Genomic DNA, 72,089 nt, shown 5'->3' with positions numbered 1-72,089 from the left:
ACTAACTATTTTATCTGAAGTGGCAGGGACCTGACATTGGTCCTAAGAGGCTACACCGAGCTAACAACTGCACTGCACTTTTCATATCTAATTCCTGGTCGGTATTAACTGGAGATGGAATAGGAGGTACATTGACTTCCCTATGCTGCTCTCGGGGTGGTGGTGTTGTCCCCGATGCCTGAGTCCCATCCTCATCGTGAAGTCCATATTGACCCATAGGGGCAAGTGGCACCTGACTGGTACCTTTCCCTGCTTCTTCATTCAATCTTTGGCAAGTGCTTGATGTCTCGTGGTAGGCATTACTATAAACATAAACAAGATGGGGATCAGAAGAAAATACTTATGACTCAACTCTACCACACGATCTAGATCAGAGAGAATATTCATCCTAGATATCATGTAGCCTCCTACTTATAAGTATGGTGCACAACAAACCATAAATAAGACTATACTAGATACGCGGCTTGCATATTTCCTAGGACACGACATGCTCTGATACAAAGTTTGTCACACCCCAACCTTAGGAGATGATACCGGCACACGATGCCCATAGGCCCGTGCAAACCGACGTCTATTATTACATCCTCGTATTAAACCAATCCTAGGAAACTGAGGCCTCCAAGTGTAAATTCTAGAATAATAATGTGTACAATTGATTTGCAAAAGAAACATTGACATTTCATACATATTTACAACTGTAACAGAGTCATACTTCCACCTTTCTACATACAACCATACTCTAGTCTGTAAGCCTATAAGAGGATCAAAAGAGTTAAACATATACACAACTTAGTCGAGACAGGGCCCCACCTCACCTAAAATAGTTAGAACACAGGCTTCATACCTATCAACTTTTGAACAGCTACTCCGGAGAAGTGGAGAGCAACAACCAAGAGCGGAATTGTGCACCTATTGGGGAGGGGCGTCATCGGCTCTATCTGCACCTATGGGCATGAGAACAGTGCTTAAAGAGAAGGATGTTAGTACGGAGAATATACTGAGTAAGTAAGTAAACATATAAATTAGAGATATAGCGTAAGAGATATAAGGGCATTCTTTCAACCTGGGTACTGTAGAGCTATAAACTTAAAAGTATACAAGCTTTATGAAGGGTTAAGCCACTCATGGAGAATATATACTAAATTCAATATAAAATTATTTAGCCATGTTTGGGGCATACCACTTCATATCATACGCGGCCTCACGAAGGACTCGATAAGTTTCATTCACTCATCACATCGTACCCACCTCAGGAGGTCTTGGTCGTACCCGTCCATGTGAGGGCTTGGTAGTATCTTTTCTTACATTACCCCATACCTGACCTCATAGAGAGCTCGGTCGTACCCGATCACACCAGGGCGCAGTCGTACCCGGCCACACAAGGGCTCAGTAGAATTTCACATTGTACCCAACTGAACTGTAGTTGCACAATAGGTGTCGTACTCAACTGTCCATAGCGCGACTCGGTAAAGAGTAATGGATATATATACATATAAGTGAAATGCAAGATCAACTTCAATAAATCTTAAGTTTAGACTTAGAACTAATTATACTTCCCGACCTCAAGATACCATTAGGAATATTTTAGACTTGAAATAAATGCTACCAGCAAAAATGTACAAGAGTAGAGCAACATCATTGAGAGGGCTTAGAACTACAAAACCCCACAGTGCAGGATTCATTTAGAAGGAAGGAGAGACTTACACTAACTCATGCCAAGAATAAGTTCCCCCTACATACCTCTTCGAAGAACTAACTATGCTTCTATGGTGGTTAACTCTCCCTCTAATGAATCTTCAGAATCAATACCACCAGATGATAGATGCTAGAGCAGTGATTCCAATGTTTCTTCAAGCTAAATCCTAATGGAACCGTCTTATGATTCAGTTTGGGCTATTTGGAAGCCTCAAAGGAGATGTGAGCGTGTTTTGTTTTTAATTAGAGTGAATGGTATTTCCTTCAAAGGAAGGAGAGTGAGCATGACTGCCTTTGTATATGTATACCAAGAATAGGATACTCCGTCAGATCCACATATAAAATGGGTTGTCCCACCCCAATTACAGTTCCCGGTGAGACATTTTTTATAAGATTACTAAAACGTGTAACCACCTTCTAGCCTAAAATGCATTGCCAACTGATTGGCCGCGCTAGATGCCACACTTACTAACTTCATTTAGGTGTGGGATGTAACAGTATCCTATTCATTCGAGTGCTACAAAGATGTATCATGGTTGAATCAATATTATAGGTTTTGGAGGTAGGGTTGTCATGGACCTTGAGTAAGGTTGATGTTATTTGGATCATTGTGGGCAAATGACAAAGTCGGTGCATTTTATTTTGGTGATGACCTCTTACACCCTGGGACTTCTACTTTGACGAGAAATGTTTTCTTGAGCTACTAAGGAAATGTGAATTCTTTATTATCATCTTGGTGTGTAATACATGCTTGAGTTTTAGGATATGTTGAGGGATCTCTCAGTTATTCATTGGTGGGATGAAACGGATTCTTACAACTTTTGGACGATAAACCGGGAGGATTCATTGATCGTATAGTGGTTATGCCCATATCAAGGTCATAGAAAGATGTTTATACAAAGTTACACGGGTGGGTTATCTCATGTGAGAAGATTCAGGGGTTGTATAATTTGTTATCAGGTTCCTATGAAGAGTTTTACCTTCTATACAGTGGGATGTGGATGCAACGATGTGGGTCTGTATTAGTTGAGGAATATGGCACGACTATCACGAGTTTGGGATTGCATTTGGGCTGACGATTTTGGATGCATTATGTTTGGTGCAGTATGAGCCTATTAGAAATTTAGTTGAGTAACAGTGTGGGATCATGGCAGTTAAGGAGGAGCAGTCATTATTGATTTTTAGGTTATGTGATATGACCTAAGGCCAAGTTGGGGAGTCTACCATCGGCGATTAGGTCACCTAGTCATGTGTTGTTACATAATCTGGACTAAGGGATGCTTGTGGATTTAATTTTACTTGAGGAGAAAGACTTTGAGGATGATGCAGGCAAAGAATTTGTCGGACGCGTGATGTATTACACCTTATGGCTATAGTGAGGTTGTGGAATAACTCAGGGTTGAGGTTCCTTTGTGGATATAGTGTGCAATGAAAGGATTCACTAGGTTTCTTAAGGATAAGGTCGCTTCTTTTTGAGTATTCATATGCTAATGGAGAACTGGTTATTCGGTGTGTTTATTCTCCATAAAGGATCTTGTCTCACGATTGCATAAGAAGACTAGGGCTAGGGGTGGGTTGTTCTTCGCGATCGCGTAGCTAGTACAAGGATCGCGTAGTGTCTTATGGAACTCGAGGGAAATGCTCTCCGGGATCGCGATGGTGGTCTAGCGATTGCGTAGAAGGAGTAGGGGCCCAGGGGATATTTGTTCTTCGCAAACGCGATGGGTAGCATAGTGAAGGCATAGGTTTCTAGGCCTTCAGGGGGAAGTGGGATTTTCCCTAAAAGAAAGTGTCGGTTGTGCTGCGAACGCGAAGGCTTGGGGGGGGGGGGGGGGGATTTCCTTAGACGAATGCGAGCTAGGTGTTACACCCCATACTTTTATGATAGAATGCATCTTAAGTGAATCAATATGATTCGGAAAGTTTAAGGACCTTTACAAAGATAATGATGAGTTAAAACAAGTGTTAAGGAAGTATCGTGAGGGTTGGAAGTCAAATGAATCAAAGATGATATAACTCGTACTTTTATGGTAAAACTAGGAGTGCTTAATATTCTAAAGAGTCTGTGTTTTAAGGTAATTGAATCATATAATATTCGTAAATTATGTTTTGAAGTCAAACAAGTTGTAAAACAAAAGTCGGCAAATGTTGTGGCAAGATACGTTCATAATTTTACTGAAATTTGGGTTTAATGTCACTAAACTTTTTTCTCAAATACTTGGAGTTAGGGGTGATCCACCATCAAATTGAATATTAAGAGTCTAATTTCCAATGCATTAAAATGTTCGTCGATACAATGTTGGAGTAAAGATATATTTGTGTTTTCATGAGACTGCGCAGGCATCCCCTTTTTAGGACCCACTTGGACGGTGGCCGACCTATGAAAGTTTAAAGTGGTTGGAAGTTTCATTTCTGGTCCATTTTTTACCAAAATTCATCCTCTTACTCTCCTAAGACTTCTCAACAGTTCCTTAAGGGTTCAAGGTGGAAACCAAGTGTTTATATCCAAGTCCAACATCAAAAGTTAGCTAAGGTGAAGAATAACACCTCTACGGTGCCAATTTTGGTAACACCCAAATCCACTATTCAAAAATTAAGTGTACACGGTCGCATGCAATATAATATACCCAACTATGAGTAAGGATCAAATCCCACAGGAAATAATATGTAGGACATTAGAAAAGTAAGAATATTATCATTTTTTATGCTAAGCCAAACATTAACAAGGATTTTGAGAAAATATTATAAATAATGTGAAAATGTAAACTAACCTAGAAAGCAAGTAAAATGATCAATGGTTACAAACATGGATATAAGGAGAATCAATCTCAAGTATCGATCTACTATAGTTAACGACTTTACAAATATGAGCTAGTTTATGTTAATTACCCTCAGATAATAATTCTATATTACCTAATTGAATTATCCCTAAAATAATTAATAAAATTAAGTACAACTCAATGTGGCTACAATTAGTTCATTCCTATCCCTAGGTAGAATCTATAAAATGAGGGTTAACGCCAAAAGTTCTTGTTAATTAATCTTTTCCAACCTTGAGTTTGCCTTTTTCAAGATTAAAATCGAAGTTAATAGGCGAGTCCTATGGGTTCCCTTTGGAAATATTATAGAACAAGAATAATTGAAGAAATAATTAAATCACTTTATAATTAATAAAAAGAATATTCAATACATAAGCACAATAAGAGTTTTAATCCAAACTTTAACAGTGAATATTTCCATAAATGAGGTTTAAGTAAATAAATAAATATTGCACACTTAGATATTCAATACATAATAAGAAATTAAAGAAATGAGTAAAAAGGGTAAGTAAATCTCATCTAAAATCTTCAAATTTTCATTTTCCAAGTGTGGGTGCAAGAACTCTAGCTCCAAAGCTTGTATTTTCTGCCAAAAATGTCTTCCAAAGTGAGCTAGGTCGAGTAAATGTGATTTGGAATCTGAAAATATAAAATAGCAAGTCTGACCAGAACTAAATATCGTCGATTGCACCTTCGGAATATTGCATCGCAAGTGCGAGACTAAAGGTCACACTGGTGGGTGAAAGCCGGCGCATATGCGAAGGTCTTGATTTCTTCCAATATCACAGATGCAGATTTCTAGAACGTAGGTGCAAAGGTATAGGGGCGCCGGTGCATTGGATGTCATCGCAGATGCAAAGAACTTGGCTCATTCCAATTACGTAGATGCAACTGTATTTCTCCACAGATGTGACGGTGATGAATCAGTCTATTTTTTGTAAATGCGGTCACCGTGGTCGCATATGAGAGCCCGCATGTCCGGGGCCTTATCCGCATGTGCGACAACTCAAAGCATTTCATCCGGTTGTCTTATCCCTTTGCACACTCAACCTTCTTTTGACTCCAACACCAATTAACCTTCAACAAAGATGAAAATACAAACTTAACACATTAAATAACGTCACTTTATAAATAAATGAACCAAAAACAAAAAAAAGAGACTCGAATAAATGGTAAAATCACCACTTATCATTCAACAAGGCATAAAAAAGCATATAATCAATCCGAACATGGATAACTGATGAGTGGAAAATTTACCACTTATCTTAGTCTCTTTTCTTTCATTTTTGTGACCTTTAATTATAAAATAAGGTGATTTATGGTGCGCATTGCTAAATTTTCAGGCAAATAAAATCTTGAAGAGAATTGAAATTAAATAAAGTGGAATCGTGCAAAAAAGAGGGAAAGAAGTGCAAAATGCCTTCAAAGAAATCGCATCTGCGGAAAGATGCCCGCATAAGCGGGCCCGCATCTGCGAAAGAAGGGTCGTATCTGCGGAATAGAAGAAAATTCACTGCAAGCGCACCTGCGATCACAAATCCGCTTCTGCGGTTGAGTTCTGCATTTGCGAAGCCGCTTCTACGGTGATATGTCTGCTTCTGCGGAATAGCTGTTTTCATCAAAAATCGCATCTGAGTGCATCAATTCCGCACCTGCGATGATTGTTCCGCAGGTGGGGCCAACGGGCTTCAGACCTGGGCACACTTGGAAATTCACATTCTTATCCATTGCAAACCCACAAATACATGACCTACCTCATTGAAAACAGATCTTTTGGCTTATTTTCAGTCTCTTGACTAAGAGAACACAAGTATTGGAGGTAGGGTTCTTGCACACACACTTGGGACTTGAAAATTTGAAGCTTTTGGTTGAGAATTTCTTACCCATTTATGTTCATTTCTTCATTTTCTTACTTTGTATTGAATATCTAAGTGTGTAATATTTTTTTCAACACTTGAATGTTGTTTATGGGAATATTCATATTTAAAGTATGGATTAAATATCTTGTTGTGCTTATGTATTGAATGAGTTTTATTTATTATGATGTGAGTTGTTGTTTCTTTAATTATTCTTGTTCTTTAATGTTTCCAAAGGGATTAACTAACCTTAGGACTCACCCCTTCACTTCGAATTAATTTTGGGAAAGATAATTTGGGATTGAGAAAGATTAATTAACAAGAACTTGAGGCATTAACCCTCAGTTTATAGATTCTACCTAGGGATAGGATAGAACTACTTGTAGCCATATTCGGGTGTACTTAATCTCCTAATTATTTTAGGGATAATTCAATTAGGAAGTCTTGTTAGTCTTCAGAAGAAGCTAATATAGAATTATTACCCGAGGCTAATTAACAAAAACTCGCTCATATTTGTAAAATCGTGAAATACATTGGATCGTTACTTGAGTGTAATTCCTAATGCATCCATGCTTGTAGCCATTGATCATTTTATTTACTTTCTAGGTTAGTTTATATTTTCGCAATTAGTTATAAATATTTTTTCAAAATATTTCTAAGTGTTTGGCTTAGTATTATAAGTGATAATTATCTTACACGCCTAATCGCCTACATATTGTTCTCTATAGGATTTGGCATCGACTCATAGTTGGGTAAATTATATTTCATGCGACCGTGTCCATTTACTTTTTAATAGTGGATTTAGACGTCATCAATAACCCAGTCACATACATGGACGCTTGTCACCTCACATATGCATCACTCCCGCATGTAGCTAGCAATATTATTTATTAGAAAATATTCCCTCAAATTAAAATTAGGCAAGACATTTACCTCATTCTGGAATAAATTTAACAACCCAATTCCTCTTTTCATAGAAATACTCCTCAAAACTATCAAAATCTAGTCAAATATCATATGACATAGTCAAGTAATGCTAAGGAATGCATCCCCAATAAATAAAGGTTCAGTCTATGATGAAATTTCAAAAGTCAACAAAAAGTAAACATAGGCCCATATGGTCTACTAATAAATCGAGACTAAATCCCTATGATCCATTCATCCCAATTCCAAATATGTGATTGGTTTCGAGATCCCACCTCAAATCGAGGTTTAAATCTCCAAAATTCATATCTTAAGTCACTACCCAAAAACCATATTTTTACTCTATAAAATCCTAGATTTAAGAATAAAAATCTATTAGGAATAATGTATACTAATCAAAAACAAGTTAAAGTTACTAACGTTTGAAGTTGAAAAGAAAATCCTCTTAGAAATAACCTTCTAACGAAGTCTAGGTCTCAAAATCGTTCCCTTCTACCCAACTGCAGATGTTGCAATTGCGAACTATGCAACAACTTAGTTTGCAATTTCAAATAAGTGTCGGTGCAGAAGTCGCAATTGTGACCTGGACTTCGCAACTGTGAACATCGCAAATGCGACCAAGACTTTGCAATTGCGAATCTCCCCTAGGTTTGGCTCCTTTACAAATGCGAGTCAACATTCGGAAATGCGAACTTCACATTTGTGGACAATGCATTGCAATTGCGATGAAACCTAATCTCTCCCAAAATTTCGCAAATGCGAGTCAGCATTCACAAATGCAGACCTCACACTCACGAACCTGTTGTAGCAATTGCGACAATAGCAACACCAGCAAATTCAACACTTTTCAAAATAGCTCAAAACCAATCTGAAACTTGCTCGAGACCCTCATGACCCCATCCAAATATGCAAACAAGTATATAAATCTCACACGAACTTGATCATAAGCTCAAAGCATCAAAACTAAGAATCAGGCATCAAAACTCAAAGATTCAATGTTCATGAACTCAAATTTTCAACTTTCAACTTTCAGCCATAAACGCCGAAACGGCCTCGGGTCACCCGCGGCCCAAACCAAATATATGTACAAGTCAAAAATTATCATACGAACCTACCAGAATCGTCAAAATACCGATCCGATGTCATTTATGAAGTTTGTTGACTGTGGTCAACTCTAACAACATTAAAGCTTTAGAATTGAATTTCTCTACCAAAATATATCTAAACTTTCCGGAAGCCGAAACGAACCATGCACACAAGATATAAAATAACAAATAAAATTATTCAAGGTCTCAAATCATAACGAAAAGTTAAAACTCAAAACGATCGAATCATTACAAATATGTTGATTCTAAGAATTCTTGCTCCTCAGTTTTGAGGCATGAGAGCCTATCCACTAGCTCTACTACTTTGATATTTTTTCTCATTTTCGTTAGGAAGAGGTAAACTTTTTACTTTTGGTTGGAGTTTGTTTTCAACGGATCCTTCCCCAAAATGGAGAATCAAGAAAACTTTGAAATGTATTTGTTCGAGGAGGGCATTTACCTAATGTAATAAACATTTCGAAAAGATGGATGGTAGAGAACGAAAGAAGAATGAGTAAGAAAAGGAAAAAAATGATTAAGTGGTAAAATACACGTCAGACATTTGTATTTCATCCCCTCAACACATATTTGGTTATCGCACTTCAAGGGAATATTTACTCCATTTTGTAACAGTTCAGAGGTAATATTAGTGTATAACGGCAAATTTGAGGTAAGTTCAAGATGGTACGTATGCAGTTTCCCAAAATTCTTTAAGACTTACCGAGAAACAGCCAACAAATATAGCAGAAATTAAATTGATTAGGTTCTCACATGTTCTTGCCAATTATGTCTTCAGTAATCCTTAGAAGTTTATAATACCTTTTAAAGGTAGGATAAATTTACATTTATTGCTATTAACCTTATTATCGTGCAACTGCAAATCAGAGCCAAGTATTTATGCATTTTCCCAAAATTATATTTAAGACTTGACTTGGGAACAACATACAGATGTCGAATAAATTAGATTGATCAGGTTCAGATGTTTTTGGCAAGTATGACTTCCGTAATATCTTTAGAGGATTTAATACCTTTTATAGACAGGATAATTTTACACTTATTGCTATAAATCTTAGCCAACGAAATAGTTGACTACAGACTTCTCATGTAACTCTTCTTTTTTAGGACTTCTTATATAGATTCAAGTCATGTCTATTTCAGTTCATAAAATAAAATCTTTGATAAAAATATTCAAGAATGAGGGTATATTTTCTCATTGCTGTTATCTTCTCGGTGTTCTTCCTCTATGGTAATTTTAATTTTGGTGCCTACCCTATAGCTTAAATAATTGTATTACATATAGAAGTAATTCAATTTTTAATTCTCTTTTCTAAACGAGTACAATAAAGCACTTAAAGCGGTGGAAATAATCAAAAACTGCGATACCATGATTGTTTGCATGATTTCAAGTCATAATATTTCTTTTCCTTTTTCCTTTTTTTTTTTTTGTATAGATGGAGAAAACAAGTGAAAATAACTCTTTTATTAGTGTTCACTATAATTTGTATGATGATGTTAATGTTTGTGCTTATGCTTAAGAAATGACATTCTGCAGGATCTTATGCAACCAAATTCACAATAAAGAACAACTGCGATCACACAATTTGGCCAGCTACACAAACTAGCCAAGGAGCGACGATTCCTACAGGATTCTTATTAGCATCAAAAGCAACACAAACACTTGAGATACCAAACTCATGGTCAGGAAGATTATGGGCAAGATATCTTTGCGCCCAATACGGTAGAAATTTTACTTGTGTTAGCGGAGATTGTGCAACGGGCCAAATAACGTGCAATGGTGCTGGTGGTATTCCACCAATAACCATTGTACAATTTACATTATCAAGCTGGTCTGGGGGAAATGATTTTTACTCTGTTAGCATAGTCGATGGTTTTAATCTACCAGTCTCTGTTATCCCTATAAATAGACCTGATTGCAGTCAAATAGGTTGTCTTGTGGATTTGAACGACGTGCACTGTGCAGAACAAGATGAGTTTGAAGTACGAGATCAAGGTAATAATGTCATTGGGTGCAAAAGCGCATGTATGGCGTATCAGCGGGATGATTTATGTTGTACTGGTGCATATAGTTCTCCACAAACATGCAAGCCGTCGAGCTACTCTAAAGAATACAAGGGATTCTGTCCTAATTCTTATACTTATCCTTTTGACGAAGATGCTTTATTTACATGTACAGGAGCTGACTACATGATTATTTTTTGTCCATGGGGACAGGGCCTTGCATAACCCTTAAAGGAGTGGTTTTAAACCTCAAAACAGCTTAGGCTTCAAAGTTCCTCAAGTTATATTATATATATATATATATAACTAGATAATTATGTACTAATTATTAGTGATAAATGAATCTTCTAATTGCTTGTAGTCAAATTTTCACAAATCATTTCGTATAATTTCAAAGTTGATGCTACTATTTTACAATATGATTGAAATAAATACAATTGAAAGTTGTTGCCAATTAACATTACAGTTACGTCTTGCTTCTTTTGTCTAATTCACATAAGCTTGAACTAATCTTGTATAAATAGTCTTTCTTTCATCACTTATCTCCATTTAAATTGTTATTAATTCTCCCTAATAATCATTAATTTTGTAACGACTCGATCGGTCGTTTTGAGCATTTGTATTCCGTTCGGTGGTTCGAGGGCATGAGTAGTTCCGTACGATGTATTATGACTTGTGTGAATCGTCGGTTTTGGTTTTCGGATGATTCTGATTGATTTGGAAGAATGATTCTCATTTTAGAAGCTTTAAGTTGGAAGAGTTCACCAAATTTTACTTTTGTGTAACTTACCTCGGAACGGAGTTTTGATGGTCCATTAGGTTCGGATAGTGATTTTGGACTTGAGTTTACGCCCAGATTTGCATTAGGATGTTCCTGGAAGGTTTCCGCACTATTTGGCGAAAGTTGACAATTTAAAGCTTTGCAAAGTTCATAGGTTTGACCAGGAGTTGACTTCGATGTTATCGGGTTTGGATTGATATTCTGAGAGTTAGAATAGGTTCATTTTGTCATGTGAAACTTGTGTGCAAAGTTTGGTTTAATTCGGAGTTTATATGGTAGTATTCGGACGCGTTCGGCGAAGTTTGAAGAATTGAAAGTTAAGAGAATGATCTTGATCTTCGACTCTTAGTTTTGATGTTATTTGTTATATTTCGAGCTTTTGGATAAATTTGGTTTAGGTGTATGGACTTGTTGGTATGATTGGACGGGGTCCATAGGAGCTCAGGTGAGTTTCAGGTTAGTTTCGGATCATTTTAGGCCTATTTCAACTGCTGGTTTTTGGCTACATGGTGTACTTCGCAATCGCGGAGCTCTTGGCCGCGATCGCGAAGAGTAAAATGGAATATTTGATCTGTGAATTGCGTTCGCGAAGCAAAAAATTTGTGGTCACCGAGCTGAATTCGGGAGCTTATATCTTGCAATCTATAAGGAATTTTGTCACGATCAAAATCCCGCTCCCAGGCGTCATGATGGCACCTAGTCTCTAAGACTAGGTAGGCCGGTTACTTACCACGATTAAGCCAATTTAATAATGATATTTAAATGAGAGAATTATATAAAATACCGAAATAAATGTGAAATAAGCCGACGCGACAATAATCACTACAACCTCCCAAGACTAGGTAATATAGAGTTACGAATTCTAGCTGAATATATGGAAAGATTTCAAAGATTGAAATACAATACTGTCCAAATAACAAGCTGATAGTACAATGAAAGGAAAGGACTCCAAGGAACTGCGACGACCAAGTTGCTCTACCTTGAATTCTCAAGATCAATAAGCTAACTATGCTTGAGTCTGATATCTCCAATACCTGGATCTGCACAAAAATGTGCACAAGTGTAGTATGAAGTACACCACGGTCGGTACTCAGTAAGTATAAAGACTAACCTCGGTGGAGTAGTGATGAGGTACAAGTCAAAACCCTTACTAGTCAAAATAACATATGCAGTATAGAAGTATAAAGCTAATAATGAAAGCAGGAATCAGTAAATGGCAACAAGAATCAAGATATGATATAAGCAGTAACGTAATATGAACATCGTGAAAGTACCATTGAAACCAAATAAAGAAAACAAATAACAACCAATGAATCAAGTCGTTCTAACACAAGTTTCGCAACAAAATCTTTTCGAGATACCTCATCTCAAACCCACAATCATATGATGTGTATAATCTTACCAAAAGGGCCGTAGATGTTTTCTTAGAACTGTCATTTCCTGTTGCACTCTTCTATCTCTTCGCAATTCGCATTCGTATTCAGAATGGACCGCAGGCTTGACTTTCAAAATAGAAAATCCCTGACTACTTTGGCAAACTATTTGCGACTAGCATTTCTATTCTGCGATTGCATAAATGATCGTAGATTGGATTCTTCCGTGGATTTTGGTGCTTTTAGTGTTTTTGGATCTTTAACTCCGACTTCCTATTAATCAACAAAATAACATAAGGAATGATAGATAAGCTTATGCAAATAGCATTGATTATGCCACATTGTTACGACACGTAATTTATGCACTTTCCTTTTATTCCACTTTAGAATAGTTCGATAGAGTAATAAGACCCCACAAAGTATTGGTGTGCTACTGCAAATTCAAGATAAATTCAGAAAGGTACTTATGCACCAAAATTGTATTTAAGACTTTAATAGGAAACAACCAGTAGATAGAACAGAATTTGAATTTATAAGGTTCTCAGATGTTCTCGGCAATTATGACTTCAATAATTTCTTCAGAAGATTATATTACTTTTTGAATGTACAAGAGGGGGATGATTTGCCTATTTTAATTTTATATTATAAGTAGTTGACTAGTTTACCAATTAGTTTACTAGAGATAAGAACATAATAATAGTAGTGCAGAATAAAATGCAGGAAATAAAGACACCAGAATTCTATACTGGTTCGGATTCAATGTGAATGTTACTCCAGTCCCCTTGGGTTGCTTCAATGTATGTCTGCTTCAAGCTTGGAACAGTATATATATATATATATATATATATATATATATATATATATTTACTTCGCAAGGCCTTCTTGACTCGTGAATCTTAAGAGATTGCAAAACGAAGGGAGTTGATCCTTGAAAGGAATCATAAATTGATTCTTTCCAAGAATAAAGTCAAGTTTTCGTTGATCTTCTTTGATTTGTGGTCTTGACAGGTTGTTCATCCGCTGGACATATCTTTTCCGTTACTTGAGTGATCACCGATGGATCCCTTGATTTTGGGCTTCAACGACCTCTAGTGCATCGCTTCGCAATCTTGCTTTCCTTTGATTTGGGGCCTTCCTATAATAGCTTCCGCCAGTCAACTATCAAGGCGTTGATTGATTCTTTTCCAGATCTTCGCTATCTATCAAGGCATTGATTGATTCTTTTCTGGATCTCTGCCGCTTCTTCCTTTTTCATCTCTAATCATTGATACTTTTCCTTTTTCTTTGCTTCTAGAGCTCCCGTTATCAGATTATTTCCTTAATCCATACTTGAATTATAGGGCTTCTTGATTCCTTTGTTTTATCCCTTGTGATCCTGCACCAAATGTGATATATTATTTTTCATCATTAAAATTATATTTAACAATCTCCCCCTTTTTTATGATGACAAAAATAATATATATAAACAACAGTTTACTTCCATGTTGGCCTGCTCAGTTGTAGTCGACTCCCCTTCAACATGTGCTTCAGTCGACTTCCCTTCAACAGGTGATGCTATTTGTCCTGCTGTTAATCTTCTTTTCTCATATGCTTCAGTCGACTCCCCCTCAACATGAGTTGTCGTTTGTCCTGCAATGTATAACTTCTTTTATCCCCCTTTTTTGACATCAACAAAGAGGGGATATGCATATATACAGTTAAAATTTAGCAGAAACTGACACATCATAGGCAAATATTTGTAAATTATAGGCATGCAGAGTTTAGCAAAAGTAAAGAGAAATATCCAGCGACTGGTTATCCAGTCCAAAATAGCAAAATGGCAAAAGAAAATTGTCTGAAATATCCACAATTAACGATGCAAGAAATAGGTGAGAGTGTTGCAAATCGCCTCCTTCAAACGCTCAAAGCTAGCATTAGCTGAAACTGTCATCCCATCAATCATGTCATGTACTTCCTTGAAGGCTTTGACTGCATTTTCTGCATGTTTGAGAATTTTGACCCTAATCTTTGAAACGCCGGACCCAGTCTCTTTGGAGATGCCATGGATATCCCCAACCGTAGATTGAGTTTCACCAAGAAGGTCCTTGATAATGGTCAACTTGTTGTCAATAGCAGCCAAATTTTCTACAAGATCAGGATCACTTATACTATGATGGGAAACACAGGCTTTGATCTTGGAATCAGGCTAAACATTCTTGACTTCACCTTCATGTTTCTTCAGCCAGGAGCCCTTAGTACACACATACCCCATATTGGCAAAGGCTCTAGAGTTGTAGGACTTAGAAACAGAGACAAAGGGGTGTTCTGAAATAGAGATGTTGCGGGCTTCCAAGATATGGGTGATAGCCATACCATAGGGTAGACTGGTGGGATTATCAGCACTCTCAATCATGAAGTTTATGACCCATGAGGATAGTTAAATCTTAAGTTTGGTTACAAGACAGTAGACAAGAAAGGTATCTCGTTGAGAGAAGGTGAAGATTGAGCTAGTGCGAGAAAAAAGAGTAGTTGCAACGATGTGGGCCAGAACTTGGGTCTTGAAATGAACATCACTAGGACCTAACTGGTTAGGAAGGGAATCAGATGGACACTTAGCAATACAACATTTTGCTTGATCAAAAGAAATTTCAAAATCATCAGGCCAAGTATTCTTGAAAAGCATGGGAAAATCGGAGCACTTACACTGAAAAATTGAGTCAAACATGGCACAATCAAGGACAATGCGTTTTCCTAGAACTAGGGATTCTAAATAATCTAGCTTGCTAGAGCGTAGATTTGCATATAACATTCTTACTAAAGGTTCAAACTCTTTGGGAGGGGGTACAGAGAGGAATTTAGACCATCCTTGAAAAACAAACAGATCCTTTACCTTACAATTTAGGGCCTCCATATCATCAAGGCCGATTACTTTGCCGTGAGCAATGGGCTTGTCTTTTAGAGCAACAAAGAAATCCCTATTTGGGATATCCCAGAAATTTAGGTCGGATTCTAGTGAACTCGAGAGGTCTACTTTGGATTTCTTGGGGGTAAAAGATTCAAGGGGGTCTTCCATGGGCTTTTTATCAAGAGCTTTTTCTCCTATTCGGTGAGAGCGGTTAAATGGTTTTGCCTAAGAAGAGGCAAACCCTTCTGAGTGATCAGACCCTAGGTCTACTTGTTCTGGAGGCTGAGAATAGGGTGTTCCCTTGGAACGGGTGCTTTTTCTAGTATAGGCAGAAGGATTCTTGGAGTGTTTAGGACATTGAAGGATTTTGAAGAAGGGTTTCTGAGCGATAGAAACAATGGAGACAAGGGAGAGAGGTTTAGAGGATTTAAAAAGAAGGGATTTTGATGGTTGAGTGAAGGAAAGGAAAGGGTGTTAGTGAAGGGTCATGATAATTGATTTTCCTTTCTTGAAAGTTGCGACTGATGGGAAAAGAGAGGGAAAGAGACGCTAAATTAATGCATATGTACAGAGAAAATTAAAGCCAAAAATTAGACACGCAAGAATTAAAATTAACACATAGGTCCTAATATTTATAATTAAGTGAAATAATCCCAAGTATTTCTCTTAGGGAGCAAAATCTATCTTCAAGTAAAGGCTTAGTAAAAATGTCTGCTAATTGATCAGTGGTGCCAACAAATGATAATTCTATATCTCCCTTAAGGACATGATCTCTAATGAAATGATGTTTAATGTCTATATGCTTAGCCCTAGAATAATGCACATGATTCTTTGAGAGACATATAGCATTAGAGTTATCACAAAATATTTGAATAGGTTTAAAAAATAGTTCATAGTCACCCAGTTGATAAGACATCCATAGTAACTGTGCACATAATTGCCCAATTGCAATATATTCTGCCTCTGTTGTAGATAATGCAACTGAGCCTTGTTTTTTACTGTTCTATGATATTAATGCCTTTCCCAGTAATTGACATGTTCCACTAGTTCTTTTTCTGTCTTCCTTATCACCTGCAAGGTCAACATCTGAAAAACCTTCTAGCTTAAAATTGCTAGAACATGGGTACCATAGTCCATAAGAAATAGTTCCGATGAGATAACGAATTATTTTCTTTACTGCAGTCAGATGCGATTCCTTAGGAGCTGACTCAAACCTGGCGCATTTAAACATACTAAACATAATATCTGGTCGACTTGCCGTTAAGTAAAGTAAAGAGCCAATCATTCCATGATATTTAGTTTCATCAACTGGATTCCCTTTTTCGTCCTTGTCGAGACATGTTGACAGGCTCACTGGTGTATTACTTTAGCACTGCTCATGCCAAACTTTTGAATTAATTACTTTGTATAGTTTGTCTGGCACACAAAGATTCCTTCCTCATATTGTTGAATTTTGAAGTCCAAGGAAAAACGTATGATCTCCCATCATGCTCCTTTCAAACTCACTTTGCATAAGACTCGCGAATTCCTTGCACAAAAGAGGGTTAGCTCTTCCAAAGATAATATCACCAACATACACTTGAATAATAAGATTACCTCCTGAAGATCTTTTTATAAATAATGTAGCATCTACTTTACCTCTTGTAAAGCCATGGTCAAGTAAAAATGAGCTAAGCCTTTCATACCAGGCTCGTGGAGCTTGTTTGAGTCCATACAGAGCTTTAATCAACTTGTACACATTGTAAGGAAATTTGGAGTCTTCAAAACCAGGAGGTTGTTTTGCATACACCACCTCATCAATAAAGCCATTTAGAAAAGCACTTTTGACATCCATCTGGAAAAGTCTAAATCGTTTGAAGGATGCATATACAAAAAGAATCCGTATAGATTCTGGTTGAGCTACTGGTGTAAAGGTTTCATCGTAGTCGAATCCTTCCTGCTGTGAGTAGCCTTGAACTATTAATCTGGCTTTGTTTCTCACAACCTTTCCATCTTCATTTAGCTTATTTCTGAAAACTCACTTGGTTCCAACTACGATAGCATTTGCAGGCTAAGGTAGCAGTTTTCAGACTTGATTTTTATCAAATTGATCGAGTTCCTCCTACATTGCTTGTGCCAGTTGGAGTCTTTTAAGGCTTCCTCAATCTTCTTTGGTTCAATCTGAGAGATGAGTTCTACATTTGCCCCTTTTTTGAGAGCTCCCCAGGTTTTCATTCCTTCACTTGGATCTCCTATGATAAACTTCTGAGGATATTTCGGTTCACTTCTCCACTTATTTGGATGTGTTGTAGTCGTATGAGTAGTTGACTCCTTCTGTGATTCTGGTTGATTATTGACAGGTTCATTTGTCGACTCTGTGACAACATCTGTATTGTCAGTCAACTTTTGTGATTTGCTTGTCAGTGATGTTTCTTGGCTGATATCTTCATCACCTACAAGAATTCCTTTCTCGGCTGCAGTATTATTTTCATCAATTATGACATATACTAATTCTTCTACAGATAAAGTACGTTTATTATAAACTCTAAAAGATCTAATATTTATGGAATAACCCAGAAAGATACCTTCATCACTTCTTGGATCAAATTTTTCAAGATTGTCCTTACCATTATTGTGGATAAAATACTTGCTACCAAATGGATTAAAATAGCCTATGTTGGTTCGTTTACCTTTACATAATTCATATGGAGTTTTCTTCAAGATAGGTCTTATAAGACATCTGTTGAGAATGTGGCAGGCTGTGCTTACCGCTTCTGCCCAAATATGGTTCGACAGGGAATATTCCAAATTCATTGTTCTGGCCATATCTAGGAGAGTTCTATTTTTCTGCTCAACTACTCCATTTTGTTGATGTGATCTTGGGGTTGAGAAGTTATGGGTATACCCTTAATAATTACAAAAATCTTCAAAGGATCTGCTTTCAAATTCTCCTCCGTTGTCGCTTTGGATGGTTGTGATTAGATACCCTTTTTCTCTTTTAACTCTTTTGCAGAAAATCGCAAAATATTTCAGAGCTTCATCTTTATGAGATAAGAAAATTACCCATGTTAAACGTGAGTAATCATTAACAATAACAAAAGCATACCGTTTACCTCCAATGCTAGCAGTTCCAGTAGGTCCAAATAAGTCCATATGAAGTAATTACAAAGGCTTTGTAATGGATATAATATCCTTGGTTTTGAAGGAGTTTCTAGTTTGTTTGCCAATTTGATATGCTAAGATCTTGAAAGATATTCAAAGTTAACCAAAAAACTCAACCCCAGCCCGCACCTTGCAACCCGACAACACCTGTAAATTCCGAACACCAATTCCAATACGAATCCAAATATATGTATTTTATCCAAATCCGACATCAAATCGACCCTCAAATAATTACTTTTCACTCTCCAAAATCATAGTCTAAAAACCCCCAAATCCCATATTTAATACACAAAATATTAGGTGTAATAATCTACGGGTAATCAATATCTAACACTAAAATTAAGTGAGGATTACTTACCCTTTCAATAGTGATGAAAAACCCTCCAAATATCGTTTCTAGTCGAGCTCCACAACTCCAAAAATGAGAAAATCGCCAAACCATTCGAAATTATATCCTGACAAGCAATTCCGCATTTCCATACACTCAACCGCATCTTCGGTAAAAGGCATGCATCTGCGATCCTCACTTAGCTCCCCACCTCTCGCTTCTATAGCTCTCCAAGCGCACATACGCTTACGCTTCTGCGGACTCCCATCGCGGAAGCGCATACGCTTTTGCGGAAACCCTCCGTATCTGTGGACTTTTCCCCCTGCCAGGCCAGCCTCACACCTATGTAACCAAGGATGCCTACGTCTACTCATTTACGGCCAAACCTCCACATATGCGAAAATACCAGAACTCAGAAATTCTTCAGCAATGCCAATTCCATCCAAAATGACCCGAAAATAATCCGAAAAACACCCAAGGCGCCCAGTACCCTGTCCAAATACATCAACCAATTCCAAAACAAAACACAGATCTACTCAAGGTATCGAATCACACAAAATAATATAAAAATCTCGAATCGCACCTCAATGTAAGGAATTAATCCAACTTCCCAAATTCAAAACGTATGCCAAACATGCCTAAACATCTCGGAATGACCTCAAAGTTTCATGCAAGTCCAAAATAATACAATAGACCTATCCCAACTCCAGAAATAAAAATTTGAACTCGATATCAATAAAGTCAACTCTCGGTTAGACCTATTAACCTTCCAAACCTTTAACTTTCCAACTTTCGTCAATTCAAGCCAAAACAACCTAGGAACCTCCAAATCCAAACTCGGACATACACCTAAATCCAAAATCATTATACGAAGCTATTAGAAGAATCAAAACAATATTTCAGAGCCTTCTACACAAAATTCAAACCCGAGTCAACTCTTACAACTTAAGCCTTCAACCAAGGGACTAAGTGTCCCAATTCAATCCAAAACTCCTCCGTAACTAAACCAACCATCCCCGCAAGTCACATAATAAAAAACACACATTTGTAAGGCATCAAATAGGAAAAACTGGGCAAAAATATTTAAGACAACCTGCCGGGTCATTACATTAACCATAGCCATAGTATTAGTGTGTAATTAATCCGAGACAAGCTCAGGGAGGTACTTATGAATTTTTTTATTATTGTATTTAAGATTTTTTCCCCAAAGAGGTACTTCTGCATTTTTTATGACTGTATTTAAGATTTCATCGGGAATTACCCACATACATAGTAAAAGTTATGTTGATAAAGTTCTCATATGTTGTTGGCAATTATGACTTTAGTAATCTCTTTTGAAGATTATACCTTTATTAGATAGGGATAATTTGACATTTATTGCTATTAACCTTATCCAACGAAATTATTGACTATAGATTTCTCAAGTAACTCTTCTGTTTTAGGACATCTTATATAGGTTCAAGCCATGTCTATTTTCAGTTCATATAATAAAATCTTTGATAAAAACATTGAAGGATGAGGGTAAATTTCCCCATTGCTGCTATTTTCTCGGTGTTCTTCCTCTATGGTAATTTTAACCTTGGTGCCTATGCTCTAGCTTAAATAATTTTTTAGATATAGAAGGAGTCTACTTTTAGTTCTCTTTGTTAATCGAGTACAATGAAGCACTTAAGCTATGAAGTACTAAAAAAACTTTGATACCATGATCATTTGCGTGATTATAAGTTGTTAAAATTTTGTTGCTTTCAGTTACAGCAGTAAATATTTTAGCAGAATAAGTTGCTTAGTTTTAGGATGAATTTCAATTTTAAATTTTAATTATATTGTTTAAGTTAGTTGAGATATTTTAGGTTTTTTTTAATTTTAAATTATGTGGACTTTTTATTCCGAATTGGCTATTTAAAGCCTTGTTATACTTAATAAAAGAGACATTTTCAATCAATATTTATAATATTTTTGCTGCCCATCTTTTAAAAAACCAACAGAAGTCATAGTATACTTTTCTTTCCTTTTTTCTTTGTTTGTTGCAGTATCGATGGAGAAAACAAGTAAAAGTGACTCTTTTATTAGTGTATACTATTTAATTTGTATGACAGTATAAATATTTATGCTTATGCTTAAGTAAACGACATTTTACAGTGTCTTATGCAACCAAGCTCACAATAAAGCACAACTGTGCTCACACAATTTGGCCAGCTACACAAACTAGTGAAGGAACGCCAATTCTTACAGGATTTGAGTTAGTATCAAAAGCATCACTAACACTTAAGGTACCAAATACATGGTCAGGAAGAATATGGGCAAGATATCTTTGCGCCCAATACGGTAGAAATTTTACTTGTGTTAGCGGAGATTGTGCAACAGGCCAAATAAAATGCAATGGTGCTGGTGGTATTCCACCAGAAACCCTTGTACAATTCACATTAGCAAGTTGGTCTGGAGGAAATGATTTTTACTCAGTTAGCATAGTCGACGGTTTTAATCTACCAGTATATGTTATCCCTATAAATAGATATGATTGCACATACATCGGTTGTATGAATCATTTGAATAATATGTCCTGTGGATATCAACATGAGTTACAAGTATAAGATAAAAATGGTAAAGTCATTGGGTGCAAAAGCGGATGTCTGGCATATCATCGGGATAATTTATGTAGCACTGGTGCATATAGTTCTCCACAAACATGTAAACCATCGAACTACTCAAAACAATACAAAGTTGAGTGTCCTCTAGCTTATACTTATCCGTTTGATGAAGATGCTTTATTTACATGTTCAGGAACTGATTACATGATTAACTTTGTCCGTGGAGACAGGGCCTGCTTAACCACTAAAGCAGTGGCTTTACGCCTCAAAATAGTTTACGCTTCAAAGTTGCTCAAGTTATATATAACTACATAATTATGTACTTATTATTAGTGATAAATGAGTCTTTTTGATTCCTTGTCAAATTTCACAAATCATTAAGGACAAACAAAATTTTATGCTAGTATTTAAAATATGAATGAAGTAATTACGGTTGAAAGTTGTAGCTAATTATCGTTGAAGTCACATTCTGCTTCTTTGTCTTATTCACTTAAAATTTTATCAATCTTGCTTCCAATTTTTACTTTGTACTATTTTTCTTCAATTCGTTGAGTGCTATTGTAAACACTTTGCAAGCTCAAGCTAAGGATTATTTAATGAGATCATTAAAAGCATTGTCTTAAAACTAAATATTTTCTTAAAGCATATGTAATAGTCACTGTGATAATGATGATTTAAATTTATATATTGGGGAAAGTGATAAGAGAAATTTTACAAGTAGATGATAATACCTTAATTAACATACTCAATCAGGTGTAATATTTGTTTTTTTTTAAATATGTATATTGATTATAGAATAATTTTTAACGATTTTGTAATCATAGTTGCAGTTGAAAGATTATAGGATTTCGAAACATTGTCAACTCAAAAAGAAATCGATCATAAAAATATAATTCATTATTTTACATTGTAAGAAGTTTTATAAGAGTAAAGTCTAAATAAAATTAGAATAATTAACCTACATAGTTATCATCCAACTGTTTAAACTAAAAATAGTCGGTATATATATATATATATATATATATATATATATATATATATATATATAATTTATGTATACCGATTAGAAAAACAAATAATAAATCTAGCCGATTATTTGCGTACAAATCCCAAATATTTATTGGATAAACTTAAGGCCTCTTTTAAATTTTGGCAGTAAAACACATATCCTGTTGGGTATGTGGGGTAAAAGGAAGTAGGAATCATCTCTAACAATATACCATCAAAGAATATTTTAAGCAGCTGATTTAAGAGACCCAAAGGCTCAGTCAGTTCTCCAATCCAAACTCTAAGGTAAATTTGGAAGCTAGAGCTACTTAGCTCTTCTCTATAAAGAAAAACCATAGCATTCATCTCTAAGTTAGTCTAACGCTAACTAGCCTATTAGTCTACAAAAACGTTACCAAGTAACACAAGAAGCAACTGGAGCAGCCACCTTCACAAATTTAAACACACCTCACATCAATCATTTACAGAGCTTGTCTTGAATATATTAATTGGATAATGATACCAGGTGGTTTATATCCTCGCATTATCTTACCAGTATCAACAAATAATTTTGGGCTTATCTGAAGCTTCTTCAAGCACCTTGCATTCTTTTATGTCAGCAATATTTGCTCCATGTCTTATTGAAAGAAGAGCTACCTGATAAACAAAAGCCAAGATCTAAAGGTTCCTTATATCCGCTTTTAAATGAATAAAAATTACTGACACTAATTTTTTTTTAAATACCGAAAGCTCCAATTAAGAAAAGTTCAATGGTAGAAAATAAGAGTGTAGTAGTCAACAAAGAATTGGCAATTGCAGCATGAACTTAAGAAAACTTACCTACCTATGATTCTTTATTTGTTTCCTATAAGTACTCACCGGTTCATGAATATGTCATGTCACCACCTGTAATAACCCGGCCGGCCGTTTTGCGCATTTGATTCACGTTTTTTTATTTGATATTTCTCGTATGCTTGGTTGTTGTTTTATAACTTGAAAGATGATTGGTTTGGTTCCGGAGTGGTTTTGGAATTAATTGGAACACTTAGTTTTATTATTGAAAGCGTAAGTTGTAAGAGTTGACCAAGGTTTGATTTTTATGTAAATGACCTCATATTGGTAGTTTGATGATTCTAATAGGTTCGTATGGTGATTTGGACTTAGGCAAATGTTCACATTTGATTTTGGAGGTTCCTAGGATATTTGACTCTACTTGCCGAAATTTGGCAATCTGAAGGTATGAAAAGTTCACAAGTTTGGCCGAAAGTAGATGTTGATGCTATCGGGCTCATATTGTTATTCCAAAACTTGGAATAGGTTCTTTTTGTCATTTGGAAGTTGTGTGTAAAGTTTGATTGTAATCCGGATTGGCTAGGCTTGAATCGGATGCTTGGTTTGAAGTTTGAAAGTCTTGAACTTAAGAGAGGTTCAACTTGTGTTTTATTCTTTGATTCGTTGATGTGATTTTATCGTATATTTTTGGAGGCTTTGTATAGGTCTAGTAGCATTTATGGACTTGTTGATGTGATTGGACGTGATCCATAGTCGCTCGGGTGCGTTTCGGACCACCCGAAGCATTTTTGATATTGTAGATTTTTGCTGGTGTCAGGTTCTTTATCGCGATCACAGAGAGAGCATTACATTCGTGGAGTGTATTTGCGGCTGGGGTGTTGCATTCGCGATGGGTTGTGGCAGATTGGCTTTCGCGTTTGCGCCTTGGTGGTCGCGTTCGTGTAGCAGTGAGGAAGGCAGAGAATTGACTTGTGCTTGGCCTTCACGATCGTGAGAGGGGGCTTGCGTTCGTATAGGCCTAGGGATACTGTGCATCACGTTTGGAAGGGGGAAGCCGCATTCGCGAAAGTTTATTTGAGGTTGTGAATTTTTGTGCTTCGCGAACGCAAGGCAGTTACCACATTCGTGAAGGGTAGTGCTGAGCAGCTTATTTTAAGTACTTATTTCGTAATTTTAGCTCTTTCTATGATATTTTGAACCCTATACTTGGAGAGGGGTGGTTTTTGGAGAGGATTTTCACCCAAGGCAAGAAGGTAAGTAATTTCTATTTGGTTTTAATAATATGTCTTGTTTCCCCATGATTTATTACACACAAATTATGGAATTTGAAGGGAAAATTTGGGGGGTTTGACTATGATTTTGGAGAGTCTAAATTGTGAATTAGGGAGTTGATATGGACTCAGATTTGGAATCTAAATATATATTTGGACTATTGGAGTTTGGTAGTCGGGATCTACCCTTAACTTGGGTTCTGATTTTTGTTGACTTTTTAAAAAATTGAATAAATTATTGTTTGAAATTGATTCCTCCAGCTTTGTTTTACATTATTGAGTTATTTTTATTTAGATTCGAGCCAGTCAGATGTGGGTTTTAAGGGAAATACTATTTTAGAATGTTTATTTGAGCTTCTTGAGGTAAGTATCTTGCATAATCTTGTATAAGGGAATAGCCCTTAGGATTTAGCCTTATTTTCCTAATTGTGATATGTGAAAAGCAACGTGTATGCGAGGTGTCGAGTTTGTACATTGGTGCTATGGGTGATTTATGACCAGATTGGACTTTAGGCTTCTAATATGCCTTATTTTGAATTATATGCCTTATATGATACATGTTTATTCCTTGTATGACTATGTGAATTCATCCTTTCATGCTAGAAATTATGATTGGGGTTATTATCACTTAATTAGCCAAGATGAGCTATTGTTGAATGGTTGTTATAATTGATTTAACCGTAGACATCCTTCATATATTGAGCATTCATCTATGTTTTATTATTATGATGTTCTTCTGTACTTTGTTGATGAATTATGAGCATATGTCTCTTTGATGATAATTTGGCATCTTGCATTGTTATGAATATGGAAAATGTGGACATGTTGAACGGAATAATTTGGGGTTGGCACGAGGCCATTTGTCATGCGCATACTATGATATTGTTGTTGTTTTCGAACGAAGTCATTTGCCATATGATTATAATGATGTTGTGGGATGAGGTCTTTGTCCTGTGATTGATATGATTATGGAATGAGGTCTTTACCATGAGATTGATAAGAATAGGGCACGGGGTCTTTATCTTATGATTGATATGATTATGGCACGGGGTGTTTTCCGTGCAGCGTGTGGATATAGATCCATCCCCCTAGGGTCACCCTCTCATGTTTATCTCTTGATAGCGTACACGCAGATAGTGGTACATTGATTGATGTTGATTGATTTTAATGTGGAGGTGATTGATGGTGAGTGGAGTATAAGGGTGATAACTTGACCATGCAAATGAATCCTTTATGCTTGTTATACATATTACATGTTATTGTATTGCATCTTAACATGATACTTTATGCCTCCATTACTGACTGATGATTCGATTAATGCGATTGAATTGTTTGTGTTGAACTGATACCTCTCGTTTTATTGAGTTATTGATAATGCATCTTATTATGATCTTGTTGCAAGTTATTATAAATATTGCATCGGTTCTTTATTTTATCAGTATTACATGACTTGAACCTCGTCACTATTTCATTAAGGTTAGCCTTGATACTTACAGAGTACACGTTATTCCATACTCATACTATACTTTTGCCCATTTTTTGCAGACCCAAGTGTTGGAGGCAGCGGACCTCGGGAGTGAGCATATTCGTTGTTGAGAGGGTTCAAGGCAGCTACGTGACCGTCATAGATCCTTGAAGTCCCCTTCCCATATTTTGATATTGTTGCTTTTACATTCAGACAATATTGTACTATTGAGACTTTTTTATGTATTCGGTTTAGAGCTCATGACTCTGTACTACTTGGTTTTGGGAGTTGGTAATATATATCAGTATTTTGGCTTATGTTGATCACTTATTCTGCTATTTATGATGATTCAGACATATTATATCTTGTCTCATTGGTTGAATATTGTTAGTGTGACTGGCTTGTCTAGTCTTGGAGGTTAGGTCCCATCATGACCTTTGGTGGAATTTCAGATCGTGACAAGTTGGTATCAGAGCTCAGGGTTTGCAGGTTACGAGTCATGAGAATGTTTAGTAGAGTCTTGCAGATAGATCAGAGACGTCTATACTTATCTTCGAGAGGCTACTAGACTGTTTGAAAAATTCTCTTCTTTTCATTCTTTATCGTGTGGATTTGTTTATCCCGAAGTTTGAACCTTTATTGTTCTATTCTCTCACAGATGGTAAGGACACGTTCTGCTGGATCAGCTGAGCAGGCACCGGTGCCTCCTATTAGAGCCGCGAGATGTTGGGGATGGGGCCTGGGTAGAGGTCGAGGTGGGGCGTGCGCCGCAACTAGAGGTCCTGCTAAGGCAGTAGTTATGGAGCCACCAATAGCTCTAGTAGGGGAGCAGGGGCTCGATCATGTTGAGTAGGTGGATCCGCTCAGGCACCTGAGGGGCCTATCACTTGTCACGACTCGGATTCCCAATCTCGGGGCCGTGATGACGCCAAACATCTACTTGCTAGGCAAGCCAATATTAGATAACCAATTAACCTAAAAATTTAAAATTGAGTAATAACAACTATTAACAATTAATAAAGCTTTAATACAAGATAAAACCATAATATAATACGGTCTAGTCTAATCCCAGAAATCTGGAGTCACCAGTACATGAGAAACTAAAATACTACAAGTATGGTTTGAACGCAATACAACTGTTTGAAATAAAATAAACAGTAAATACAGAAATAGAAGAGGAATTCAGGGACTGAGAATGCCATGAGCTTTACCTCAAGTCTCCACTGTAGATATGATCTGAGCAAAAGCACCACTAGACACCGCTGGGACCAACATCAGAATCTACACAAGAAGTACAGAAGTGTAGCATGAGTGTAACCGACCCAATATACTCCGTAAGTGTTGAGCCTAACCCCTACAAGGTAGTGACGAGGATATGACAAGACACCTACAAAAACTTGTGCAGATATATACATAAAGCAACATAAATAACAAGTAGGGCATTTAAAGTAATAATGAGGAGGGAAGATGTAGAAAGGGAAGTATGATAAGAACGACAAGTACAAGATCACCAAGTAGGCTTTTTATGAAGTAAACAACAGTGCAACCGATTAAATCACCAATCCGGAAATCAAATAAAACAATAAAATCAATAATGGTATGACATCACTCTTCATGCTTTTACTCTCAACTTCACCATGTAATATCATAAATGCAATGGCACGGCATCACCCTTCGTGCTTTTACTCTCATCCTCACCATATAATAAATATATGATAAATTAAATGGTACGACATCACCCTTCGTGTTGTAGTCCTCACAACCACTCAATCAATGATAGTAATACGAAAATAAGGCATGTCAACACACTTCATTCTTTTCACTCTTCCTCACCAAGCAACAAAAATAATCTTATGTACCAATGAAAGGTGGGAAGTAATTTCATTTCAATCATAGTGTTATGATGAAGAAACTCAATTTTCAATATCCCACAACTTTAAAATAAGCAATAACTACGAAAATAATAATACAAAAAATAATTTAAGGCATGGAAAGCATAGTCTATGTAATAACATAGAACAACAAAAATAATTTCCGCCCGCATGCTTAAACCCAATAACAACGCATATATACTCGTCATCTTACATATACGTCGTCCCACACATAATTTACGTAGTAGATAGACCAACATGTCCTAATTCCCTTAAAACAAAGTCAATCACGTCACTTACCTCACTCCGCAACCAAATCATTTCTCAACCACGGGTTTTACTTTAGAATTAGCCTCCAAACCAATCAAATCTATCCAACTACAGTTCAAATAATTCAAAATAAGCTTTGGAAATTGCTCCACGAGTATAAAAGATTCAATGTTTAATGAATTTAGAAAAAGCCAATAAAAATCAATCCCGAACTCACTTAGTCAAAACCAATATTTCTGACCAAAACCCGATTATCCATTTATCTTCGAGCCCAGTTATGTCATTTGTTTCAAAATCTGACCTCAACTTGAGGTCTATATCTCAATTATTGCAAAATCCCTAAATTCAACCCAAATCCCTAATTTCTACCATGGAAATCCCTGATTAAATGTTAAAATCAATGGGTGATTATGGAAATATATCAAAACTAGTTATAAACTACTAAACAATGAAGTTGGGATGAAAAACCTCCTCAAAATTGCCTCTAGGCCGAGCTATAGCTTTCAAAAATGGTGCAATCCAGACTTTCAACTTTTAAATAGGTGGGCGTCAGGTGTTCTTCGTGTTTGCGAAGGGTACTGATACAAGGCCTATGCGTTCGCAAAGCTACCATCGCGTTCACGAAGGCTTCTTCCTAGCCAAGCCTCCGCATTCGTGACCCATGGTTTGCGTTCGCGATGAAGAGCCACCTGTCATTCCCCAGATCCCACAAAGCATCGCATTTGCAAGATGCATGTCGCGTTTGCTATGGGTAAGCCCCCATTGCTTTGCGTTCACAACCAGACCTCGCATTCGCGAAGAACAACCAGATTCCAGTCCAAGTTTCCCCTTCGCGTTCGCGAAGCGCCTGACACCATACACCAGAAATAGTAGTCCTCTATGTCCAAGAATGGTCCGAAGCCTATCCAAAACTCATCCGAGCCCTCAAGGCTCCAAACTAAGCATCCAAAAAAGTCTAAAAACATCATTCATGTAAGGCCCCGTAAAATCTTTCCTAAAACTCGGGGTTTCGTTCTGCCAAAGTAGGCGTATGTATTAATGAAAGCGGTACGGATATTTTGGGTTGAACAGCGCGCTGGGGAGTTGAAGGAAAATGTTTGTCAAAAAAAGGACATTTCTGCGGCCCATTATGCGGCCGCAGAATCGCTCTGCGTGTCACAGCATGGCCGCAAAGTGAGGTAGTCATTTTGGCCATTTCTTTTATGTCATTTCGCAGCCCATTATGTGACCGCAAAATGATTTCGCGGGCTGCACACTGATCGCAGAACCAGCTTGGAAATTTTGCGGAGGGAGGTTTTGCGGCGCATTATGCGACCTCAGAACAGGTCTACGGACCACATAACGACCGTAGAGTTGGGCAGACCAGCCTAGTTCCGGAGGGCCATATCGCAGACCAGAGAAGCATTATGCGACCACAGACCCTGTTTCGGAGCTTCATATTTTTGGATTTTTATAACCCAACCCTACTTCGATTAAATAGACGCAATGGACCATGTTTTGAGCTAAAACCTGATATTTTGAGAGTGAGAGAGTTCCCGAGAGTGGGAGAGTGATCTTCAACAAATTGTCCTTCGATTCTTGCTCAAATCCTTGAAGATTAATAAGGAAAAAGTCACTAGGTCTTCATCCTAGAGGTAAGATTATACACCATAGCCCTTAATTTCGAAATTTAACTAAAAATGGGTAATTAGCAAGATAATTCGTGGGTATGGGAGTTGTTTATTTTGCATGCATGTGTTATTCAAAGGGTGTAGGAAGATTGTGAGCTAAACTTGATAAAGAATGGGCTGTGAGATGATTGAATCCTCCATAAAAGGGAACTTGAAACCTTAATGAACACCTAGTGTTTGATAAAATTCTCAAATGAGCTGGTTCAACTTGTTATATTTCTAAAATATATTAAAGTTGCTAAGAATTCCGAAATATTTTAGAGTTTAAGGAAGCTCAATTTAGGTATGTTGGCTAAAATACTTCTTAGAATTAAATCCCACGGTGTTCATGTAATTTATGTAAGACCCGAGTTGGTCATTATGTAATTGGCTATTCCGAATAAACTTGTATTGAAAGTTATATGTTCAATGTGTGTTCAAAATGCTTTTATCATGCTATGCTATCATTTGATAATATGTTCAAAGTATGGGATGTGTGTTAAGAATGTTACGACTTCAAGTCATGTTTGAATGAAGGTTATTATGCCAAATTATGTGAAAAACCATTATGTGTCTTAGACTCTTAATTGCTTACATGTGTACTTAAAGTCCTGAATTGAAATGCCTTGTTGCTGATATTGATGATGATGTTCGAAAGTGAAAAGGATAAGCATGAAATATGAGGTACGGCCAAGTGCCAAGAATGATATTATAATTGTGGCCACTAGTGCCAATGAATTGAATAGATGTAACAGGAGTATGAGATGAGATGGTTGATAGAAAAGTATGATGTCTCGGGTGAGACGGCCTAGCCGATCGGGTCGTGATCGAATGCCATACCACACACATGATAGTGATTGTGCTGGAAATTATAATTGAAATTATGATTATGGTTGATATCTCAAATGAGACGGTCTACCCGATCGGGTCGTGATCGGACACCGTGTAAAAGTATGGTGGTATTGTGAATGATGGTATATTGGTACTAAAGATCTCCCAAACTAAAAACATGGAAATTTACTTGAAAACTTATGTGGTTCTTAACTTGATGTCTTGGTATTGTTTGAGGCTTCCACTGATTCCATGTTGGTTCCCCCTTGTATTATTACTCATTCAATTGAGAGGGTCTTTAGTTATACGTACTAGTACTATTCCACATGTACTAACGTCCCTTTTGCCTGGGGTGCTGCATCTTTAATGGATGCAGGTTGTTCCACAACAGGAGGCATTGGTCAGTGATAGCAGTACACCCTTTTTCCAGCAGACTTGGTGAGCCCCACTTCATTTCGGGGTCATGTATCTTTTGTTCTTTGTGTATGGTATTTGAGGTACAACCGAGACCTTATTGCCGGCACTATCATTGTACTCTTTTGTATCTAATAGAGGCTCCGTAGACATTGTGTGGGTGGTATGTTGGTATGGGGAAAGTCAAATTGGTAATGTTGTAATTGTAACACACGTTCCACATCAAACTATGAAAGAGTATGTATTTTGAAACTTATAAATGATGTAACTACTGATAACAAATTTGATTTGTTGTTTACTTGATCCTCCTCACCACTTATTAATGAATTGGATTTTACTGTTATTCTTGAGTAAGTTTGGGTAGAAGGTATTGTACAGGCTTGATCGGCCGGGTTATCTCGGTTGAGCGCCGGTCGTGCTCCCTGAGTTTGGGGTATGACAAACTTAGTATCAGAGACTAAGATTTTAAAGTGTCCTAGGATGTCTCGGAGCCGTTTCTAGTATAGTCCTTCTTATTGGTGTGTTTTCGACCGCATCTATTAGTTGAAGGCTACTTGGACATTTAGGAATAATACCCTTCTTGATACTCTGGATCGTGCGATAAAGCTGATTGTGAGACTGTTCCTCCTCTAACTCGTGCATTGCTCTAACTTTTAGTACATGGCACCTAGGAACAAAGCAAGAACTGGCCAAGGAGCCAATGCCTCCCCAGGAGTGGCAGTTGATTCTTTACTTGATGATGCGGGTGAGTATCCAAGGGGTGAGAATATTCCCCCGACTACTACACTGCGTGATTCCATTACACCTGACTAGGCTACACCAATTCCTGCACCTACTGAGGGTGCAACGATTCCTCCAACTGATATTCCGGTTCAACCTCCAGCCCCAGCTTCTGGTTCTGGTATTTCTGACGGGGATCTTAGGGGAGCCATATAGATGTTGACATAGATAGTGGCTTCCCAGGCCCAGAAATCAAATGTTGCACCCACTTCTTCTGGCCAACAAGGGGATTATACTAGTTCCAGGGTGAACAGGTTTCTTCAGTTAGATCATCCAGTGTTCACGGGTGCTAATCTCGAGGAGGACCCTCGGTACTTCATTGCTGAGATATACAAAAATCTCCGAGTTATGCGCGCTACTGAGATAGAGGGAGTGGAGTTGGCCGCCTACTTCCTGAAAGGGGTGGCCTATTCTTGGTTTGAGCTGTGGGAGGACTCCCATGAGGAGGGGAGCCCTCCAGTGAGGTGGAGTGAGTTTGCTGATGCCTTCATGAATCATTTCTTGCCTGCCGAGACTAAGGCAGACCATGCCGCAAAGTTGGAAAACCTTAAACAAGGTAGCAAGAGTGTGTATGAGTACCACATAGAGTTCGCGCGCCTGTCCAAGTATGCTATTCACATGTTGCCTACTATGGAGGCTAGAGTGCGCCGATTTGTGTAGGGCCTTAGCCCCTTAGTTATCAATGAGGCTACTACAAATGCCTTGAATTCTAACATGAACTATGGGAATATGGTGGCATTTACTCAAGCTACAGAGAACCGTAAGTTGAAGAACAGAATGGAGCGAGAGGGTAGTAGTAAGGCCCGATCCGTGGGCAACCTTGGAGTTTTATTTGGTGGTAGTAGGTCAGCATTTAGGGGAGGGTCATCAGGGCCCTCCCAGTCTTTTGCTCAGTCTTCAGCCAGTGCACCGCCATTAGGGCCTAGTTAGTAGTGGAGTCTTTTCAGGCCCAGTCAGGAGGGAGATTCCAACAGCAACGGAGGCCCCTATGCCCCAGTTGTGGGAAAATGCACTTGGGGATCTGCTACATGGACCTAGCCATATACTACGGGTGCGGATTGATGGGTCATATTCATAGAGAGTGTCGTTCGTTCCATCCGGGTGCGGGCTAGGGCACAACACAGCCATCCAGTTCTGCAGCTGCAACATCATCAGCACCCTCTCCATCTCGAGGCACTCCAGCACCCGCAGGGTGTGGTGCAGTTAGGGGTGGTGCGCAGAGTTCGGGAGGACCCAGTCGTTTCTACGCCATGAGTGTCACCAGAGTGCAAAGGCTTCTCCTGACATTGTCACAGGTATATTGACTGTCCATTCTCATGATGTGTATGCTCTTATTGATCCCGGTTCAACTTTGTCCTACGTTACTCCTTATGTTGCTATGGAATTTGGGATAGAACCGGAACAACTTCATGAGCCGTTCTCTGTATCTACTACAGTTGGCGAGTCTATTGTGGCTGCACGGGTTTATAGGGGTTGTGTTGTCACGGTACGTGGTCAGGACACCATGTCCGATCTCATTGATCTGGGGATGGTTGATTTTGATGTAATAATGGGAATGGATTGGCTTTATTCATGTTTTGCCAAGCTCAATTGCCGAACTAGAACTGTGAGGTTTGAATTTCCAAATGAGCCAGTTGTTGAATGAAAGGGGGATGATGTGATGCCAAAAGGTAGGTTTATTTCTTAACTTAAGGTCATAAAGATAATTAACAAGGGGTGTATCTATCATTTGGTCCGGTTCACGGACACCGATGGTGAGGCACCTACACTCGAGTTTGTGCTAGTTTATGCCAGGGAGATTGATTTTGGGATTGATGTGATGCCAGGCACGCAGCCTATATCTATTCCGCCCTACAGGATTACACCAGCAAAATTGAATGAGCTAAAGGAAAAATTGAAGGATTTGGTAGAGAAGGGTTTCATCCGACTGAGTGTGTCACCTTGGGGCACACCGGTCCTCTTTGTAAGAAAGAAACAAGGTGCTAGGTACTTCTCCAAAATTGATTTACGGTCCTGGTATCACCAATTGATGATCAGGGAGCAGGATATTCCGAAAATAACTTTCAAAACCCGGTATGGGCACTTTGAATTTCTGGTAATGTCTTTTGGGCTAACAAATGCCCAGGCAGCTTTCATGGATCTTATGAATTAGGTTTTCAAGCCTTATCTTGACTCATTTGTGATAGTGTTCATTGATGATATTCTTGTATATTCACGAAGTCGAGAGGACCATGCCGATCATCTCAGGGCAGTTCTGCAGACTCTTCATCAGCACCAATTGTATGCGAAGTTTTCAAAATGTGAATTTTGGCTTGAATCTTTCACATTCTTGGGTCATGTCGTCTTTGGAGAAGGAATTAAGGTTGATCCTCAGAAGATTGCAGCTATGAAGAATTGGCCTATACTACAACTACATTAGAGATTCATAGTTTCTTGGGATTAGCGGGGTATTACAAAAAATTTGTGGAAGGGTTCTCTACTCTTTCCTCTCCATAGACTAAGTTGATGCAGAAGGCCATTAAGTTTTAATGGTCTGATGCTTGTGAAAGGAGCTTCCAGGAGTTGAAATCAAGATTGACTACGGCATCGGTGTTGACCCTACCTGAGGGTACATATGGGTTTGTGGTATATTGTGATGCTTCAAGGATCAGGCTTGGGTGTGTATTAATGCAACTTGGCAAGGTTATAGCTTATGCTTCTAGGAAACTCAAGAATCATGAAAAGAACTATCCAACACATGACTTAGAACTTGCGGCGGTAGTTTTCGCATTGAATATTTGGCATCATTATTTGTATGGGGTCCACGTGGAAGTATTGCGGAACCACAAGAGCCTTCGATATATTTTCAAATAGAAGGAGCTGAATTTGAGGCAGAGAAGATGGCTTGAGTTACTCAAAGATTACGACATTGATATTCTATATTATTTGGGGAAGGCTAATGTTGTGGCAGATGCTCTTAGCCAGAAATCTATGGGCAGTTTGGCTCACTTGGAGGTATATCAGAGACCGTTGGCCAAGGAAGTTCACCAGTTAGCTAGTTTGGGAGTTCGTCTTGCGGGCTCTAGTGAAGGAGGGGCAATTGTGTAAAATAGGGCTGAATCATTGCTTGTTGTGAAAGTTAAAGAGAAGCAATACAACGATCCATTGTTGGTACAATTGAAGGATGGGATTCATAAACATAAAACTATAGTTTAGTCTCTTGGCATGGATGATGGTACACTAAGGTACCAAGGGCGGCTATGTGTTCCAAATGTAGATGGTCTCTGGGAAAGAATCATGACTGAGGTTCACACTTCCAGGTATTCCGTACACCCGGGCTCTACAAAGATGTATCATGATCTCAAAGAAGTCTATTGGTGGAATGCCATGAAATGGAATGTGGCAGACTTTGTGGCAAGGTGTTCGAGTTGTCAACAAGTAAAGGCAGAACACCAACGACCTAGTGGGTTGGCACAGAACATAGAAATTCCAATGTGGAAGTGGGAAATGATTAATATGGACTTTGTGGTAGGACTACCACGCACTCCGCGCAAGTTCGACTCAATTTAGGTGATTGTGGATCGACTCATGAAATCAGCACACTTATTGCCAGTTAAATCTACTGACACAGTAGAACAGTATGCTAAGTTGTATATCAACGAAATAGTTAGGTTTCCTGGCACTCCAGTTTCTATCATTTCTGATCGAGCGGCTCATTTCACAACTATTATTTGGAATAAATTTCAGCAAGGCTTGGGTACTCAAGTGAATCTTAATACAAACTTTCATCCACAAACCGACGGGAAGGGAGAGCGGACTATTCAGACGCTTGAGGATATGTTGCGTGCTTGTGTTCTTGACTTCAAGGGTAGTTTGGATGATCATTTTCCACTCATAAAATTTGCTTACAACTACAGCTACCATGCTAGTATTCAGATGGCACCATTTGAGGCATTATACGGTAGGAGATGTAGATCTCCCATTGTGTGGTTTGAGATTGGGGAACCCGAGTTAATAGGACCAGACCTCGTGCATTAGGCTATGGAAAAGGTTAAGATCATTAAAGAGCGGATAAAAATGGCCCAGAGTCATCAAAAGTCCTACTCGGACGTTCATCGCAGAGATTTAGAGTTCAAAGAAGATGATTGGGTATTCTTGAAGGTTTCCCTCATGAAAGGTATAATGCGGTTTGGTAAGAAATGTAAATTGAGTCTGAGGTATGTCGGACCGTACAGAATCATTCAAAGGATTGGTCAGGTGGCGTACAAGCTTGAGTTACCACCTGAGATGTCATTAGTACCCCCGGTATTTCATGTGTCTATGTTGAAGAAAGTAGTCAGAGATCCGTCGCTTATCATACCAATTGAGATGATTGAGGCCAATGAAGAACTGCCATATAAAGAAATTCCAGTTTCCATTCTTGATAGGCAAGTCCGAAAGTTGAGGAATAAAGAAATTGCCTCCGTGAAGGTTTTATGGTGAAACCAGCAGGTTGAAGAGGCTACTTGGGAGGCCGATGAAGAGATGAAGAAGAAGTATCCTTACTTGTTTGAATAGCTATGTAATCTTTTTATGAAACTGTCGCCTATGAATTTTTGTATCACTTGTTCAGTTGATGTAAAGGTGCTCCTTTCTGGTTAAATATTGCTTATGAGGCCACAATTGGTGTTGTTTTGTGTTATGTTACATCATTGGATTATGTATATGTTGTTAGGATGTGTTTCTAGGTTCTCTGGCAGGTGGATAGACCCAAGTACAGAGGAAACTCTGGCAAAAGTTTTGGAAACTTAGGGAGTTAGTCAAATTTAAGACTGCTGGTGTGTGGTATGGAAATTGAGTCGCATCAGATGCTAATAATGAACTTTGACCATCATTCATGGACGAATGATCTTAAGTGGGGAGGATGTAAGGCCTCGTAAAATATTTCCTAAAACCCGAGGTTTCGTGGTGCCGAGGTAGGCGTATGTATTATGATAGTAGAGATTCTTTAGCTCGCCACGGTACGGACTTTTTGGGTTGGGCAGTGCGCTGGGGAGTTGATGGAAAATGTTTGGCAGAAAAGGGCATTTCTGCAGCCCATTATGCGGCCGCAACATCACTCTAAGGGCCGCAAAATGGCCGCAGAGTGAGGCAGTCATTTGGGCCATTTTTGGATGTCATTTCGTGGCCCATTGCCCGATCGCAAAATGATTTTGTGGGTCGCACACTGATCGCAGAACCGGCTTGGAAATTTTGCGGAGGAAGGTTCTGCGGCACATTATGCGACCACAGAACAGGTCTGCGGACTGCATAACAGCTGCAGAGTGGGGTATACTAGCCCAGTTCTGGAAGGCCATTTCGTGGCCAATTTCACGGACCGCTGAAGCATTATTAGGTCGCATATGTGACCGCAAATCCTGTTCTGAAGCTTCATTTTTGGGTTTTTATAACCCGACTCTACTTCGATTAAATAGACGCAATGGACCATTTTTGAGCAAAAACCTGATATTTTGAGAGTGAGAGAGTGCCCTAGAGTGGGAGAGTGATCTTCAACAAATTGTCCTTTGATTCTTGCTCAAATACTCGATGATTAACAAGGAAAAACTCACTAGGTCTTCATCCTAGAGATAAGATTCTACACCCTAGCCCTTAATTTCGAAATCTAACTAAAAATGGGTAATTAGCGAGACAATTCGTGGGTATGAGAGTTGTTTATTTTACATGCATGTGTTATCAAAGGGTGTAGGAAGATTGTGAGATAATAATGGTAAAGAATGGGCTGTGGGATAATAGAATCCTCCATAAAATGATCTTGAAACCTTAATGCACACCTAGCGTTTGATAAAATGCTCAAATGAGCTAGAACCATGATCATCTTCCTAATTTTGGTTCAACTTGTTATATTTATAAAATAGATTGAAGTTGCTAAGAATTTCGAAATATTTTAGAGTTTAAGGAAGCTCAATTTAGGTATATTGGTTAAAATCCTTCTTAGAATTGAATTCCACGGTGTTCATGTAAGTTATATAAGACCCGAGTTGGTCATTATGTAATTGGCTTTTCCAAATAAACTTGTGTTGAAAGTTATATGTTCAATGTGTGTTCCAAATGCTTTAATCATGATATGCTATCATTTGAGAATATGTTCAAAGTATGGGTTGTGTGTTAATAATGTTATGACTTCGAGTCAAGTTTGAATGAAGGTTATTATGCCAAATTATGTGAAAAACTTCTATGTGTCTAAGACTCTTAATTGCTCACATGTGTACTTCAAGTCCTGAATTGAAAAGCCTTGTTGCTGATAATGATGATGATGTTTGAAAGTGAAAAGGGTGAGCAAGAAATATGAGGTACGGCCATGTGCCAAGAATGATATTATATTTATGGCCACTAGTGCCAATGAATTGAAAAGATGTGAAAGGAGTATGCGATGAGATGGTTGATAGAAAAGGATGATGTCTCGGGTGAGACGGTCTAGCTGATCGGGTCATGATCGGACGCTATACCACACACATGGTGGTGATTGTGCTGGAAATTGTAATTGAAATTATTATTATGGTTTGTGTCTCAAACGAGACGGCCTAGCCGATCGGGTCGTGATCGGACACCGTGTAAAAGTACGGTGGTATTGTGAATGATTTTGTATAGGTACTTAAGATCTCCCAACCTAAAAACATGGAAATTTTTTTGAAAACTTATGTGGTTATTAACTTGATGTCTTGGTATTGTTTGAGGCTTCCATTGATTTCATGTTGGTTCCTCCTTGTATTATTACTCATTCTATTGAGAGGGTGTTTAGTTATACGTACTAGTACTATTCCACATGTACTAACGTCCCTTTTGTCGGGAGCGCTGCACCTTCAATGGATGCAGGTGGTTCCACAGTAGGAGTCATTGGTCAGTGATAGCACTACACCCTCATCCAAACAGACTTGGTGAGCCCCACTTCATTTCGGGGTCATGTATCTTTTGTTCTTTGTGTATGGTGTTTGAGGTATAGTCAGGGCCTTATTGCCAGCACTATCATTGTACACTTTTGTATCTAATAGAGGCTTCGTAGACATAGCATTGGTGGTATGTTGGTATGGGGAAAGTCAAATTGGTAATGTTGTAGTTGTATCACATGTTCCACATCAAACTATAAAAGAGTATGTATTTTGAAACTTATAAATGATGTAAATACTGATAACGAATTTGAGTTGTTGTTTACTTGATCATCCTCACTGCTATTTAATGAATTGGATTTTACTGTTATTCTTAAGTAAATTCGGGTAGAAGGTATTATACAGGCTTGCTCGACCGGGTTATCTCGGTTGAGCAACGGTCGTGCTCCCGAGTTTGGGGCGTGACAATTCAAACTTGCTTGCGCGATCAAAACACGAAAATAGCATCTAGAACTTTGAATCGAATATCAAAACGCATGAAATTCAAAGAAACTCAAAAACCTTTAGATTCATAACCAAGCGTCAGAATCCTATCAAACCAACTCCGAATGACACTGAATTTTGCAGCCAAGTTTCAAATAGTAAAACAGACCTATTCCAAGTTCTAAAACAAAAATCCGAACCCGATAACCAGAACTTGAACCTACGGTCAAACCTAATGAATTTATTAACATTCAAATTGCCAACTTTTGGAACAAGTCAAATTAATTTAGGGACATCCGAATTCAATTCTGGGGATTCAAAAATCACAAAACCTACCATAGTCATCAAAACATCGATTTGGGGTCATCATTTACCCAAAATGTTGATCGTGGTCAACTTTAGCCGTATTTTTAGTCAAAATTTTCATTTTCTTCAAAATTTCTATAAAAGCTTTTTGAAAATCGACACGGACCATGCACGTAAACTAAGAAATATCAAATGAAGCTAGGGGAGGTCTAAGATCATGAATACTAAGGCTAGTACACAAGAGGACCAATCATACCGTCACATTCTCCACCTCTAAAAGATATGTTTGTCCTCGAACAGACATAGAAAAGTTCCTGGACTGGTGAAAAGGTGGGGGTATCTACTCCACATTTCGGACTTGGACTCCCACATAGCTGCCTAGAACAACTAACCTATCCATTGCACTTTCATAGAAGGAAAACTCTTTGATCTCAACTTTCGAACCTGCCGAGCTACAATAGCCAGCGGCTCCTCCTCATAGGCAAAATTCTAATCAAGTTGAACCGTGCTAAAGTCCAAAACATACGAGCTATCATCATGGTACTTCCGAAGCATGAAAACATGGAATACCAGATGTACCCCTGCTAGGTTAGGAGGTAAATTAAGACTGTAAGAAACCTCCCCAATTCTCTTGAAGATCTCAGAAGACCTAATAAACCTCGGGCTCAACTTCCCCTTCCTTTCGAACCGCATCACGTCCTTCATAGGCGACACCCGAAGGAGAACCTTTGCACTCACCACATATGCCACATATCAAACCTTCCGGTCCGCATAACTCTTCTGTCTTGACTGGGCTATGCGATGTTGCTCCTGAATTATATTAACCTTGTCCATAGCATCACGGACCAAATCAGCGCCCAACAACCTAGCCTCTCCGGGCTCAAACTGACCAATCGACGAACGACATCGCCTCCCATATAAGTCCTCACATGACACCATTGAATACTCGACTGGTAACTGTTGTTGTAGGCGAACTCGGGTAGAGGCAAGAACTGGTCCCATGAACCTCCTAAATCCATAACACAAGCATGTAGCATGTCCTCCAAGATCTTAATAGTGCAATCGGATAGTCCGTCTATTTAAGGATGAAACATTATGCTCAGCTCAACACGCATTCCCAACTCATGCCGCACGACTCTCCAAAAATGCAATGTGAACTGCGTGCCTCAATCAGAAAAGATGGAAATGGGCACACCGTGTAGGTGGATAATATCCTAAATGTAAATCTAAGCCAACCTCTCTGAAGAATAGGAAGTCGCCATCAGAATGAAGTGTGCGGACTTGATCAACTGGTAAACAATAACCCAGACTGCATTATATTTATTCAAGGTCCATGGTAAGCCCACCACAAAATCCATAGTGATGTGCTCCCACTTCAACTCCGGTATCTCCAATCTCTAAGTCAATCCACCCGATTTCTAATGTTCATACTTCACCTATTGACAATTCAAACACCGAGATACATAAGCAGCGATGTCTTTCATCATTCTTCGCCACCAATAGTGTTGATTTAAGTCATGGTACATCTTCATGACACATGCGTGGATAAAATAGCGAGAACTCTGAGCCTCCCTAAGGATCAACTCTCTCAACCCATCAACATTTGGAATAAAAATCCGTCCATGAAGCCGCATAGCACCATCATCAGAAATCTCAACATCCTTAACACCACCCTGCTGCACCGTTTTCTTTAAAACAAACAAGTGAGGATCATCAAAGAGCCTTGATACGCTCCCACAATGATGATTGTGATACAACACAAGCAAGAACACAACTGGTCTCCGAAACATCCAATCTTACAAACTGATTGGCCAAATCCTGAATATCCATGGCTAGTGGCTTCTCTGCTACTAGTAAATATGCCAAACTACCCATGCTCTCAGCCTTTCTACTTAGTGCATCGGCACCACATTGGCGTTTCCCGAAGGATATCATATGGTGATATCATAGTCTTTCAATAACTCTAACCATCTCCGCTACTGTAAATTAAGGTATTTCTGCTTGAGCAGGTGTTGGAGACTCTAATGGTCGGTATAGACCTAACAATGAATGTCGTACAGATAGTGCCTCCAAATCTTCAACGTGTGAACAATGGCTACAAACTGTAAGTCATAAACATGGTAATTCTTCTCGTGAACCTTCAACTGCCGAGATGTGTCCGCAATCACCCTACCATCCTGCATCAATACCGCGCTAAGCCTAATACGGGACGTATCACAATACAATGTATAGGATCCCAAACCTGTAGCACCAATACTATAGTTGTAGTCAATGCAGTCTTGAGCTTCTAAAAGCTCAACTCAAACTCGTCGGACCATCTGAAAAGAGCACCCTTTTGGGTCAACTTGGTCAATAGGGCTGAGACAGATGAAAACCCCTTCATGAACCGACGATAATAACCGCAAAACCTAGGAAGCTCTGAATCTCTATAGCTGAAGTAGGCTAGGCCAGTTTCTAATTGCCTCAATCTTCTTAGGATCTTCTTTAATGCCCTCAAAAGATACAACATGGCCAAAAAAGGGAATCGAATCCTACCAGAACTCACACTTTGAAAACTTGGCAGATAATTGACGATCCATCACAGTCTATAAGGAGGTGGCTATAGGTGATGACTGTGTATTGCAAATTCAGGGTCGAGTTTGTGTTCCCAAGGTTGATGGCTTGACAGAGCTGATTCTCGAGGAGGCTTATAGTTAGCGGTATTATATTCATCCAGGTGCTATGAAAATGTTTCATAATTTGAAGCAACATTATTGGTGGAGAAGGATGAAGAAGAACATTTTGGGCATGTTTCTAGGTGTTTGAACTGTCAACAAGTCAAACATGAGCAATAGAAATTGGGTTATTTGGTTCAAAAGATTTATTTACCGGAGTAGAAGTGGGCGCGCATGACTATAGACTTTGTGGTAGGCTTGCCACAGACTTTGAGGAAGTTTGATGTCATTTGGGTCACTGTGGATTAACTGACCAAGTCAGCGCATTTCATTCCTGTTATGACTTCCTACATTTCAGAGCAGTTGGCTAGGATCTACATTAGAGAGATTAATCGCCTTTATGGTGTATCTATTTCTATCATCTCAGATCGTGACATACAGTTTACTTCACACTTTTGGAGAGCTCTTCAGCATGATTTTAGCATGCATGTTAAGTTTAGTAATGCATTTCACCCGCAGACGGATGGGCAGTCTGAGTGGACCATTCATATCCTTGAGGATATGTTGAGGCAAGCACTATTGATTTCGGAGGCCAGTGGGACCAATTTCTAGCATTATAAAAGTTTGCATATAACGGCAGCTACCAACCTAGTATCCAAATGGCTCCGTAAGAGGCCTTACATAGAGGTGATATCGTTCTCTGGTTATTTGGTTCGAGCCCAACGGGGATAAGTAATTGGGCACGGACTTGGTTTATGATGCTTTAGAGAAGGTGAAGTTGATTTAGCAGAGGCTTTGCACAGATCAGTCAAGGTAGAAGAGTTATGATGTTTGAAAGGTTCATGATGTGTCTTTCATAGAGGGCGAGAAGGTGCTTCTTAGAATTTCTCCCATGAAGGGTTTGATGAGGATTTGAAACAAGGGAAAGTTGATCTCGAGATTCATTAGTCCTTTTGAGGTGTTGGAGAGAGTCAGCGATGTTGCTTATATACTTGCCTTACCTCCTTGTCTTTCAAGCGTTCACCCGGTGTTTCATGTCTCTATGCTTTGCAAGTATCATGAAGATACATCACATGTTTTGGACTTCAACATAGTGCAGTTCAATGAGAACCCGGTATATTTGGAAGAGTCGGTGGCCATTTTGGATAGGCAGGTTTGGAAGCTCAGCTCTAAGAAGATCGCGTCAGTGAAGGTGAAATGAGGGGGTCACCGGTCTATGAGGCAACTTGGGAGGCTAAGCATGATATGCAGAGCAAATATCCTCACTTTTTGGCACTTCAGGTACGATTTTAAACCCATTCGAGACCCATTTAAATGACCTAGACGGTCGTTTTGCGTATTTGAGAACCATTTCCCAATTTTATGTTTTTCATATGCTTGGTTTATGACTTGCGGAGATGATTGATTTGGTTTCGGAAAGGTTTTGGAGTGAATTGGAACACTTAGTTCCCTTGTTGGAAGCTTAAATTGTAAGAGTTGACCAATATTTTACTTTTGTCTAAATTATATCGGATTAGAGGTTTGATGATTCCAATAGGTTTATATGGTGATTTTAGACTTAGACTGTAAGGCCCCGTAAACGTTTACTAAAACCCAGGGTTTCGTGGTGCCGAGAAAGGCTAATGTGTTTGAGGATTGTAGAAATTCTTCGTGGCGAGCAAGCTCGCCACGGTACAGACTTTTTGGGTTGTAAAGTGCGTCAGGATTTGAAGGAATAATTTTGTAGACCATAGTATTTCTGCGATCCACTATGCCGCCACACAATCACTTTGCGGGCTGCAGATCGGCGGCATAGTGCAACAGGACTTGAGCAATTTTTGAAGACCATTATGCGGTCCATTATGCGGCCACATAATTATTTTGCAGGCCGCACATCCGTCGCAGAACCAGCACAAAGATTTTTCAAAGGGAGTTTTGGTGGTGTGTTATGCGACCGCATATCTGTTCTATGGGCCGCATAATGGCCGCAGACCTATCCAGGCCTCCCCAGTTTTTGGGGCCCTTTCTGAGGTCCCCTTTGCGGGCCACATACTTTTTTTACGGTCCAGTCGATGACCGTAGACCCGACTTCGTAAGCTTAAGTTTCGGAAAATTTCACCCGATCCCATTTTAATTAAAATGACCTTGAGTCATTTTTGCTAGTCTAAAATGCCATTTTAGAGAGAAAAGAGTACTTTAGAGAGAGAGAGGGGGAAGCCCCAAGTGTTTTATTCATCAATCCTTGCTCAAGTCTTAGAGAAGAGAATTCACAAGGAAAACTTGCAAAGTTGTATTCTAAAGAGGTAAGGTTCTAGCCCTAGCCTTTCATTTCGAATTTGCGGTAGAAGATGGGTAATGTCGAGTGTGATTCTTTGGAATGAGAGTGTTATTTATGCATGCATGTACCAACAAGGTTTGTGGGAAGGTTGTTAAGATCAAATGGGTAAGTAGTGGGTTGTGGGATGAAGGAATCCACCATAAAAGTACCTTGAAATCATAATGTACGCCTAGTGCTTGATAAAATGCTCAAGTGAGCCGAACCCACAAATATCTTCCTAATGATGGTTCAATTTTGTTATATCTCTAAATAGATTGAAGTTGCTAGGATTTTTGGAACATTGTAGTAATTTACGGAAAGCTCAAGTGAGGTATGTTGGCTTAACTTGTATCCTAGAATTGAATCCCATGATGTTCTCGTAAGTCTCAAGTATGATGGGCCAAGTTCTTATTTCTCATGTTTCGAGTTATTCATTATAAATGTGACTATCCCAAATAAGCTTTTTTCCGAAAGATATATGTTCAATATGTGTTTATCGGTTGGCTAGTTTGGGAGTTCGTCTTGCAGACTCTAGTGAATGAGGAGTGATTGTACAAAATAGGGTTGAATCATCGCTTATTGTGGAAGTCAAGGAGAAGCAATACAACGACCCATTGTTGGTACAGTGGGAAGAAGGGATTCATAATCATAAAACCACGTCTTTCTCTCTATGGATGATGGTACAATAAGGTACCGAGGATGATTATGTGTTCTAAATATAGATGGTCTCCGGGAAAGAATCATGACCGGGGCTATCACTTCTAGGCATTCCGTGCACCCGGGCTATACAAAGATGTATCATGATCTCAAGGAAGTCAACTGGTGGAATGATATGAAGAGGAATGTAGCGGACTTTGTGGAAAGATGTCCAAATTGTCAGCAAGTGAAGGTTGAACACCAAAGGCCCGGTGGGTTGGCACAGAACATAGAAATCTAATGTGAAAGTGGGAGATGATCAACATGGACTTTATGGCGGGACTACCTCGCACTGCTTGCAAATTTGACACGATTTTGTGATTGTGTATAGATTCACGAAATCAACATACTTATTACCTGTTAAGGCTACTGATATAGCAGAATAGTATGCTCAGTTGTATATCAAGGAAATAGCCAGGTAGCATGGCACTCAAGTTTCTATTATCTCAGATCGAGGGGCACATTTCACGGCTTATTTTTGGTAGAATATTTAGAAAGGTTTGGGCATTCAAGTGAATCTTAATACAACCTTTCATCCACGACGGGCAGGCAGAGCGAACCATTCATATGCTCGAGGATATGTTGTGCGCTTGTTTTCTTGACTTCAAGGGTAGCTGGGATGATCATTCGACACTTATAGAATTTTCCTACAACAACAATTATCATGCTAGTATTCAGATGGCACCCTTCGAGGCTCTATATGGTAGGAGTTATAGATCTCCCATTGGGTGATTCAAGATTCGGGGAGCAGAGTTGATAGGGCCAGACCTCATTCATCAGGCTATGGAGAAGGTTAAGGTCATTAATGATCGGTTGAAAACCGCCAGGAATCGTCATAAGTCCTATTCGGATGTACGTCATAAGAATTTGGAGTTCAAAAAGAATGATTGGGGTATTCTTGAAGGTTTCCCCCCTGAAGGGTATAATGCGGTTTGGTAAGAAAGGAAAATTGAGTATGAGGTGTGTTGGATTGTACATAATCAATCAGAGGATTGGTCAGGTGGTTTAGAAGCTTGAGCTACATCCAGAGATGTCCTTAGTGCACCCGGTGTTTCATGTGTCTTTGTCGAAGCAGGTAGGTGGAGACCCGACACTCATTGTTCCGGTTGAGACTATTAAGGTTAATGAATAATTGACTTATGAGGTGATTCCAATTGACATTCTTGATAGGCAGGTTCGAAAGTTGAGGAATAAGGAGATTGCCTCCGTGAAAGTGATATGGCAAAACCAATAGGTTCAAGAGGCCCACTGGGAGGCCTAGGAAGAGATGAAGAAGTACCCCTATTTCTTTTAATAACTCTATATTTAGGTAGCAGTGTTCTATGAAAATGTTAAGAGCTTACCTTCTATGAATTATGTATCACTTGTATAGTTGTTGTTAAGGGTGTTCTTTTCTGGTAAAATATTGCTTATGAGGCCACAGTTGGTATTGTTTTTATGTCATGTTTCATCATTGGATTATGTATATGTTGTTAGGATTGGTTTTTGGGATTCTCTGATAGGTAGATTGGCCCAGTAAAGGTTAAACTCTGTCGAAATTTCTGAAAATTTAAGGAGTTAGTCAATATTTGGAACTGCTGGTGTATGAAATAATAGTTGGGTCACATTGGATGCTAATGTCGGATTTTGACCGTCATTCGAAGAAGAATGATGTTAAGTAGGGGAGGATGTAAGGCCCCATAAAATTTTACTAATACCCGATGTTTCGTGGTGCTGAGGTAGGCTAATGTGTTTGAGGATTGTAGAAATTCTTTGAGTTGGGTTGTACACTGCGTCGAGAAGTTGAAGGAATAAGTTTGCAGACCATGGCATTTTGGGGGTCCTTTATTGACCACAAAATCACTTTGCAGGCTGCAGATCGGCCGCATAGTGCAACAGGGCTTTAGCCAATTATGAAGACCATTATGCAGCCGCATAATCATTTCCCGGGCCACACATCCATCGTAGAAACATCACAGAGATTTTCCGTAGAGAGATTTCGCGGTGCGTTATGTGACCGCATAACCGTTCTGTGGGCCGCATAACGACAGGAGACCTGTCCAGGCCTGCCCAGTTTATGGGGACTTTTTTGCGGTCGCCTTTGCGGGACGCATACCCAATTTTGCAGTCCGGTCTGCGATCGCAGACCCGGCTTCGTAAGCTTAAGTTTGGGAAAATTTTACCCGATCCCATTTTTATAAAAATGACCGTGGGGTTATTTTTGCTGGTCTAAACTGCCATTTTAGAGGGAGGGGAGTGCTTTAAAGAGAGAGTGGGAAGCCCGAAGTGTTTGTTCATCAATCCTTGCTCAAGTCTTGGAGAAGATAATTCACAAGGAAAATTTGCAAAGTTGTCTTCTAAAGAGGTAAGGTTCTAGCTCTAGCCTTCCATTTCAAATTTGGGGTAGAAGATGGGTAATGGGGCTTGTGAATCTCGGGTATGAGATTGTTATTTATGCATGCATGTACCAACAAGATTTGTGGGAAGGTTGTTAAGATCAAATGGGTAAGTAGTGGGTTGTGGGATGAAGGAATCCACCATAAAAGTACCTTGAAATCATAATGTACGCCTAGTGCTTGATAAAATGCTCAAGTGAGCCGAACCCACAAATATCTTCCTAATGATGGTTCAATTTTGTTATGTCTCTAAATAGATTGAAGTTGCTAGGATTTTTGGAACATTGTAGTAATTTACGGAAAGCTCAAGTGAGGTATGTTGGCTTAACTTGTATCCTAGAATTGAATCCCATGATGTTCTCGTAAGTCTCAAGTATGATGGGCCAAGTTCTTATTTCTCATGTTCCGAGTTATTCATTATAAATGTGACTATCCCGAATAAGCTTTTTTCCGAAAGATATATGTTCAATATGTGTTTATCGGTTGGCTAGTTTGGGAGTTCGTCTTGCGGACTCTAGTGAAGTAGAGTAATTGTACAAAATAGGGCTGAATCATCGCTTGTTGTGGAAGTCAAGGAGGAGCAATACAATGACCCAGTGTTGGTACAGTGGAAGGAGGGGATTCATAAACATAAAACCATTACTTTCTCTCTTGTCATGGATGATGGTATACTAAGGTACCATGGGCGATTATGTGTTCCAAATATAGATGGTCTCCTAGAAAAAATCATGACCGAGGATCACACTTCTAGGTATTCCGTGCACCCGAGCTCGACAATGATGTATTATGATCTTAAGGAACTCTACTGGTGGAATGATAAGAAGAGGAATATAGCGGAATTTGTGGCAAGATGTCCAACTTGTCAGCAAGTGAAGGCCGAACACCAAAGGCCTGGTTGGTTGGCACAGAACATAGAAATCCAATGTGGAAGTGGGAGATGATCAACATGGACTTTGTGGTAGGACTACCTTGCACTGCTTGCAAATTTTACACGATTTGGGTGATTGTAGATCGACTCATGCAATCAGCACACTTATTACCTGTTAAGGCCACCGACACAACGAAACATTATGCTCAGTTGTACATCAAGGAAATAGCCAAGTTGCATGGAACTCCAGTTTCTATTATCTTAGATCGAGGGGCATATTTAACGGCTTATTTTTGGAAGGATTTCCAGCAAGGTTTGGGCACTCAGGTGAATCTTAGTACGAATTTCATCCACGTCAGGTAGGCAGAGCAGACCATTCAGACGCTCGAGGATATGTTGCGCGCTTATGTTCTTGACTTCAAAGGTAGTTGGGATGATCATTCGACACTCATAAAATTTTCCTACAACAACATTTATCATGCTAGCATTCAGATGGAACCGTCTGAGGCTCTATATGGTAGGAGATGTAGATCTCTAATTGGGTGGTTCGAGATTGGGGGAGCAGAGTTGATAGGGCCAGACCTCGTGCATCGGGCCATGGAGAAGTTTAAGGTCATTAAGGATCGATTGAAAACCACCCAGAGTCATCAGAAGTCCTATTCGGATGTACGTCGTAGGGATTTGGAGTTCAAAGAGGATGATTGGGTATTCTTGAAGGTTTACCCCATGAAGGGTATAATGCAGTTTGGTAAGAGAGGAAAAATTGAGTATTAGGTATGTCGGATTGTACCGAATCATTCAGAGGATTGGTCAGGTGGCTTACAGGCTTGAGCTACCTCCATAGATGTCCTTAGTGTACCTGGTATTTCATATGTCTATGTCAAAGCAGGTAGGTGGATACCCGACACTCATTGTTCCGGTTGAGACTATTGAGGTTAATGAAGATTTGACTTATGAGGTGATTTCAATTGACATTCTTGATAGGCATGTTCGAAAGCTGAGGAAAAAGGAGATTGCCTCCGTGAAAGTGCTATGGCGAAACTAGCAGGTTTAAGAGGCCACATGGGAGGCTGAGGAAACGATGAAAAAGTACCCCTATTTGTTTTAATAACTCTATATTTAGGTAGTAGTATTATATGAAAATGTTAAGAGCTTATCTTCTATGAATTGTGTATCATACCTATAGTTGATGTTAAGGGTGTTCCTTTATGGTAAAGTATTGCTTATGAGGCCACGGTTGGTGTTGTTTTTATGTTATAATGCATCATTGGATTATGTATATGTCGTTAGGATTGGTTATTGGGATTCTCTGATAGGTAGATAGGCCCAGTAAAGGGAAAACTCTGCCGAATGTTTTGGAAATTTAAGGAGTTAGTCAATATTTTGAACTGCTGGTGTATGAAATAATAGTTGGGTCACATTGGATGCTAATGGCGGATTTTGACCCTCATTCGAGGATGAATAATCTTAAGTAGGGGAGGATGTAAGGCCCCATAAAATTTTACTAATACCTGGGGTTTCGTGGTGCCGAGGTACGCTAATATGTTTGAGGATTGTAGACATTCATCGAGTTTGGTTGTATAGTGCGCCGAGGAGTTGGAGGAATAATTTTAAAGACCATGGCATTTTGGCAGTCCACTATGCGACCCCAGAATCACTCTGTGGGCCACAGATCGGCCGTATAGTGCAACAGGACTTTAGCCAATTTTGAAGACCATTATGCGGCCGCATAATCATTTTCCGGGCCGCACATCCGTTGCAGAACCAACACAAAGATTTTTCGTAGGGAGATTTCACGGTGCATTATGCAACCGCATAACCATTCTGCGGGCCGCATAACACCAGGAGACATGTCCAGGCCTGCCTAGTTTTTGGGGCCTTTTCCGCGGTCCCCTTTGCGGGCCGCATACCCGTTTTGCGGTCCGGTCTGCGACCGCAGACTCGACTTTGTATGCTTAAGTCTGGTAAAATTTCACTCGATCTTATTTTTATAAAAATAATTTTGGGGTTATTTTGGCTAGTCTAAACTGCCATTTTAGAGTGAGGGGAGTGCTTGAAGAGAGAGGAGGACGCCTCAAGTGTTTTGTTTATCAATCCTTGCTCAAGTCTTGGAGAAGAGAATTCACAAGGAAAACTTTCAAAGTTTTCTTCTAAAGAGGTAAGATTCTAGCACTAGACTTCCACTTCGACTTTGAGGTAGAAGATGGGTAATGGAGAGTGTGATATCTTGGGTATGAGAGTGTTATTTATGCATGCATGTACCAACAGGGTTTGCGGGAAGGTTGCTAAGCTCAGATGGGTAAATAGTGGGTTGTAGGATGAAGGAATCAACCATAAAAGAACCTTGAAAACATAATCTACACCTAGTGCTTGATAAAATGCTCAAGTGAGCTGAACCCACGAATATCTTCCTTATTATGGTTCAAGTTTGTTATGTCTCTAAATAGATTGAAGTTGCTAGAAATATTCGGAACATTGTAGTAGCCTAAGGAGAGCTTAAGTGAAGTATGTTGGAAAAACTTATCTCTTAGAATTGAATCTCGCGATGTTCTCATAAGTCTCAAGTATGATGGGCCAAGTTCTTATTTCTCATGTTCCGAGTTATTCATTATAAATGTGACTATCCCAAATAAGCTTTGTGCCGAAAGATATATGTTCAATATGTGTTCATCGGTTGGCTAGTTTGGGAGTTCGTCTTGCGGACTCTAGTGAAGTAGAGTAATTGTACAAAATAGGGCTGAATCATCGCTTGTTGTGGAAGTCAAGGAGAAGCAATACAATGACCCAGTGTTGGTACAGTAGAAGGAGGGGATTCATAAACATAAAACCATTACTTTCTCTCTTGTCATGGATGATGGTATACTAAGGTACCATGGGCGATTATGTGTTCCAAATATAGATGGTCTCCTAGAAAAAATCATAACCGAGGATCACACTTCTAGGTATGCCGTGCACCCGAGCTCGACAATGATGTATTATGATCTTAAGGAACTCTACTGGTGGAATGATAAGAAGAGGAATATAGCGGAATTTGTGGCAAGATGTCCAACTTGTCAGCAAGTGAAGGCCAAACACCAAAGGCCTGGTTGGTTGGCACAGAACACAGAAATCCAATGTGGAAGTGGGAGATGATCAACATGGACTTTGTGGTAGGACTACCTTGCACTGCTTGCAAATTTTACACGATTTGGGTGATTGTAGATCGACTCACGCAATCAACACACTTATTACCTGTTAAGGCCACCGACACAACGGAACAGTATGCTCAGTTGTACATCAAGGAAATAGCCAAGTTGCATGGCACTCCAGTTTCTATTATCTTAGATCGAGGGGCATATTTCACGGCTTATTTTTGGAAGGATTTCCAGCAAGGTTTGGGCACTCAGGTGAATCTTAGTACGAACTTTCATCCACGCCGGGTAGGCAGAGCGGACCATTCAGACGCTCGAGGATATGTTGCGCGCTTATGTTCTTGACTTCAAAGGTAGTTGGGATGATCATTCGACACTCATAAAATTTTCCTACAACAACATTTATCATGCTAGAATTCAGATGGCACCGTCTGAGGCTCTATATGGTTGGAGATGTAGATCTCTAATTGGGTGGTTCGAGATTGGGGGAGCAGAGTTGATAGGGCCAGACCTCGTGCATCGGGCCATGGAGAAGTTTAAGGTCATTAAGGATCGATTGAAAACCACCCAGAGTCGTCAGAAGTCCTATTCGGATGTACGTCGTAGGGATTTGGAGTTCAAAGAGGATGATTGGGTATTCTTGAAGGTTTACCCCATGAAGGGTATAATGCAGTTTGGTAAGAGAGGAAAAATTGAGTATCAGGTATGTCGGATTGTACCGAATCATTCAGAGGATTGGTCAGGTGGCTTACAGGCTTGAGCTACCTCCATAGATGTCCTTAGTGTACCTGGTATTTCATATGTCTATGTCAAAACAGGTAGGTGGATACCCGACACTCATTGTTCCGGTTGAGACTATTGAGGTTAATGAAGATTTGACTTATGAGGTGATTCCAATTGACATTCTTGATAGGCATGTTCAAAAGCTGAGGAAAAAGGAGATTGCCTCCGTGAAAGTGCTATGGCGAAACTAGCAGGTTTAAGAGGCCACATGGGAGGCTGAGGAAATGATGAAAAAGTACCCCTATTTGTTTTAATAACTCTATATTTAGGTAGTAGTGTTATATGAAAATGTTAAGAGCTTATCTTCTATGAATTATGTATCACACTTATAGTTGATGTTAAGGGTGTTCCTTTCTGGTAAAGTATTGCTCATGAGACCACGATTGGGTTTGTTTTTATGTTATAATGCATCGTTGGATTATGTATATGTTGTTAGGATTGGTTATTGGGATTCTCTGATAGGTAGATAGGCCCAGTAAAGGGAAAACTCTGCTGAATGTTTTGGAAATTTAAGGAGTTAGTCAATATTTCGAACTGCTGGTGTATGAAATAATAGTTGGGTCACATTGGATGCTAATGGCGGATTTTGACCCTCATTCGAGGCTGAATAATCTTAAGTAGGGGAGGATGTAAGGCCCCATAAAAGTTTACTAATACCTGGGGTTTCGTGGTGCCGAGGTAGGCTAATGTGTTTGAGGATTGTAGACATTCATCGAGTTTTGTTGTATAGTGCGCCGAGGAGTTGGAGGAATAATTTGAAAGACCATGGCATTTTGGCAGTCCACTATGCGACCGCAGAATCACTCTGCGGGCCGCAGATCGGCCGTATAGTGCAACAGGAATTTAGCCAATTTTGAAGACCATTATGCGGCCGCATAATCATTTCCCGAGCCGCACATCCGTTGCAGAACCAACACAAAGATTTTTCGTAGGGAGATTTCACGGTGCATTATGCAACCGCATAACCATTCTGCGGGCCGCATAACACCAGGAGACCTATCCAGGCCTGCCTAGTTTTTGGGGCCTTTTCCGCGGTCCCCTTTGTGGGCCGCATACCCGTTTTGCGGTCTGGTCTGCGACCGCAGACTCGACTTTGTATGCTTAAGTTTGGTAAAATTTTACTCGATCTTATTTTTATAAAAATAATGTTGGGGTTATTTTGGCTGGTCTAAACTGCCATTTTAGAGAGAGGGGAGTGCTTGAAGAGAGAGGAGGACGCCCCAAGTGTTTTGTTCATCAATCCTTGCTCAAGTCTTGGAGAAAAGAATTCACAAGGAAAACTTTCAAAGTTGTCTTCTAAAGAGGTAAGATTCTAGCACTTGCCTTCCACTTCGACTTTGAGGTAGAAGATGGGTAATGGGGAGTGTGATATCTTGGGTATGAGAGTGTTGTTTATGCATGCATGTACCAACAGGGTTTGCGGGAAGGTTGCTAAGCTCAAATGGGTAAATAGTGGGTTGTAGGATGAAGGAATCAACCATAAAAGAACCTTGAAAACATAATCTACACCTAGTGCTTGATAAAATGCTCAAGTGAGCTGAACCCACGAATATCTTCCTCATTATGGTTCATGTTCGTTATGTCTCTAAATAGATTAAAGTTGCTAGAAATTTCCGGAACATTGTAGTAGCCTAAGGAGAGCTCAAGTGAGGTATGTTGGAAAAACTTATCTCTTAGAATTGAATCTCTCGATGTTCTCATAAGTCTCAAGTATGATGGTCCAAGTTCTTATTTCTCTTGTTCCGAGTTATTCATTATACATGTGACTATCCCAAATAAAATTTGTACCGGAAGATATATATTCAATATGTGTTCATCGGTTGGCTAGTTTGGGAGTTCGTCTTGCGAAATCTAGTGAAGTAGGAGTAATTGTACAAAATAGGGTTGAATCATCGCTTGTTGTGGAAATCAAGGAGAAGCAATACAACGACCCATTGTTGGTACAATGGAAGGAGGGGATTCATAAACATAAAACCATTTCTTTCTCTCTTGGAATGGATGATTGTACACTAAGGTGCCAAGGGTGATTATGTGTTCCAAATATAAATGGTCTCCTGGAAAGAATCATGATCGAGGATCACACTTCTAGGTATTCCGTGCACCCGGGCTCTACAATAATGTATCATGATCTTAAGGAAGTCTACTGGTGGAATGATATGAAGAGGAATGTAGCGGACTTTTTGGCAAGATGTCCAAGTTGTCAGCAAGTGAAGGCCGAACACCAAAAACCCGGTGGGTTGGCACAAAACATAGAAATTCTAATGTGGAAGTGGGAGATGATCAATATAGACTTTGTGGTGGGACAACCTTGCACTCCTCGCAAATTTGACTTGATTTGGGTGATTGTGGATCAACTCACAAAATTAACACACTTCTTACCTATTAAGGTTACCGACACATCGGAGCAATATGCTCAGTTGTATATCAAGGAAATAGTCAAGTTGCATGGCAATCAAGTTTCTATTATCTCAGATCGATGGGCATAATTCACGGCTAATATTTGGAAGAAATTTCAGCAAGGTTGGGTACTCATGTGATTCTTAGTACAGCCTTTCATCCACATACCGACGGGCAGGCAAGTGGACCATTCAGACGCTTGAGGATATGTAGCGCGCTTGTGTTCTTGACTTCAAGGGTAGCTGGGATGATCATTTTCCACTCATAGAATTTGCCTACAATAGGTATCATGCTATCATTCAGATGGCACCGTTCGAGGCTCTATGTGGTAGGAGATGTAGATCTCCCATTGGGTGATTCAAGATTGGGGGAGCAGAGCTGATAGGGTCAAACCTTATGCATCAGGCTATGGAGAAGGTGATGGTCATTAAGGATCTGTTGAAAACCACCCAGAGTCGTCAGAAGTCCTATTCGGTTGTACGTCGTAGGGATTTGGAGTTCAAAGAGGATGATTGGGTATTATTGAAGGTTTCCCCCATAAAGGGTATAATGCGGTTTGGTAAGAAAGGAAAATTGATTCTGAGGTATGTCGGACCGTACAAAATCATTCAGAGGATTAGTCAGGTGGATTACATGCTTAGTGCACCCGTTATTTCATGTGTCTATGTTGAAGCAGGTAGGTAGAGACCCGACACTCATTGTTTTGGTTGAGACTATTGAGGTTAATGAAGAATTGACTTATGAGGTGATTCTGATTGACATTCTTGATATGCAGGTTCAAAAGCTGAGGAGTAACGAGATTGCCTCCATGAAAGTGCTATGGCAAAACTAGCAGGGTCAAGAGGCGATCTGGGAGGCCGAGGAAGAGGTGAAGAAGAAGTACCCCTATTTGTTTTAATAACTCTATATTTAGGTAGTAGTGTTCTATGAAAATGTTAAGAGATTATCTTCTATGAATTATGTATCACTTGTATAGTTGATGTTAAGGGTGTTCCTTTGTGGTAAAGTATTGCTTATGAGGCCACGATTGGTGTTGTTTTATGTTATGATGCATCGTTGGATTATGTATATGTTGTTAGGATTGGTTATTGGGATTCTCTGATAGGTAGATAGGCCCAGTAAAGGGAAAACTCTGCCAAATGTTTTGGAAATTTAAGGAGTTAGTCAATATTTCAAACTGCTGGTGTATGAAATAATAGTTGGGTCACATTAGATGCTAATGGCGGATTTTGACCCTCATTCGAGGATGAATAATCTTAAGTAGGGGAGGATGTAAGGCCCCATAAAAGTTTACTAATACCCGGGGTGTCATGGTGCCGAGGCATGCTAATGTGTTTGAGGATTGTAGACATTCATCGAGTTTGGTTGTATAGTGCGCCGAGGAGTTGGAGGAATAATTTTAAAGACTATGTCATTTCGGCGGTCCACTATGCGACCGCAGAATCACTCTGCGGGCCGTAGATCGGCAGTATAGTGCAATAGGACTTTAGCAAATTTTGAAGACCATTATGCGGCCGCATAATAATTTCCCGGGCCGCACATCCTTCGCAGAACCAACACGGAGATTTTTCGTAGGGAGATTTCATGGTGCGTTATGCGGGCCGCATATTGGCTGTAGACCTATCCAGGCCGGCCCAGTTTTTAGGTCTGCATACTCTTTACTGGCCGCATACCCATTTTGCGGTCCGGTCTGTGATCACAGACCCGGTTTCGCAAGTTTAAATTTGGGAAAATTTCACCCGGTCCCATTTTTATAAAAAAGACCTTGGGGTTATTTTGGCTGGTCTAAACTGCCATTTTAGAGATCGCAGAGTTCTTTAGATAGAGAGGAGGAAGCCCAAGTGGTTTTTTTTCATCAATCCTTGCTCAAATCTTAGAGAAGAGAATTCACAAGTAAAACTTGCAAAGTTGTCTTCTAAAGAGGTAAGGTTCTAGCCCTAGCCTTCTATTTCGTATTTGGGGTAGAAGATGGGTAATGGATAGTGTGATTCTTGGGAATGAGAGTGTTATTTATGTATGCAGGTACCAACAAGGTTTGTGGGAAGGTTGTTAAGCTCAAATGGGTAAATAGTGGGTTGTGGGATAATGAAGTCCATCATAGAAGAACCTTGAAATCATAATGCCCAACTTGTGATTGGTAAAATGCTTAAGTGAGATGAACCCACAAATATCTTCCTAATTATTGATCAAGTTCGTTATGTCTCTAAATAAATTGAAGTTGCTAGGATTTTCCAGAACATCGTAGTAACTTAAGAAGAGCTCAAGTGAGGTATGTTAGAAAAACTTGTCTCTTAGAATTGAATCTCGCGATGTTCTCGTAAGTCTAAAGTATGATGTGCCAAGTTCTTATTTCTCATATTCCGAGTTATTCATTATAATTTTGGCTATCGCGAATAAGCTTTTTGCCGAAAGATATATGTTCAATATGTGTTCCGAATGCTCTTATCATATTACGTTATCCTTTGGGGATGTGTTCTAAGTATGGGTTATGTATTAAAATGTTATGACTTCAAGTCGTATTTTTAATGAAAGTTATTATGCCAAATTGTGCAAAAAATCTCAATGTGCCTATGACTCTTATTTGCTCACATGTGTACTAAAAGTCGTGATTAAATATGCCTTGTTGTTAATAATCAGTGATGATGTTTGAAAGTGAAAGGGGTGAGCATGAAATATGAAATATGTCCGACGTGCCAAGAATGATATTACATTTGTGGCCACTAGTGCCAATGAAATGAAAATATGGGTAAACGATTACGAAATGAGCTGAAAGTCCTTTATATAATAAACATTTTGGGAGTATCGTTAGTCACCGAGGAAGGGTAGGTTGAAATAACCTAACCCTGAAACTGCACGTGCCGGTGTAGGAGTGATTGAGGGATAAATCCCCGAACGGATGTGTTGAGAATATTCCCCTTAAATGGGATGACATTGATGTGTTTAGATTATTCCCCTTAATTAGGATGAGATGATTGATGTGCTTAAAGTCGAAACATTATTAATGCACAACCCATATTTTAACATGTCCTCAATTGGTAGCATAACATGAATAGAGCATTTGTAATGCTTGTTGAACATATATCGTTCAACCCAATCTTACTCGGAATAGCCAATTTCATAATGAATCACTTGTGACTTACATAATTTACATGAATATCGTGGGATTCAATTCTAAGAGAAGAGTTTAGCCAACATACCTCACTTGAGCTTCCTTACACTCTTAAACATTCCGAAATTCTTAGCAACTTCAATCTATTTTAGAAATATAATAAATTGAATCAATATTAGGAAGATGATCATAGTTCTAGCTCACTTGAGCATTTTATCAAACACTAGGTGTGCATAAGGTTTCAATGTCCTTTTTATGAAGGACTTCATCATCCCATAACCCAATCATTACCATTTTTAGGTCAACAATCTTCCTACACCCTTTGATAACACATGCATGTAAAATAAACAACTCTCATGCCCAGAAATTTATCTTGTTAGTTACCAATTTTCAGAAAAATTAGAAATTAGGGTTTAGGGTGTAGAATCTTACCTCTAGGATGAAGACCTAGTAAGCTTCCCTTCTTAATCTTCCAAAACTTGAGCAAGAATTGAAGAAAAATTATGGAAGACCACCTTCTCACTCTAGAGCACTCTCTCTCACTCTAAAATATCATATTATGTCTCAAAAATGGCCCAAAGAGTGTATTTAACGAAATAGGGCCGTGTTTTAAAAACCCAAAAATGGAGCTCCGGAACAAGGTATGGGATCACATAACCGATATGCGGACCGCATATCGGTCGCATATTTGGTTACAAAATAGCCAAAAGAACTGCCTATGTATGCGGTCACTATGCGGTTCACATAACTATTATGCGGTCGCATAATGCACCGCATAACAGTTATGCGGTCGCATAGTCGACCGCATAGTTGCTTCCAACTGACCCAATCAACTGCCTCACTCTGCGGCCATTATGCAGCCGCAGAGTGGTTCTGCGGTCGCACAATGTACCGCAGAAATGCACTTTGCTGCCAAACATGTTTCTTTACTTTTCGGTGCATTGTTTAACCCAAAAAGTCCGGCACCATGAAATATTTTTTTCTTTGCAAATTATACCGGGCTTTACACTTAGGTACTTCGAAATTTTTTGGGGTGTTACATTCTCCCCCACTTAGGATCATTCATCCTCGAATGAGGGTAAAAATCTGTCATTAGCATCTTATGCAACTCAATTTGTTTCATACCACTTTCGGGCAGCCCCAAATTTGAATAACTCCCAAAATCTCCAAACATTTCACTAGAGTTTCCCTTGTAAATAGGCCTATCTACCTGTCGGAGAGCCCCAGAAACACATCCTAACAACACATACATAATCCAACGACGAAACATAATACAAAATAACACCAACTGTGGTCTCACATGCAATATATTTCCAGAAAGGAACACCCTTAACGCCAATTGTACAAATGATACAAAATTCATAGAAAGCAACTCTTAGAATATTTCTCATAGATCACAACTTTATAAATACATGGCTATTCAAATAAATAAGGATACTTTTTCTTCATTTCTTCCTCGGCCTCCCAAGTAGCCTCTTCAACCTGTTGGTTTCGCCACAACACTTTCACAGAGGAAATTTCTTTATTTCTCAATTTTCGGACTTGACGATCAATAATAAAAACTGGAATCTCTTCGTAAGTCAATTTCTCATTTACCTCAATAGTCTCAACCGGAACAATGAGTGTCGGATCTCCAACTACTTTCTTCAACATAGACACATGAAACACCGGGTGTACTAATGACATCTCAGGTGGTAGCTCAACCTTGTATGCCACTTCACCGATCCTCTGAATGATTTTGTACGGTCTGACATACCTCAGACTCAATTTCCCTTTCTTACCAAATTGCATTACCCCTTTAATAGGGGAAACTTTCAAGAATACCCAATCATCTTCTTTGAACTCCAAATCCCTACGATGAACATCCGAATAGGATTTATGATGACTCTGAGCAGTCTTCAACCGCTCCTTAATGGTTTTAACTTTTTCCATGACCTGATGCACGAGGTCTGGACCTATCAACTCTGCTTCCCCAATTTTGAACCACCCAATGGGAGATCTACATCTCCTACCATATAAAGCTTTGAACGGTGCCATTTGAATGCTAGCGTGATAGCTATTGTTGTAGGCAAATTCTATGAGTGGTAAATGATCATCCCAACTAACTTTGAACTCTAGAACGCAAGCACACAACATATCCTCAAGCGTCTGAATAGTCCGCTCTGCCCGCCTGTCAGTTTGCGGGTGAAAGGCTGTACTAAGATTCACCTGAGTACCCAAACCTTTCTGAAATTTCTTCCAAAAATTAGTAGTGAATTCTGCCCCCCCTGATCAGAAATGATGGAAACTGGGGTGCCATGCAACCTGACTATTTCTTTGATATACAACTGAGCATACTGCTCCGCTGTGTCGGTAGACCTAACCGGCAAAAAGTGTGATGACTTCGTGAGCCAATCCACAATTACCCAAATTGAGTCAAACTTGCGCGAAGTGTGCGGTAATCCTAGCACAAAGTCCATATTAATCATTTCCCACTTCTACATTGGAATTTCTATGTTTTGTGCCAACCCACCATGCCTTTGGTGTTCGGCCTTCACCTGCTGACAATTCGGACATCTTGCCACAAAATTCTCCACATTCCTCTTCATATCATTTCACCAATAGACTTCCTTAAGATCATGATACATTTTCGTAGAATCTGGGTGCACGGAATACCTAGAAGTGTGAGCTTCAGTCATAATTCTTTCCCAGAGACCATCCACATTTAGAACACAGAGTCGCCCTTGGTACCTTAGTGTACCATCATCCATGCCAAGAGAAAAGGCCGTGGTCTTATGCTTATGAATCCCCTCTTTCAACTGCACCAACAATGGATCGTTGTATTACTTCTCTTTGACTTCCACAAAAAGCGATGATTCAGCCCTATTTTGCATAATCACCCCTCCTTCACTAGAGTCCGCAAGACGAACTCCCAAACTAGCCAATCGGTGATCTTCCTTGGCTAATGGCCTCTGATACGCCTCCAAGTGAGCCAAACTACTCATAGATTTCTGGCTAAGAGCATCCGTCACAACATTAGCCTTCCCCGGATGATATAAAAAATGAATGTCATAATCCTTGAGTAATTCAAGCCATCTTCTCTGCCTCAGATTCAATTACTTCTGTTTGAAATTATATTGAAGGCTTTTATGGTCCGTGAATATATCCACATGGACCCCATATAAATAATGACGCCAAATTTTTATTGCAAATACCACCGCCGCAAGTTCTAAATTATGTGTTGGATAGTTCTTTTCATGATTCTTTAGTTGCCTAGAAGCATAAGTTATCAACCTTCCCATGTTGCATTAATACACATCCAAGCCCGATTCTTGAAGCATCACAACATACCACAAATCCATCTATACCCTTTGGTAGAGTCAACACCGGTGCCGTAGTCAATTTTGCTTTCAATTCCTGGAAACTCTTTTCACAAGCATCTGACCATTGGAACTTAATTTCCTTCTGCGTCAATTTAGTCAATGGGGAGGCAAGAGTAGAAAACCCCTCTACAAACTTTATGTAATATCCAGCTAAGCCTAAGAAACTGCGAATCTCTGTTGGAGTTGTAAGCCTCGGCCAATTCTTCACAGTTGAAATTTTCTGAGGATCAACCTTAATTCCCTCACTCAAAACTACATGACCCAAGAATATGACTGATTAAAGCAAAAATTCACACTTTGAAAACTTTACACATAACTAGTGCCAATGTTGGGTTTGCGGAACTACCCTGAGATGGTCAGCATGGTCCTCCTGACTTCGTGAATATACAAGAATATCGTCAATGAACATTATCAAAATGGAGTCGGGGAATGGCTTAAAAACGTGATTCATAAGATCCATGAATGCTGCTGGAGCATTTTTTAGCCCAAAAGACATTACTAGAAACTCAAAATGCCCATACCGGGTTCTAAAAGCTCTTTTCGAAATATCCCGCTCCCTGATCTTCAATTCGTGATACCCGGATCGTAAATTAATTTTGGAGAAGTACCTGACACCTTACAATTGATCAAACAAGTAATCTATCCTTGGCAGTGGGTACTTATTTTTGATTGTTACCTTATTAAGCTGCCGATAGTCAATACACATTCTCAGTGACCCATCTTTCTTTATCACAAAAAGGACCGGTATGCCCCAAGGCGACACACTTGGCCGGATAAAACCCTTTTCTAACAAATCTCTCAATTGTTCCTTTAGTTCTTTCAATTCTTCCGGTGCCATTCTGTAGGGTGAAATAGATATAGGATGCGTGTCTGGCATTACATCAATCCCAAAATCAATCTCCCTGTCTGGTGGGATCCCAGGGAGTTCATCCGGAAAGACTCCCGAAAATTCATTCACAACGGGCACAGACTCAAGTGTAGGTGCCTCAGCATCGGTGTCCGTAACTCGGACCAAATGGTAAATACATCCCTTGTTGATCATTTTCGTGGCCTTTAGGTAAGAAATAAACATACCCTTCGGCACTACATCATCACCCTTCCACTTAATTACTGGCTCATTTGGAAATTCGAACCTAACAGTTCTGGTTCGGCAATCAAGCTTGGCAAAACAAGAATAAAGCCAATCCATTCCCATGATCACATCAAAATCGACCATTCTCAATTCAATAAGATCGACCACGGTGTACCGACCACGCAATGTAACAACACAATCCCTATAAACCCGCGTGGCTAAAATAGACTCACCAACCGGAGTAGATACAGAGAACGACTCATAAAGCTGTTCTGGTTCTATCCCAAATTCCATAGCAACATAAGGTGTGACATATGACAAAGTGGAGCCGGGATCAATAAGAGCATATACATCATGAGATTGGACAGTCAATATACATGTAACAACATCTGGAGAAGCCTCCCGAATTCTAGTGACCCCTCATAGCATAGAAACGGACGGATCCTCCCGAATTCTGTGCTCTACCCCTAGATACACCATGCCCTGCGGGTGTTGGAGTGCCTCGAGCTGGAGGAGGTGCTGCGGATGTAGTAGCTGCAGAACTGGCTGGCTGTGCCATGCCCCTACCCCACCCTAGTGGGACGAACGACAATCCCTGTGAATGTGACCCCTCAATCCGCATTCGTAGCATATGGGTAAGTCCATGTAGCATATTCCTAGGTGCAGCTTTCAACATCTAAGGCATGGGGGCTTCCTCTGCTACTGGAATCTACCACCATGATGACCCTTCTAATTGGAACCCCTGTTGCCCTGACTGGGCCTGAAACGGCTCCATTACTGCTACTGACTAGGCCCTGATGGCGAAGCACTAGCCGAAGACTGAGCAAAGGACTATGATGGCCCTGAAGACCCTCCTCTGAATGTTGACTTGCCACCACCTGAAGAACCACCAAAGTTGCCCGTAGACCGGGCCTTATTATTACCCTCTCGCTCCATTTTGTTCCTTAATTTGCGGGTCTCTGTGGCTTGAGCGAATGCCACCATCTTTCCATAGTTCATATCCGAATTCAAGGCTGCTGTAGCGGCCTCATTAATTACCAAGGGACTAAGGCCCTGCACAAATCGGCGAACTCTAGCCTCCATACTGGGCAGCATGTAAATAACATATTTAGACAGGTACGCAAATCTCATATGGTAATCCCACACACTCAGGCTACCTTGCCTCAAGTTCTCAAACTCAGCAGCACGGGTTGCCTTAGTCTCGGCAGGCAAGAAATGATCAATGAAGGCATCGGCAAACTTACTCCACCTCGCCAGAGAGCTCCCTTCTTCACGGGATTCCTCCCATAGTTCAAACCAAGAATATGCCACCTCTTTCAAGCGGTAGGAGGCCAATTCCACTGCCTCTGTTTCAGTAGCACGCGTAACTCTGAGAGTCTTGTGCATCTCATCAATGAAATCTTGGGGATCTTTCTCTAGGTTAGTACCCGTGAACACTGGAGGATCCAACTGGAGAAACCTGTTGACCCTGGAACCAGTAGAATCCCCTGGCTGACTAGAAGAAGTGGGTGCAACATTTGACCTCTGGGTCTGGGATGCCACTATTTGAGCCAACATCTGTATGGCTCCCCTAAGATCAATACCAGACACACAAGAATCGGAAGCTGGAACTGGAGATGGAAATGGTATATTCGTTGGGACTGTTACACCTTCAGTAGGTGTAGGGACAGGTGCGGTCTGATCAGTTGTAGTAGAGTCAAGCAGTGTAGTAACTGGAGGAATACTCTCACTCCTCGGGTGCTCACCCGCATCATCAATTATATGATCAATTGTCACTCCTGGGGTGACATTGGCTCTTTGGCAAGTTCTTGCCTTCTTCTTAGGTGCCATGTACTGAAAATTAGAGCAACTCAGGAGTTAAAGGAGGAACAATCTTACAACAAGCTTTATCGCACGATCAAGAACATGAAAGAAGGGTATTATTCCTAAATGCCCATGTAGCATCCTAATTATAGATGTGGTCGACAACACACCGATAATAAGGACTCTACAAAACACGGCTCCGAGACATCCTAGGACACTTTAAAACCTTAGGCTCTGATACCATGTTTGTCACGCCCCGAAACCGAGGAGCGCGACCGGCGCTCAACCAAGTGAACCCGACCAAGCAAGCCTGTTAGATTTCATTCTACCCAAACTCATCCATGAATAGAGAAAATATATATTATCATTAATTAGACGAAAATGTGTTCATGTCTACAATACCAATTCATTTCCAATAGTTTCATTATTCTTAAAGTCTCAAATGGACAAGTAATACATCCACAACATAACATAGTTTGTCTTTCCCCAGCACCAATACATAACCCACACGATGTCTGCGGAGCCTCTATAGATAAAGAAGAGTGCAATGATAATGCCGGCAATAAGGCCCCGGCTATACCTCAAACAGAATACATAAAGTACAAAAGATTTATGACCCCGGAATGAAGTGGGGCTCACCAAGTCAGCTGGGAAGAAGGTGCACTGCTATCAATGATCAATATCTCCTGCTGTGGAACCACCTACATCCTTTTAAAGATGCAGCGCCCCCGGCAAAAGGGACGTTAGTACAGTCGAATAGCATTAGTATGTATAATTAAACACCCTCTTAATAAAATGACAAATAATACAAATAAGATTATCATAATATCAATGAAAGACTTAATCAACATCAAACCTCAATTTAGGTTCAAAGCAATGTTCAAATTAATTTCCATATCTCAATTTGGGAGATTTTTAGTATCGATATACCATTGTCCACAATACCATTATTCACAAAACCAGTACCACCGTATTCTCAGCACAGAGTCCGATCACGACCTGATCGGCTAGGCCATCACATTAGAGGCATCAACCACAATTTCTCTCAATATCAATACCACCGTCTTTAACACGGAGTCCGATCACGACTCGATCGGCTAGGCTATCCGTTAGGGACATCAACCACAATTACCATTTCAATTATAATTTCCAGCACAAACACCACCATGTGTGTGGCATGATGTTCGATCACGACCCGATCGGCTAGGCCGTCTTATTTGAGACATCAACCTTTTTATATCAATCATCGCATTTAATAATACTTTCACATCTTTTCACTTCATTGGCACTAGTGGCCATAATTATAAGATCATTCTTGGCACGTTGGCCATATTCAGTATTTCATGCTCACATTATCAATTTCAAATATCATCCTCATCATCAACAACAAACACAATTCAAATCAAAGTATGTAGTACATATGTGAGCAATTTAGAGCCTAATGCACATAGAGATATTTCACAAAATTTTGCATAATAGCCTTCATTTGAACTTGACTTAAAGTCGAAACATTATTAATGCACATCCCATATTTTAAGACATACTCAATTGGTAGCATAACATGAATAGATCATTTGTAATGCTTTTTGAACATATATCGTTCAACCCAATCTTACTTGGAATAGCCAATTTCATAATGAATCACTCGGGACTTACTTGTTGAACATATATCGTTCAACCCAATCTTACTTGGAATAGCCAATTTCATAATGAATCACTCGGGACTTACATAATTTACATGAATATCGTGGGATTCAATTCTAAGAGAAGAGTTTAGCCAACATACATTACCTGAGCTTCCTTACACTCTAAAACGTTTCGAAATTCTTAGCAACTTCAATCTATTTTAGAAATATAACAAATTGAATCAAAATTAGGAAGATGATCATGGTTCTAACTCACTTGAGCATTTTATCAAACACTAGGTGTGCATAAGGTTTCAATGTCCTTTTTATGAAGGACTTCATCTTCCCACAACTCAATCTTTATCATTTTTAGCTCAACAATCTTCCTACACCCTTTGATAACACATGCATGTAAAATAAACAACTCTCATGCCCAGAAATTTATCTTGCTAGTTACCAATTTTCAGAAAATTTTGAAATTAGGGTTTCGGGTGTAGAATCTTACCTCTAGGATGAAGACCTATTAAGCTTTCCTAATTAATCTTCCAAAACATGAGCAAGAATTGAAGAAAAATTATGGAAGAACACCTTCTCACTCAAGGGCATTCTCTCTCACTCTAAAATGTTAGATTATGTCTCAAAAATGGCCCAAAGAGTGTATTTAATGAAATAGGGTTGGGTTTTAAAAACCCAAAAATGGAGCTCCGGAACAAGGTATGCGATCGCATAACCGATATGCGGACCGCATATCGGTCGTATATTTGGTTACAAAATAGCCAAAAGAACTGCCTGTGTATGCGGTCACTATGCGGTCCGCATAACAGTTATGCGGTCGCATAATGCGCCACATAACAGTTATGCAGTCGCATAGTCGTCCGCATAGTTGCTTCCAACTGACCCAATCAACTGCCTCACTCTACGGCCATGGACCGCGGAAATGCTCTTTTCCACCAAACATTTTTCTTTACTTTCCGGTGCATTGTTCAAACCAAAATATCTGAGCCGCGGAGAGCATGCTCACCGCGAAGAATTTCTATAATCCATAAACACGTAAGCCTAGTCCGGCACCATGAAACATTGTTTTCTTTGCCAAATTTACCGGGCTTTTCACTTAAGTACTTCGAACTTTTTCGGGGTGTTACAGCAAGAACTGGCCAAGAAGCCAATCCACCCTAGGAGTGACAATTGATTCAATACTTGATGTTGTGGGTGAGCACCTGAGGGGTGAGGGTATTCCCGTAACTACAACACCGACTGATTCTACTACTCCTACTCAGACTGCACCAATCCCTACTCCTACTAAGGGTGCAACTATTTCACCCCCGACTGATATTCTAGTCCCACCTCCAGCCCCAGCTTCCGGTCTCTGTGTTTCTGAGAGGGACCTTATGGGAGCCATACAGATGTTGGCTCAAATAGTGGCTTCCCGACCCAGAGCTCAAATGTTGCACCTACTTCTTCTAGTCAGCCAGGGGATTCTGCTAGTTACAGGTTGAGCAATCCCGAGGAGGACCCCCATGACTTCATCGATGAGATGCACAAAACTCTCTGACGTATGCGTGCTACGGAGACAGAGTCAGTGGAGTTGGCCTCCTACCGCATGAAAGAGGTGGCATATTCTTGGTTTGAGCTATGGGAGGAGTCCCATGAGGAGGGGAGCCCTCTGGTGTGGTGTAGTGAGTTTGATGATGCCGTCACTATTCATTTCTTTCCTGCCAAGACTAAGGAAGCTCATGCCGCCATATTTTAGAGCCTGAAACAAGGTAGCCTGAGAGTGTGGGAGTACCATATGAGATTCGCTCGCCTGTCCAAGTATGCTATTTAAATGTTACCCAATAAGGAGGCTAGAGTGCGCTAGTTTGTGCCGGGCCTCAGCCCATTAGTTATTAATGAGGCCGCTACAGATGCCTTGAATCTAGATATTAACTATGGGAAGATGGTGGTATTTGCTCAAGTCAAAGAGACCCGCAAATTGAAGAATAGAATGGAGCGAGAGGGTAGCAATGAGGCCCAATCTGCGGGCAACATTGGTGGTTCTATTGGTGTTGGTGGTGGTGGTAGGTCAGCATTTAGGGGTGGGTCATTAGGGTCATCCTAGTCCTCTGCTCAGTCTTCAGCCACTGCACAGCCATCAGGGCCCGATCAGCAGCAATAGAGTTGTTTTCGGCCTGGTCAGGGCAATAGGGGATCCTACTAGCAGGCTCAACCTAGTAGCAGATTCTAATAGCGGTGGAGGCCCCTATGCCCTAGGTGTGGGAAGATGCACTTCGGGGTCTGCTACATAGACCTACCCATATGCTACGGGCGCGGTATGATGGGCAACATTTAGAGGTATTGTTGTTCGCCCCGCTAGGGTGTTGTTAGGAGAATGACACAGCAAGCTAGTTCTGTAGCTACTACATCCGCAGCACCTCCTCCAGCTCGAGGCCTCCAGCACCCATAGGGCGTGGTGCAGCTAGGGCTGGTGCATAGAGTTCAGGAGGATCAAGCTGTTTCTATACTATGAGGGGTCGCTAGAGTTTAGAGGCTTCTCCAGATGTTGTGACAGGTGTATTAACTGTCCAATCTCATGCTGTATATGCCCTTATTGATCCTGGTTCCACTTTGTCATATGTCACTCCTTATGTTGCTATGGAATTTGGGATAGAACATGAATAGCTTCATGAGTTGTTCTCTGAGTCTACTCCTGTTTGTGAGTCTATTGTAGACTTTCGGGTTTATAGGGATTGTGCTATCATGATGCGTGTTCGAGACACCATGGCCAATCTCATTTAATTGGGGATGGTTAATTTTTATGTAATAACGGGGATAGGCTGGCTTTATTCATGTTTTGCTAAGCTTGATTGCCGAACCAGAACCGTTAGGTTTGAATTTCCAAATGAGCCAGTTATTAAATGGAAGGGGGATGATGTGGTGCCGAATGGTAGGTTCATATCTTACCTTAGGCCACGAAGATGATCAACAAGGGGTATATTTACCATTTGGTCTGAGTTATGGACACCGATGTTGGGGCACCTACACCTGAGTCTGTACCAGTTGTGAATGACATTTCGGAGGTATTTCCTGATGAGCTCCCTGGGATCCCACCGGCCAAGGAGATTGATTTTGGGATTGATGTGATGCCAGGCGTGCAACCTATATCTATTTAGCCCTACTAAATAGCACCGACAGAATTGAAGGAACTAAAGGAACAATTGAAGGATCTGTTAAAGAAGGATTTTATCCGGCCGAGTGTGTCACCTTGGGGCACACCAGTCCTCTTTGTAAGGAAGAAAGATAGGTCACTGAGAATGTGTATCTACTATCGGCAACTCAACAAGGTCACAATCAAGATTAAGTACCCACTGCCAAGGATAAATGACTTGTTTGACCAATTGTAGGGTCTTAAGTATTTCTCTAAAATTGATTTAAGATTCGAATATCACCAATCGAAGATCAGGGAGCATGATATTCGGAAAATAACTTTCAGGACCCGGTATGGGAACTTTGAATTTTTGGTATTGTCTTTTGGACTAACAAATGCCCTGACAGCTTTCATGGATCTTATCAATCGAGTCTTCAAGCCCTTTCTCGAATCTTTTGTGAAAGTGTTCATTGACAATATTCTTGTATATTCACAAAGTCGAGAGGACCATGCCAATCATCTCATGGTAGTTCTGCAGACTCTTTATCAGCACAAGTTGTATGCAAAGTTTTTGAAGTGTGAATTTTTCCTTGAATCTATCACATTCTTGGGTCATGTCATCTCTAGAGAAGGAATTAAGGTTGATCCTCAGAAGATTGCAGTTGTGAAGATGGGTTCTCTACTCTTGCCTCTCTGTTGACTAAATTGACGTAGAAGGAAGTTAAGTTCCAATGGTCCCATGCTTGTGAAAAGAGTTTACAAGAGTTGAAATCAAGATTGACTACGACACCGTTGTTGACCTTGGTAGAGGGTACATATGGGTTTGTGGTATACTGTGATGCTTCAAGGATAGGTATTAAGTGTGTATTGATGCAACATGGTAAGGTGATCGTTTATGCTTCTAGGCAACTCAAGAATCATGAGAAGAACTATCTAATACATGACTTAGAGTGGCAGCGGTGGTATTTGCATTGAAGATTTGGCGTCATTATTTTTATGGAGTCTATGTGGATATATTCACGGACCATAAGAGCCTTCAATATATTTTCAAATATAAGGAATTAAATCTGAGGCTGAGAAGATGGATTGAGTTACTCAAGGACTACGATATCAAAATTCTATATCATCTAGGGAAAGCTAATGTTGTGCCAGATGCTCTATACCGGAAATTTATGGGTAATTTTGCTCACTTGGAGGCATATCAAAGGCCGTTGGCCAAGGAGGTTCATCGGCTGGCTAGTTTGGGAGTTCGTCTTGCATACTCTAGTGAAGGAGGAGTGATTGTGCAAAATAGGGCTGAATCATCGCTTGTTGTGGAAGTGAGGGAGAAGCAATACAACGACCCATTGTTGGTACAATGGAAGGAGGGATTCATAAACATAAAATAATGTCTTTCTCTCTTGGCATAAATGATGGTACACTACGGTACCAAGGGCAATTATGTGTTCCAAATATAGATGGTCTCCAGGAAAGAAGCATGACTGAAGCTTACACTTCTAGGTATTTCGTGCACTCAAGCTCTATGAAGATGTATAATGATCTTAAGGAAGTCTACTGGTGGAATTATATGAAGAGGAGTGTAGCTGACTTTGTGGCAAGATATCCAAATTGTCAGCAAGTGAAGGCCGAACACCAAAGGCCCGATGGGTTTGGCACAGAACCTAGAATTCCAATGTGGAAGTGGGAGATGATCAATATAGACTTTGTGGTGGGATGACCTCGCACTTCTCACAAATTTGACTTGATTTGGGTGATTGTGGATCAACTCACGAAATCAACACACTTCTTACGTATTAAGGCTACCGACACAGCGGAACAATATGCTCAGTTGTATATCAAGGAAATAGTCAAGTTGCACGGCACTCCAGTTTCTATTATCTCAGATCGAGGGGCACAATTCACGACAATTATTTGGAATAAATTTCAGCAAGGGTTGGGTACTCAGGTGAATCTTAGTACAACCTTTCATCCACATACCAATGGGCAGGCAGAGCAGACCATTCAGACGCTCGAGGATATGTTGTCCGCTTGTGTTCTTGACTTCAAGGGTAGATGTGATGATCATTTTCCAGTAATAGAATTTGCCTACAATAACAGTAATCATGCTAGCATCCAGATGGCATAGTTTGAGGCTCTAATAGTAGGAGATGTAGATCTCACATTGGGTGGTTCGAGATTGGGGGAGCAGAGTTGATAGGGAAACACCTTGTGCATCATGATATGGAGAAGGTTAAGGTCATTAAGGATTGGTTGAAAATCTCCCAGAGTTGCCAAAAGTCCTATTCGGATGTACGTCGTAGGGATTTGGAGTTCAAAGAGGATGATTGGGTATTCCTGAAGGTTTCCCACATGAAGGGTATAATGCAGTTTGGTAAGAAAGGGAATTGAGTCCGAGGTAAGTCGGAACGAACAAAATCATTCATAGGATTGGTCAGGTGGCTTACATGCTTAAGCAACCTCCAGAGATGTCCTTAGTGCACCCGGTGTTTCATATGTCTATGTCGAAGCAGGTAGGTAGAGACCTGGCACTCATTGTTCCGATTGGGACTATTGAGGTTAATGAAGAATTGACTTATGAGGTGATTCCGATTGACATTATTGATATGCAGGTTTGAAAGCTCCGTGAAAGTGCTATGGCAAAACTAGCAGGTTCAAGAGCCCCCTTGCGAGGCCGAGGAAGAGATGAAGAAGTACCCCTATTTGTTTTAATAACTCTATATTTAGGTAGTAGTGTTCTATGAAAATGTTGAGAGCTTACCTTCTATGAATTATGTATCACTTGTACAGTTGATGTTAAGGGTGTTCCTTTAATGTAATATATTGCTTATGAGGACACGGTTGGTGTTGTTTTCATGTTATGTTGTGTTGTTGGATTATGTATATGTTATTAGGATTGGTTTCTTGGATTCTCTGACAGGTGGATAGGCCCAGTACAGTGCAAACTCTACCGAAATATTTTGAAATTTAAGAAGTTAGTCAAAATTTGGAACTGCTGGTATATGAAATAATAGTTGGGTCACATTGAATGCTAATGGCGGATATTTACCCTCATTCGAGTACAAATGATCTTAAGCGGGGGAGGATGTAAGGCCTAGTAAAATTTTACTAAAACCCGGGGTTTCATGGTGCCGAGGTAGGCTAATGTGTTTGAGGATTGTAGAAATTCTTCGCGGTGAGCATTTTGGGTTGTACAATACATCGGGGTGCTGAAGGAATAATTTTGCAGACTATGGAGTTTCTGTGATTCACTATGCAGGCCGTAGATCGGCCGCATAGCGAAACAGGACTTAAGCAAATTTTGAATACCATTATGCGGCTGCATAATCATTTCCAGTCTTGC

General features: G+C 39.7%; 6 protein-coding genes across 6 annotated transcripts; 5 read left to right on the top strand and 1 right to left on the bottom strand.

Annotated features, from left to right (window-relative positions):
* Positions 1-9,573: 9,573 nt before the first annotated feature.
* Positions 9,574-10,623, top strand: LOC104092108 (thaumatin-like protein 1). The gene is made up of 2 exons (XM_070189032.1): positions 9,574-9,625; positions 9,932-10,623. The coding sequence occupies exons 1-2, from the start codon at positions 9,574-9,576 to the stop codon at positions 10,621-10,623; spliced, it is 744 nt and encodes a 247-aa protein (XP_070045133.1).
* A 21,929-nt stretch (positions 10,624-32,552) lies between these two features.
* LOC138901280 (uncharacterized) lies at positions 32,553-33,468 on the top strand. The gene is made up of 2 exons (XM_070189031.1): positions 32,553-32,748; positions 33,119-33,468. The coding sequence occupies exons 1-2, from the start codon at positions 32,553-32,555 to the stop codon at positions 33,466-33,468; spliced, it is 546 nt and encodes a 181-aa protein (XP_070045132.1).
* Positions 33,469-40,890: 7,422 nt separating this feature from the next.
* LOC138901279 (uncharacterized) lies at positions 40,891-41,389 on the bottom strand. Its single transcript, XM_070189030.1, has 2 exons — positions 41,255-41,389; positions 40,891-41,142 (listed from the first exon to the last, which is right to left on the bottom strand). Exons 1-2 carry the CDS (start codon positions 41,387-41,389, stop codon positions 40,891-40,893), a joined length of 387 nt encoding a protein of 128 aa, XP_070045131.1.
* A 6,865-nt stretch (positions 41,390-48,254) lies between these two features.
* Positions 48,255-49,388, top strand: LOC138901278 (uncharacterized). Its single transcript, XM_070189029.1, has 4 exons — positions 48,255-48,369; positions 48,486-48,702; positions 48,829-49,048; positions 49,233-49,388. The coding sequence occupies exons 1-4, from the start codon at positions 48,255-48,257 to the stop codon at positions 49,386-49,388; spliced, it is 708 nt and encodes a 235-aa protein (XP_070045130.1).
* Positions 49,389-51,384: 1,996 nt separating this feature from the next.
* Positions 51,385-52,448, top strand: LOC138901277 (uncharacterized). The gene is made up of 3 exons (XM_070189028.1): positions 51,385-51,729; positions 51,896-52,177; positions 52,293-52,448. The coding sequence occupies exons 1-3, from the start codon at positions 51,385-51,387 to the stop codon at positions 52,446-52,448; spliced, it is 783 nt and encodes a 260-aa protein (XP_070045129.1).
* A 17,688-nt stretch (positions 52,449-70,136) lies between these two features.
* On the top strand, positions 70,137-70,874 carry LOC138901276 (uncharacterized). Its single transcript, XM_070189027.1, has 2 exons — positions 70,137-70,457; positions 70,737-70,874. The coding sequence occupies exons 1-2, from the start codon at positions 70,137-70,139 to the stop codon at positions 70,872-70,874; spliced, it is 459 nt and encodes a 152-aa protein (XP_070045128.1).
* The last annotated feature ends 1,215 nt before the right edge of the window (positions 70,875-72,089 follow it).

Source organism: Nicotiana tomentosiformis, chromosome 11 (genome assembly GCF_000390325.3).
Source record: "Nicotiana tomentosiformis chromosome 11, ASM39032v3, whole genome shotgun sequence".
Classification (NCBI taxonomy): domain Eukaryota; kingdom Viridiplantae; phylum Streptophyta; class Magnoliopsida; order Solanales; family Solanaceae; genus Nicotiana; species Nicotiana tomentosiformis.
This window is presented reverse-complemented; position numbering and strand designations above follow the sequence as displayed.

Coding starts and splice junctions, on each gene's coding strand:
- LOC138901279 (XM_070189030.1), bottom strand. CDS start 41,389: ATGATATCCTTCGGGAAACGCCAATGTGGTGCCGATGCACTAAGTAGA. Junction 41,143..41,254: donor AGGATTTGGCCAATCAGTTT/GTAAGATTGGAT, acceptor TTTGTTTTAAAG/AAAACGGTGCAGCAGGGTGG.
- LOC138901277 (XM_070189028.1), top strand. CDS start 51,385: ATGTCCAACTTGTCAGCAAGTGAAGGCCAAACACCAAAGGCCTGGTTG. Junction 51,730..51,895: donor AGCAAGGTTTGGGCACTCAG/GTGAATCTTAGT, acceptor GCTAGAATTCAG/ATGGCACCGTCTGAGGCTCT. Junction 52,178..52,292: donor GAGGAAAAATTGAGTATCAG/GTATGTCGGATT, acceptor ATGTCAAAACAG/GTAGGTGGATACCCGACACT.
- LOC138901280 (XM_070189031.1), top strand. CDS start 32,553: ATGGTGGCATTTACTCAAGCTACAGAGAACCGTAAGTTGAAGAACAGA. Junction 32,749..33,118: donor TGCACCGCCATTAGGGCCTA/GTTAGTAGTGGA, acceptor ACATTGTCACAG/GTATATTGACTGTCCATTCT.
- LOC104092108 (XM_070189032.1), top strand. CDS start 9,574: ATGAGGGTATATTTTCTCATTGCTGTTATCTTCTCGGTGTTCTTCCTC. Junction 9,626..9,931: donor CTCGGTGTTCTTCCTCTATG/GTAATTTTAATT, acceptor GACATTCTGCAG/GATCTTATGCAACCAAATTC.
- LOC138901276 (XM_070189027.1), top strand. CDS start 70,137: ATGTCTTTCTCTCTTGGCATAAATGATGGTACACTACGGTACCAAGGG. Junction 70,458..70,736: donor TGATCAATATAGACTTTGTG/GTGGGATGACCT, acceptor ACCAATGGGCAG/GCAGAGCAGACCATTCAGAC.
- LOC138901278 (XM_070189029.1), top strand. CDS start 48,255: ATGTATTATGATCTTAAGGAACTCTACTGGTGGAATGATAAGAAGAGG. Junction 48,703..48,828: donor ACGAATTTCATCCACGTCAG/GTAGGCAGAGCA, acceptor TTATCATGCTAG/CATTCAGATGGAACCGTCTG. Junction 49,049..49,232: donor AGTTCAAAGAGGATGATTGG/GTATTCTTGAAG, acceptor ATGTCAAAGCAG/GTAGGTGGATACCCGACACT.